The sequence below is a fragment of the Ruditapes philippinarum genome, unplaced genomic scaffold (genome assembly GCF_026571515.1).
Source record: "Ruditapes philippinarum isolate M1 unplaced genomic scaffold, ASM2657151v2 ctg2251_1_1_1_1, whole genome shotgun sequence".
Classification (NCBI taxonomy): Eukaryota; Metazoa; Mollusca; class Bivalvia; order Venerida; family Veneridae; genus Ruditapes; species Ruditapes philippinarum.
In genome coordinates this window covers 78,699-150,787 of record NW_026862221.1, presented here as the reverse complement: position 1 = coordinate 150,787, position 72,089 = coordinate 78,699, and the positions used below count along the sequence as shown (strand labels likewise).

The window sequence follows — 72,089 nt, the reverse complement described above, 5'->3', positions numbered from 1 at the left end:
TTCTCTTGAATTTTGTTGTGATTAATGCTTCCGAGGGAGCACTTGCTTCCAGAATTTTTACAAGACTTGTAAATGTAATGTGACATGACAGTAGTGCAGCATTGTTCTGTTTGTGTCACCACTGTAGTCAGTAACATTAGATGATAAAAAATATCAATGCATGTACATTTTCTTTTTTCACCTATAATGCTACTCACTTTCTACAAATATCAACAACTAATCATTGTAGGATATATTAAAATCCACAAGTTAATAAGCCAAATCGACTTTATTTTTCAAAATGTCCGTTACATGTTTCGCGCCAAATGGTACATCATGTTAAACAAGAAAGGCATTGGTGCAAAGCATCAATGGCGTCCAAGCAAGAAATGCAGCAAGTGACAATGAATTAGTAGACATCTGATGACCAGATATTCTTTTAAAGTTTTAATGGTAAGCTTGAATTTACAAGAATTGTACATGTATATCAAAGATGAATGGGCGTACAAAAGACATTGTTCATCATGAACTTTGGTCGGTTTGCTAAAAATAAAAATATTAAATGTATTTTCTTTGAAAAATACAGAACAGTAGTCAAATTGAGCAAAGTCTGTTTTTTATTATAATTGTAACAAATATACAAACAGAATATAAAAATAATAACAAAAGAGACTAATATTAGATAGACAGATAGATAGAATTCATTGCACCTAAAATGCTACAATTCACATGGCAAACAAATTATAACACATACATTAAAACAAATTACAAGACATGTATGTAAATAATATAGCCATGTCAATAAACATTATATGTGAAAGATAACACAAAAAAGAGGTAATATAAACCCATGTTTCCATTGTGGTCCTTACAAATATAATATTGCATGACATAGGAAGACTAGCTTTAACATTTTGACATAAAATTAAAAAAATAAAATTGAATAATTGTTATAATCAACATAAAAATTATGAAACAGAATCAATAACAGAAGGTAATTTTAAACTAGACTAAGATCCTGAGGTAGGCTAATACAACATAAAAAATACTATAAATTATATTTTCAGTTAATAAAATAAAAAGACATTCCAATAAACACTGCCCTAGGCGAATTTTTATTCTAACATAGATATCACAGTAAAAATCACATTTTAAACAGTATCACATGTATGATGTATCAGACATATTTTAGTTAGGATCACAATTTGTGTGGTAATCACAGTTATAAGGTACTGAAGAATCAGAGCTAATGGAAATTAAACAACAAAAAGGCTTAGATGATTTCAAAAAAGTGTTCTTTGGTTTTATATTTAAAAGATGACATGGTTTTGGCATCTCTTACATTTTGAGGTAGGGGGTTCCACAATGTACATCCCTTGTATGCAAAGGTTTTAATGCCAAAACCTTTAATTTTAGGATATGCAAATCATTTACTGTCAGACAGAGCCATATCACTTAGGTATGAGTAAGAATCTTGAAATTTAGATCTTAATCTTGTTGAATAATTTTAAACGCTACTAGCTGTGGTAAATGATCACACACGTAAAGAGGGACAGTATTGGAACTAATTTTAAAAACATGACATAGAGCCAGATGATCCACCCTTTTTGCAACAGGTAGCAGCTTGAGAGATATAGAATGTTCTTTATCAATATGTGGCACAGGATGTATGTTCAACATGAATCTAATGAGTTTATTTTTCATATTGTAATACAACAGGCATTTTTTTCTATCAAATTAAGAAAAAATGGTTTCTTTTGATGCCTTGGACTTAATATACAGTAGCTATTATTTTAAGTCTCAGATAATTACTGTAAGAAGAACACACACTGGAATGAAAAATTTGGGATGAATTTTTAAAAGACCAAATTCAGGATATTTTTCTTATACGCGTATAGACAGGTATCATAGGTTATGAGGAAAATAACTAACATCATGTTCATTCGAGTCAAAGATATAAAAGCTACTTGACATCTTAGTTATAAAACAAAGAGCTATTGTTAATTGATTTATTGGGAGATGAATCTACTATTTTGTTGAATTGCTTCAAAATCCTCGTCTGACCAACCAGTGTTTATATTCCTATCAATAAACCCATAACACCTCGACGAAAGTTTCTGTTGTAAAATACATGTCGCAGTATTCGGCAAATCAACACTCCACTCAAACCACTATAAAACCGATTGCCTACAAACAAAATGGAATCAACTTCTAATAGCGAAAATTCGGGACACCAGGTATTAGGGGAGCTATTTATTTACTTAAATTGTTTTAAGATCACGTGACATGGGGTGTAGACACGAAATTTCGAGCAGTAAAATTTTGGAATAAAACTTGATTTAAAGCATAGTTAAATTTAAAAATAAGTGACAGGAATATTATTTGAGTGACATATAGGATTAATACTTGATGCCTCCGAAGATAAATAGTGATAAAGCGAACTCAGAGTCGAAGAAAAAGCGAGGAAAAAGGAAAGTTATTTCACCGATAAACTTAGATAACACAGACTTTACACACATAACGAGGGAAACCGGTTTGACCAGTGGTCAGGAAACGGACAGTACACAAAGTGTGAGTAAACAAAACAAACGACTTAATACTTCTTCGCCGGACTATTTCAAATTTGGCGCAAAGGCTTATGAAATGGATAACAATATACCATCCAGTATGGCATACACCCCTCCCATTCCGAACCCTTTAAACATGACATTCATGCCACCACAGTCATACATGCCTTTCAATGCTGCCGGTGTACAGAGTATCAGCCCGCCACCTTGGGCTGCTGATTTGATAAACGATATGAAACAAATTAAAAAAGTCAATGTCTAAAATTGATAGTATTGAAAAAGCCGTAAATAGGGTATGTTTGAAAGTTGATACATTAGAAACTAAAGTCAAAGACATTGACATACGAGTTGAACAAACTGAAGCATCATGTACATTCATAAATCAGGAAACTGAGGAAAGTAAGAAGAAGTTAGAGTCGGCAAAGCAAGAAATTAAAAGGCTAGGTGAAAAATGTAAAAAAATCCAGGAAATGGTGAACAATCTTGAAGCCAAAAACCAACAACTCGAATCAAAAGTTAATGATGTGGAATTTCATGGATTAAGAGAAAATCTTATGTTTTATGGATTAAAAGAAGAAGTTGACGAGGACTGTGAGCTAACGATTAAAAGGTTCATTAAAGACAATCTGAATATAACGGATGATATACAAATTGATTTCGTAAATAGAATTGGTTCAAAAGAAGGAAAGGGACCCAGGCCTATTTTGGTAAAATTTAATCGGCTAAAGGATAGGGAATTGATCAGAAAAACATCTTTCGAACGAAAAGAGCATTTAAAATCTTTGAAAACTGGTGTAGGAGTACAACTCACTAAATCAACTCTAGAAAAAAGACAAGCGTTAAATCATATTATGCGGAGAGAAAAGGCAGCCGGAAATAAGATCAAGTGGATCGGTGATAGACTTTTTGTTCAACATAAAGACAGTGAGGAATTTAAGCAAATTACAAACTAGGGATGTCGAGAGGAGCTAAAGTGTATCTCATGGAATGTTAATGGCTTATTGAGAAAGATAACTGATGATGAATTTATTAAATACATAAATTCGTTTGACCTAATTTTGTTAAGCGAAACATGGATTAGTAAAACACATACATACAATATAGATATCGAAGGATATAGCAGTGTTCATATTTTTGGTAATAAAAGCATAGGAACTAAGAAAGGTCGATATAGTGGAGGACTCTCAATATATTTTCGTAATAAGTTAAAAAGTAAAATATCTGTTATTGAAAAGAACAATGATGGACTTATATGGCTTAAAATTTCTCATGATGTTTTTGATTTCAATGAAGATGTATTTTTATGCAATTTGTATATTCCGCCGAAAGGCTCAAATGTATTAAATCATAAAGAAGTAGATTTTTTTGAAGAAATTGAAAAAGGTATAGAAAAATATAGTAAATTAGGGAAAGTCTATGTAATAGGAGACTTCAATTCAAGAACGTCCGATTTAAATGATATTTTAGAGTATGATAGATACCTTGATATTGATAATGATGATGATTTAATGGTTGAAATTAGTAATATACCAATACGTATAAATCAAGATAATTGTATTGATAATAATGGAAAAAAAAATAATTTCTATGTGTAAAAGTACAGGATATATCATACTTAATGGTCGAATACATGGAGATCAAGGTAAAGGTGACTTTACCTTCTGCTCAGTACGTGGACTTAGTGTAACTGATTATCTTTTATCACATTTTTTGAATTATAGTTTTATTTCTGATTTTGATATTCTAGAATGGAATGAATTTTCGGATCATGCACCTTTATATTTTACCTTTAATAGAAAATGTCGTCTATTTAATGATCAGACATATAGCAGGGTTAAAGAAAATGTTACTGAAAACAAAATAATTTGGGATAATGACAAAGTAAAAGATTTTTTAGAACTTCTACTTGCAAATAAAACTGATATAGATTCCTGCGTTGGGGATAACTATACTGTTGAAACACAGACCGAGACACTTTCAAACTATTTGTATTCAAATGCTATGAAAATATTCGGAAAGGATGTCCCTGTTTCGGATATACAAATTCGGACACATAAAAAGTCGAAATGGTTTGATGAATCATGCTTCTTGGCTAAAAAAGAATTTAAAATAGCTAGGAATTTATTTCTGAGAAATAAAACTGATGAAAATAGAATAAAATTCACCAAAAGTAGAACTAAATACAATCTAATAAAGAAAAAAGCAAAAACAAATTTTAAAATTAATGAAGCGAAACGTTTAGAAGAAATTGCAAAAACACAACCGCGTACATTCTGGAAGTCAATAAAAAAATGCTATAAAAGTAAAAACATCTGTGAAGAAAAAATAGAAATAGATGAACTTTACGATCACTTTAATAATCTTTTTGGGGAAATACCTGAAACTAATGATCAAGAATCAGAATTTAGACAAGAAACCAATATTTATGAAAATTTAGATAAAGATATTACCGAGAATGAAATTCGGAACGCAGTATATGGACAAAAAAGTTTTAAGGCATGTGGTCCCGATTGTATATCCGCAGAAATTATTAAGTCGTCGTATGATATCATTTCTCCATACTTACTTAATATATTTAATAGATTATTCTTAAATTCTGATTACCCTGAAGCTTGGGGAGATGGATATATTATACCAATATTTAAAGGCGGAGACAAAACTGACGCAAAAAACTATCGTGGTGTAACTTTAAATAATATAATAGCCAAAATATATTCTCAGGTACTTTTAAATAGGTTAACTAAATGGACTATACAGTATGAGAAAATTGCTAACAATCAATTCGGATTTCAAAAAGGGAAAAGTACAGTCGATTGTGTTTTCATTTTACATTCTGTATTTAAAAATTATTAAATTCTGGTAAAAAGTATATAGTGTATTCATTGATGATGAATAATGTTTTGATAAGATAAATAGATCATTTCTCTGGCAAAAGTTATTAAGTGAAAACGTTAGCTCTAGAATGGTAAACGCAATAAAATCTATGTATAGAACTGTTCGATTACGTATTAGGTTTAATAATAGACTCTCTGAGCCAATTCTCTCACACTTGGGCGTGAAACAGGGAGACCCGAGTTCTTCTTTGATGTTTATGATGTTCGTAAATGATATTGTTGACAATATAAATACTAATCTAGATGGATTATTCACATATGAAGATTTAATTTTATTTTTAATTTTATACGCAGATGATCAGGTGTTATTTGCAACATCACCAGAATCCTTACAATCAATGATAAATGATATTGAAATATATTGTAATACATGGGGTCTAAAAATAAATACTTCAAAGACTAAGGTTATGATTTTTGAAAAAGGCAGTAGACATACAAATTATGATTTTTACCTTTATAATACTCTACTAGAAAATGTTACTTCTTTTAAATATTTAGGCGTATATTTTTTCAAAATGCAAATTGGAATAGAACCCAAAAATGTATTGCAGAACATGCATCTAAATCTTTACATAAACTATTTTCAATTTTTGATAAGTACGATTTTTCTACTAGTGAAAAAAGTAAATTGTTTGATTCGCTAGTTGCTACTGTACTAAACTACTGTTCAGAAGTCTGGGGAATGAATGCAGGAACAGATATAGAACTTATTCATACAAAATTCTGTCGAAAACTTTTATATGTTAATAAATCAACTAATACTACTGGTCTCTATGGAGAATTAGGGAGAGTTCCTATGATTATTTTTAGAAAAATAAATATGATAAGATATTGGATCCATTTACTGAAATCAGACAACTCTTTGCAAAAACAAATTTATATCATGCTTAAGAATGATGCCAATAATAATATAACATACAATAATTTCAAATTGGGCCTTTCATATAAAAACAATGTTAAACAATCTAGGACTTTCAAATATATGGATAAATCAAGATAATGGAAATTTTACATTTTTAGAAATTAAACAAAGGATATTAGATAATTATTATCAAGCTTGGTATGCAAACATAAACAATTCACAACGTTTACTTACTTACTGTAGGTTTAAACAATCTTTTAACTTTGAAACATATTTAAATTCAATAAGTGAAAGGAAATTTCGGATTGCCTTAAGTAGATTTAGATTATCATCGCATAATTTAGAAATAGAAAGAGGTAGATATCTTAATATAGAACGAACTAATAGAATATGTAAATTTTGCAACCAAGATAATATAATTGAAGATGAGTATCATTTTCTTCTTGTCTGCCCAATATATCGAGAAATAAGGAAAAAATACTTCAAACCATATTTTTGTAGGTGGCCAACTCTTAATAAATTTGATAGACTGATGTCCACAGATAATGAAAGCCAATTGTTAAACTTATTATATATATTTTTTTCAAATAAATTAAGGAATAGTTTAGAAATTTGATAATTATTATATTGGTATCGATTTAAATTTACCTATGTCAAACTAGTTTATTTATAGTGTAAGCTTCTCTATGCAGAAAATATTTGATTGCTAATGATTTCTCGTGTCATTTGTCACCTTATGTCAAATGTATATTATGGCTAAAAGCATTGTAATGCTTAATTGCTAAATAAATGTTGTTGTTGTTGTTGTTGTTGTTGTTGTTGTTTTCTCCAATTCGTTCAATTATCATAACGGTTAATTAAACTTCTTCTATAAATAGATTTTCGGACTTTTTTAAATGTTAAGGTCATATCTATTTATAGATTTGTTCCCGCTCTAATTCAATAATATGACATGAGGGAAGACCAATATATGACTTTACATAATAGAAATGGAAAGGAAATCATGCTTCCCAATTTATCTTTAGTTGTAAATTGATCGGATTAATTGATAAAAATCGGGTCCATGGACAAAAAATAGTAAACACAAATAGCTCCGCGCCCACAGGCAATCATGATCACCAAGTTATCGATGAGTGGTCCAAACAATGGCTTTAAGTATAAATTTGGAAGTTATGTTCTTGGAAATATGACTACATCAGCCTCTTAAGTTTTGAATAAGACGTGTGCATTTGAATTTAAACTTAAACACTCAGCTCTAAATAAAATGTACATTTCATACATGCGTTCTATATAAGAATATGCCTCCGTTGTGTGGGACGGATGTACAGTTTACGAAAACTAAAATCACTTGAACTACAATATGAGGCAGCATGCATAGTAGCAGGCCTGACCAGGTCTGTATCGGTCAATTCGCAATATTGTCATCGCTTGTTTCAGAAACAATCAATTATTCGGTAACAATTACAAAACTATAGCTAGGCATACCGAAACTTTTAACAAATTATTTTATATCTTTTGCTACTGAATTATGGAATACATTAAGTACCGAAATTCGCGAAATTGATTTAATATTTTTAGATAAAAAAGGTAAGAAAAGTTAAAGCCTCCGTATTACCTAAACACTTTATGTTTGGTATAAGGTATTTGTCAGTTTAACGTGCTCGTTTTTAAGAAATATTGAAGTGGTCAACTTACCAGCTGACCTGCTTAAAAATCATTTACCAGACTGGTATATGTGGGCACCTTTGTGAGTATGCCGAACATTATCTATTTACTGTCCATTATTTAAACCTCAGAGACTCATACTCTTCGCAGAAACCAGATTTTTTATCATATTACTGTAGGGTAGCAGTTCGTTAATTTATATGTTAACAATAATGAACAAATATTTGCGGCTGTCAAAATTTATCAAAACTACTGACCGTGATCGAAACACTTGATATTTGTGTTAATCAGTCAGCTGTATGACCTTAATAACCTGATACCATAAGAAGTTACCAAACTATTTATAATGGTTGCCTGCTCCCTTTGACGACAAATGCTGCATGCTGGATCCCTAACCTTATCATAATGATAGAAATACACAAATATACGTTTTGGTATTCTGTCTTATTAACTTCTTTTATTGGTTTAATCCATTTGATGTTAATCTGTCTTTATTTTTTTTCTTTTGGACGCATAATATGTACACATGTTACAATTTCTCATATAAAGGCCATAAAGGTTGATTAATAGAATTCTTTTCGGGAGAGGGCGGCTCTATGAATGATGTATGAACTTGGGCTCAACCCTTTGCTATTTGTAAAATCGAAATCAATTTGTTTCTACATGTATATAATAGCAATAAAATATGTTTGGTCCGTTCACCGTTTATGTTTTATATATTGGCAATGCCATACATTTTTTAAGCTTAATATATGTTAATGCACATAATTATATCAATAGATACCAACATTTCATCGGCCCATTGCTATAAGCCTTTTGTTACCTATAAAATATTTCCTTTAGTAGTTTCAGGTTCCTTTTCATTTCTTTTCTTTTCTATTTTTCATTTCAATAATGAATCAAAATATAAAAAAACATAAACATTGGTCGTTATTATAACTATCTTGCACGAGAGGTATTCATACAAGTTTTCAATATCTCTTCCTTATGTATATCATAATGGTTTGCCAGTGAAGAAAGAATTTAGGAAAACTATTTACTTTTTTAAGGAATAATATCAGTGGTGTTTATCGACTATTTAACACAAGTATTGGGGAAATGTTAAAGATGGCGGTTAGACTGACTGGTTTATTCTTTTGCATCAAAACGACAAAACAGGTGTTAACAGATAGCCGAAACACACCGCTAAGACCGAAATTATTTCGATTCTAACAATTCTAAATAATGGAAATTACCAACGCTCTTTATTGAGCGGAGATCATTTTGCTGCCGATTTTCGTATAAAGCTGTTCTTTCTTGCAACATACTGTCGCTGTATTAAATTATTAAACATCAGAAATAATAAAAAAAAAAAGAGTGTTTCACCTTAACAGCCAAAATTATTTTATAAATTTTTCAATTTTAACTTATGTGTCAGACTGGATTGTATTGTGCCTACATCGGTTGCTCGATGAATCATTCTCAAAACCCAACCATTGTCAATTCTGGCGCCTTTATGAACGAGTTGCATAATTAGTATGGCGACATCACGCTGCCTATGTCTAGGTGGAATTGGAAAGGGTTATTGAATTATGGTAGTAATGGTGGTGGTAGTGGTGGTGGTGGTAGCAGTAGTAGTGTAAGTGGTAGTAGTTGTAGTAGAAAAAGTATAAGTAGTAGTAGTGGTATTAGTAGAAGTACTGGTAATGTAAGTGGTGGTGGTGGTAGTCAAAGTCGTAGTGGTAGAGGCGGTAGTGGTGGTAAAAATGGTAGTGGTAGTAGTCTTAGTGGTAGTGTTAATGGTAGTGGTGGTGGTAGAAATGGTAGTGGTATCGGTGATGGTAGTGGTAGTTAAAGTGGTAGTGGTAGTAGTAGTAAAAGCAGTAGTAGAAGAAGTAGTGATAATAGTCGTAATGGTTGTAGTCGTAGTGGTGTTCGTCATAGTATTGGTGGTGGTTGTGGTGGTCGTGGTGGTTGTAGTAATGTTGATAACTGTTTCAGTGGCGGTTGCGGACTAGAAGTGGTGGTGGTAGTCGAGGTAAGTGGGTTGAATATACTGGTGGTTAAGTAGTGATTGTGATGGTGGAAGAAGTGGTAGTTGCGGTCGCGACAGTAGCAGTAACAGTAGCAGAACAGTTATAATATTGAGTATGGGCAATATTGTGATCGCTTATAGGACAGAGAATGATATCATAACATTTAATTGCGTTTTGCTGCCATTGAATAGTAAAACGCGAGTTTGGGTTGCGTGTTACAACAAAAACTGATTATATGACCTGCTGTAGAGAGGCAGAACATAGAAAACCGCACAAAACAAAATGCTTTCCATATGGTAGGGTGACAATCAGGGCATAGAAAATGATGAACCTGGACAGTCATTGCAACAATGAATATTATATACAAAAATGTTCATTAGTGTAACCACCGGCGTAAATTGGCAAAAATGATGGCGATCAAAGAAATCCAAGAAGGCCGCAAAGATGGCCGCCATCATGGAAAATTTTCAAGAAATATTCTTTAAGCTATACTTTTTTATGCAAAATTTGAATTTTGACAAATGGTATCAGACCTTTAACATTATTTTAAGGGAACGTGCATAACTTGAAACTTATTTTGCTAGTTTTATGAATCAAGGCAGCGTCAAATTTATGGATAAAGTGAAAAATCATAGAAGATACAATTAAAAAAATGTATAAATTGACACCAATTTTATTTATTTTTTCAATTAAAAGAGATGCTTTACTATGTTTTTTTACATTCTTTTTGAATGAATATTTATCTTATTTCAAAACATATAAAAGGTATTATGAAAGTTCAAACATGTACATGCATATAAGAGTGTAGAAACAAGTAGTAACATTATTTGTTAACTAAGTTCTTTTACGTGTTGTACATAAACATTGATACATTTGTTTATATAAATGTAAAAATTCATCAAAACCAAAACAAAAATCAGTGATTCAATTTGATAAAATTTAAAGGGTTTTTGCTTTTCATGGAATTGCACGGAAGTGTCACATTGAAGGTTCCATGATAACCGCCGTATGACCACATCTGCGGATGTTTCTAAATTCAAAATTTTACTATTTCATGTTTAAATGTTGAATTCTGCTTAAGCTGGTGCTAGAGGGCGCGGACGGTAACTTGCACTTTCCAGTACCGTCCATGAACAGAACGTATATGACACAGTGATTTAAAAAAGATATTGTAATTATTGTAAAACCACAGTCAATGTAACAATATATTTTTTTTCAATTTCACAATGGACAACCATCATCACGATTATCATTTGTCTCAAGATTTGCCAACATAGTAAATGGATAGCCCTTGTAAAACCCCTTTGCAAGACCAGGCTATGGTACATGGCTGTTCATTGCCCAAACATGATCATCACTGCAAAGTTAGAACAAGTATATACATTGTCACTCAAAGTTCAGGTGCAGCTGAAGGTTGTGTCAAAAGCTGTGTATTATACATTCCTAACTATAGGTCTTTTCCTTGATATAACCTCCTTTTTGCAAAGAACACGGGATGATCAAAGAACATTAAGGGAGGTGCAATGATGTCTATACAAGAGACCAACACACTTAAATGCAGCAGTGTCAGCATGAATTGGAAGTACCAGATCTTTCCCTAGGTCAGTAAGATTTTTAAGATCATGAACAGCCTTACACATTACCTGAAAAGCCTTCCTCTTTCCTATGCTACGAAATGATGAACTGGTATCACAACCTTTAAGATAATACACAGAAAGTATGATACTTCACTGTTGTGAAGGCAGAACACTGAAATTTTTACTGTATGTACTGGAATATATCTTGTCAGGTCTCTGTGCATACCTTTATTACCAGTTAAAGTAAATACTTTCCATATTAAGCTCCGAGAAATGATTTATAAGAAGTACAAATAAATCAGTATAAGAGGACTATAACAACAGCTTGCTGTACACCTAATGAGGAAGCAAAAGAAACATGCAGGATTATCCTGCTATCAGCTTCTTCATGATTTAAATCTCATGTTGGAACATACTCTACACATGAAAGAGGGATTTTGAAAAACTGTTCATCTAATCCTCCTGCTGTATAATTAGTGGTTCTCTCATCAGGACAAGAAACTCATGACAGTTTTCAGCGAGATATCTAGTAAAGAACTGTGTAGGTGCATTTTTGGCCCCCGCCTTTTCGAAGAAATAGGGGAATATAGAAATAGGCTCCGTCCGTCTGACCATCCATCACACTTTCGTGTCCGATCCATAATTTTGTCATTTATCAACGGAATTTGAAATAGCTTGGCACAAATGATTTTTAAAATAAGACGATGTGTCATGCGCAACAACCAGACCCCTACCTCCTACATTCAAGGTCAACATTGTCTATTTGAAGGTATAGTCGTGTCCGGTCCATAACTTTCCTATCTTTGAAGAGATTTTGTCAATACTTGCCACAATTGTTCACAATCATGAGACGATGTGTTATGCACAAAAACCAGTCACCTACCTCCAAGGATACGGTCACACTTAGAGGTAAAAAATTAACGGAGTCTGTTATATAGTTTATTTTGTGTCCCGTTCATAATTTCTTCATAGATCAACGGATTTTAAAAATACTTGGCACTAATAGTCACAATGATAAGATGATATGTCATGCGTAACACCTGTGTCAGGCGCAAACATGGGTCCCTACCTCCCAGGTCACACTTACAGGTCAAAGATTTACATAGTCTGTTATAGGGTACATGTTGTGTCCGATCTATAACTTCTTCATAATTCTAGGGATTTTGAAAATACTTGGCACAAATAGTAACAATAATAAGACGATATGGCATGCACAACACCTGCATTCCTACCTCCTAGGTCATGGTCACACTTAGAGGTCAAAGCTTAACATGATAGATTTTTAAATTGTTTCGTTTTATTTCTTTAAAAAAATTATTGTTGCATTTGCAGATCTGGCATTGATCATAAATTTGGACTGAAAGTCCTGAAATACATACCTCATTTTTTTGAAATAGCACAATTTTATGCTTCATATAAAACTTCCATGAAGCGGGGAACGTTGGTAACTCTGTTACAAATTCTTGTTATTTTTTACTGGATATTTGGCTGAATTACAACTTGCTGGAAAGCGGAAATATTTTCACCTTGATTTATGCGTGTTTGGTTTTAAGGCTACCTAAAATATATCTGTCAATAACTCAGTTATGCGCAGTGCACTTTGACTATGTGACAAAATGTCTACAATTTGCCAGAACGATAAAGCCTACATCTGGTATGTTGGCTTTATCCTTGACTGAAGCTGCAGCAGCTGAACAACGGCCATACTGCAGTTGCATCAAAAATAAAACAGTCGGCTATACTCGAAGCATGTGCATTTAACTCACCATTGTTAAATGTTTTCAGGTTTTCAAGTTTTTCAAGGAAATCAGATTTCCTGGTTGACATCATCTGTGAACAAACTCAAAGGAACGGGGGCATTCCCAAATGATAGAACCCTGTCAAAATAAATGTTCTGTCTTAAATGAATTTATTGCGACAAGTCTTAAATACATCTCTTCACCATCAATAGGGACCGTGTTCTTTGCACTTTACTGACCTCCTTTAAAGGACCCAAAATTTTGTCATAGGATCAAAGAATCTCTTTGTGGGAGGTTTACAATTATCTACAACAAACCACACTTTGGGCGTGGAGCTCAAAATGCGTTAAAATAAAAAAAAGTATAATTGTCAATCCTAGCACATATACTTGTCATATGTATCTATAAAACTTAAGCTGTTTTGAACAAAATTCATATTTAAACGACTATAATTATAGACGTTAAATATGATTTTCTTTTTCAAAACAGCTTTAATTACGTTTTATTGATACATATGACAAGAATATACGCTGGGATCGACAACTATACAATTTGTTTCAATTTTAACGCATTTTGAGCTCAACACTCAAAGCTTCTGTGCAACAAAACTGTCCCACACAAAAACTAACAATATTTTCTTGGCCTGTTTTTAGACAATTTAGTAGGTTCCTTTCAACATCTAATGGAAGTTCAACACCATTTGCAATGTTTAAAAGTTGAAAAGGTGGATAAAGGTAAAGAAAATGGATCGATAAAGGTGTCACTTTTGAATACACTCAACATCTGTTTGACTGTGTATGGAAAGATGGCCCTGCAAGAAACCAGTGAAAAAGAGCACAGCTATTATGGGTTAGACCTATAATGCTTCCAGAGGATTCCAGTGCTTTATTTTCCGTGACTTCAATGATATAGTGAAACTATACAGAATAAAAACAACGAGTACTTAGTTTAGCAACAAACTTGGCTTCTAAACTCAACTGTAAATCTGTAATTCTCTAACAGCAAATAGGCCTGAATCTTGAATATATTATTCTAACGAAAGAAAACAAGAAGGGCAAAAGTATTGATGTTTCATACTGATTTGCTTGACAAAACCCATGCATGTTAAATTGGTAAAGAAACCAGTGACAAATAATCTAAGACAGTGATTAAACTACTCCTTACATAAACAGTTTATTCAGAACATGTAAAATATTATTTTCCAAATTTGCTAATAATAATTACTTGGTTACCCATAATGAAATGATAGGTTCTTTTTTACAAATAAAAGACTATATCATACGTTTAGTTTACACATGCAATAAAACTGCTAAAATATAGAAAAGAGGTGAAGATAGACAAGAGTTGATAAACTTAACTTTTCTATTCATAAATTATGCATTCGCATTCTAAAATGACCCAAAAGAATTCATATCTTTGAAAATTAAATAAACTTTTCTTTATTTAACTGGAAAAAATATTTGCCATGAAAATACCACCGTGCGTTTTTTTGTATTATATCATGTGTTCTACGAAGGCAAAACAACGTTAAAAGTCGATTATAGCAATGAATGTCAAATGTGAGCTTCAATTCATATCCAAAAATCTTCAATTGGTAGGATAACATGAAATTCATGCAGAAAATGTATTGGTAATCAACTGCTTAAAGCAAACTTTCTTGCATACTTCTTTTTTATCAACAAATTTTTATAAGAAAATACAAATCATGCATGAAAGTTTGTTTTAAATGATATGTTTATCTTAGTCCTTACAGTGACTTGAATATGTGAAAAATATCAAAATGTATCCGATTATATGCAAAATTTTAACCATGTAACGATAGGAGTGAAGTTCAGTATCAAAAGCGGCCATCTTGGCGGCCATATTGGATTTCTCTGAATGCCATCTTTTATGCCAATTTATGCCGGTAGTTTCATAAACTACAAATTTTAACGAACATTTTGGTATATAGCATTGTTTGTTGCAATGACTGTCCTACCTACCCTATTTTTTATCAGACTTTTCAGGTCAAAGTCACTCTGCCATTATTAACATAAATCATAAACGATCAAATGAATAAAAGCGTTATTTTAGTTAACTATGAAGTAATACGACTTGTTTTACCATGTTATAGCACGTGACTACGAACTTTTTGATCTACCTTCGAATATAAAAAGACTGTTACTATCTAAGAACAAAATCGCGTTGACTTGGATATTCAAGTGATTGGGAACGAGTTTGCAGTCCAGGGCCGAATTCTATTGCCATAATACCTAGCTTGAATTTACCACTATCGTCCATGAACCCGCTCATTCAAACGGAGCCTGCAAAATGTGTTGCCTATTTGTGAGTTTTAAAAAATTATCTGCTTTTTTAATAATAAATAATAGACTACTTGCATCTATGATAAAAAATTTATCGTTTTTAAGGCGACGACGTGTATTGATAGATGGAGAAAAATCTTAGTCTGAAGAATAACCACCCTCTAGTTCTAAAATGCACTTCATTCAACAAAATATCAAGTTTATTAGAAATGAGAGTTTTATAGGCATTTATATTAAAGCCATTAAAGGAAATCTTCTGATGTTCAAAAATCTAAAAGCATATAAATTGGGAATCTTACATGGTCCAACTTCGGCGCTTGAAACTGTAAAGATATTAAAAGATATACTATGAATTAAATTGAAAATGATTCTTAGTCCGATTTAAGTAAAACTAAATATGTAAACGTTTGTCTTTGAGGTCAGTAAAAATAATAAAAATGATTATTCTGTAAAGCAAAAAAAAAACAGAATGAGCGAATTATCCGAAATATTTCACACAACATGTTGGTAAAGACCTACATCAGTGGAGGATTTAAAATATCGCAAAGTAATTTCAATCCTATAATGTCAAAAACAAACTCAGTGAAGTCCCGTTGATAACTCTCAGAGCATGATCGGAGAGTATTCAGCCCTGAATAAATTATGTCTAATGTTTTATTAGCGAAAATTAATATTTTATTTCAACCTTTTCGCTGTCCACAAGTCTGTGTAAAACTGAAATGTAGACATTTTTTAATTCTCTGCCAATTTTGTTAGAGGTATATACTTGTTACAGTGTAAAATTTGAACATATTTTAGCAGATCATCCCTATTTACCATCAAACGCAATTATATCTCTAAAATGTTAAAGGTGATATTATCTTTATTTCAGTATGACTAAATGTGGTATTGTATATATCCCTATAGTATAAAGGGTTAAATAAAGAGTGACATTATATATAATTCTATATTAATAAGGAAGCATTATCTAAATTTCAATATTGTTAAGAAATGAAATAAAGATCTACAAGGCAAGTTGTATAATGTTTAAAACTATAATAGTGTCACATGTACATGTGTCATTGTTTTTATTGTTTAAGGTGCCATTATATATGTTTCTTTATTGTTTAAGGCGTCATTTAAGGTGTACAATAATGTTTTTATATTTTCTCTATATCTTGTTATCTATATAACTATATTGTTACAGGTGATTTGTAAAACAGGCATTAAAAATTATTGATCAAGGAACAATGAAGCCAGCGAAAAATGAAAATGACAAAAAAAGCACTTAAATAAAACAAGTACAACAATAATGTCGTGCTGCATGTTCTGTAAGGATCGGAAATGTAACGTATTGAATGTCCTCATCAAACCACATAAAGGAAACCTCTTACGTGACATTTTAGAGGAAAAAACAGAATCCCTTGTGAATGCCCAATTGGCAACAATGTTGCAGACTCGATGTTACTGAGCCTTTCATTGACAAGTACAAAGTAAATATGATGTATCAAATCTAGATAAAACCATTCTACGCATTTATTTGAATTTGAACTGTGTAAATGAAGGAAACAAAAGTGAGTTATAAAAAATAGATTTTATTTGTGAAGAAATAACTTCTTAGAGAAACATCGTTCAATATTTTATATTTTTATTTGCAGTATTCAGCAATGCTGATTTTTGCAAACATAAGACGTATTACACCTTGATAAAATAGAGAAAAAAAGAATCCCTTAAGAAAGCCCAAAACGACAGAATAAAAATGGTTTGATAGAGCATGCTCATGGACGGCACTTGAAAGTGCAAACTACCGCCCAGGCGGCCTAGCACAGGCTTAAGCATAGTTCAACATTTAAACATGAAATGGCAAAATTTTGAATTTAGAAACATCCGTAGATTTTGAAAGGGGATCAGAGGATATGAAGCCTGCATATCACAGACAAGACGTCAAAAGATAAAGTTAAAAAGCAGGCAACATATTCTAAGGGTGCTTCAACATTATTCATGTAGGAATATTGGAACCACCCAACAAGAAAATGTTGAAATATAAAAACTAAAAATACCACAAACACAAACTATAATGTCGTGCTGAACGATCTTTAATGATCGAAATTGTAACATCTCTGATTGAATGTACGGGGTGACATTTTACAGCCTCCACACGGCACAAACAACGCTGATGTGGAGATAAAATAAAGAAAATAAGAATCTCTAAAGAAATCCCAAACGACAAAATGAAAATGTTGCAGGCTTGGTTTGATTTCGCCTGTTCATGGACGGCACTGTACATAGCAAACTGCCGTCCACGAATCTAGAACAGGCTTAAGCAGAATTCAACATTTAAACATGAAATGGCATAATTTTGAATTTAGAAACGTCCGTAGATGTGTTCACACTGCGGTTATCATGGAACCTTTAATATGACACTTTCGTGCCATTTCAGGAAAATCGGCGTATGGTCCCAAATCAATAAAAAGCGTGTACCCTAAACAAGAAAACAATGGGCGAAGCTAAACAAATGGAATTTTTAAAGGGGATCAGAGGTTATGAAACCATTCTACGTAGTTATTTGAATGGGAACTGTGAAAATGAAGCAAAAAAAAGTGAACAATAAATAATTAGTTCTGTTTACATTGATTTCAATAATTGTGAAGCAGTAACTACCTAGAGAAGACATCGTTCAACATTCAATATTTTTATGTGCCGCATACAAAATGCTGTTGGCAAAGTCTGTCTTTTTTCTACAATTTATACAAATCACACATGCATCAATTGACATATTATTATAATGTTAACATCACATAATCATTACGTAGCTGTTATGGAGAAACAGCAAGAGAAAAAAAACATGCCTAAAGATACACAGGTATTATATTTATAACAACTGCTTCATTAAGCATTTGAAACATTCAGTAAATTTGATTTCTTTTCTTACTGGAGATAAAACTATTAAAATTTGGCAAAGATGTGCCATGCTGTGTTGGATATTAGTTCTTACACATTTCAGAAATTTGTATAAAAGAAAGCGGAATATATACTCACAGTCAACACATTATATCACGAAAATGGCCAGTTTTTATGGTTTATTGTTGTGTTTGTGATATTTTAGTTCTATTCGGCATCTTTCTTGCTGAGTGGTTCCAGTATTCCTAACTTGAATACTGTTGAATTACCCTTAGGATATGTGGCCTGCTTTTTAAATTTGTCTTTTGACGCCATATCTGTGATACGCAGGCTTCATAACCTCAGATAGATGACTAAAATATCACAAACACAACAATAAACCATAAAAACTGGCCATTTTTGTGATATAATGTGTTGACAGTGAGAATATATTCCGTTTTCTTTTATACAATCTTCTGAAATGTGTAAGAATTAATATCCAACACAGCATGGCACATCTTTGCCAAATTTTAATAGTTTAATCTCTAGTAAGAAAAGAAATCAAATTTACTGATTGTTTCAAATGATTATGAAGCATTTGTTATAAATATTATACATGTGTTACTTTAGGCATGTTTTTTTCTCTTGCTGTTTCTCCATAGCAGCTATGTAATGATTATGTTATGTTAACATTATAATAATATGTCAATTGATGCATGTGTGATTTGTATAAATTGTAGAAAAAAGACAGACTTTGCCAACAGCATTTTGTATCTGGCACATAAAACTATTGAATGTTGAACGATGTCTTCTCTAGGTAGTTACTGCTTCACAATTATTGAAATCAAAGTACACAGAACTAATTATTTATTGTTCACTTTTTTTGCTTCATTTGCACAGTGTCCCTTCAAATAACTACGTAGAATGGTTTCATAACCTCTGATCCCCTTTAAGAATTCCATTTGTTTAGCTTCGCCCATTGTTTCTTGTTTAGGGTACACGCTTTTTATTGATTTTGGACCATACGCCGATTTTCCTGAAATAGCACGAAAGTGTCATATTAAAGGTTCCATGATAACCGCAGTGTGAACACATCTACGGACGTTTCTAAATTCAAAATTATGCCATTTCATGTTTAAATGTTGAATTCTGCTTAAGCCTGTTCTAGATTCGTGGACGGCAGTTTGCTCTGTACAGTGCCGTCCATGAACAGGCGAAATCAAACCAAGCCTGCAACATTTTCATTTTGTCGTTTGGGATTTCTTTAGAGATTCTTATTTTCTTTATTTTATCTCCACATCAGCGTTGTTTGTGCCGTGTGGAGGCTGTAAAATGTCACCCCGTACATTCAATCAGAGATGTTACAATTCCGATCATTAAAGATCGTTCAGCACGACATTATAGTTTGTGTTTGTGGTATTTTTAGTTTTAATATTTCGACATTTTCTTGTTGGGTGGTTCCAATATTCCTACATGAATAATGTTGAAGCACCCTTAGAATATGTTGCCTGCTTTTTAACTTTATCTTTTGACGTCTTGTCTGTGATATGCAGGCTTCATATCCTCTTATCCCCTTTCAAAATCTACGGATGTTTCTAAATAAAATTTCTTTGCCATTTCATGTTTAAATGTTGAATTATCCTTTAGCCTTTGCTAGGCCGCTTGGGCGGTAGTTGGCACTTTAAAGTGCCGTCCATGAACAGGCTCAATCAAACCATTTTTTTTCTGTCGTTTGGGCTTTCTTTAGGGATTCTTTTTCTTCTCTATTTTATCAAGGTGTAATACGTCTTATGTTTGCAAAAATCAGCATTGCTGAATACTGCAAATAAAAATATAAAATATTGAACGATGTTTCTCTAAGAAGTTATTTCTTCACAAATAAAATCTATTTTTTATAACACACTTTTGTTTGCTTCATTTACACAGTTCCAATTCAAATAATTGCGTAGAATGGTTTTATCTAGATTTGATACATCATATTTACTTTGTACTTGTCAATGAAAGGCTCAGTAAAATCGAGTCTGCAACATTTTTGCCATTTGGGCATTCACAAGGGATTCTGTTTTTTCCTCTAAAATGTTACGTAAGATGTTTAAGGACATTCAATACGTTACATTTCCGATCCTTACAGAACATGCAGCATGTTTTATTTAAGTGCTTTTTTGTCATTTTCATTTTTCGCTGGCTTCATTGTTCCTTGATCAATAATTTTTAATGCATGTTTTACATATCACCTGTAACAATATAGTTATATAGATAACAATATATAGAGAAAATATAAAATGTGGTTTGTTAAGGACATTCAATACGTTACATTTCCGATCCTTACAGAACATGCAGCATGTTTTATTTAAGTGCTTTTTTGTCATTTTCATTTTTCGCTGGCTTCATTGTTCCTTGATCAATAATTTTTAATGCATGTTTTACATATCACCTGTAACAATATAGTTATATAGATAACAATATATAGAGAAAATATAAAAACATTACGCTTTTCATGGCATGGCACTAACGTGTCACATTGAAGGTTCCATTATAACCGTCATGTGAACACATCTGCGGATGTTTCAAAATTCAAAATTTTACCAGTGCATGTTAAATGTTGAATTCTGCTTAAACCGGTGCTAGGGGACGTGGACGGTAGTTTGCATTTTATATTACCGGCCATGAACAGACTCAATAAGCCGGCAACATTTTCAATTTTGACGTTTTGGACTTCCTTTAAGGAGTCTTAGTTTCTCTATTTTAGCATAGAATATGACTGCTTAATCTAATAAAAAATATGATACACAAGATCAACAAGGAAAGGCGGAGTGCAACCCCCACGCGGCCAAGCAGCAATAACCAGTGGCAATGAGCCCAGGCGGACCCCAAACAAAAACAAGACAGGACACAAGGCAGAGCACGGACAGGCTAATCAATAAACTGATAAATGATTTGTAACTGATAAGGAATTCAAGGAAAAAATAAATGATTGAATAATATGCAATAATTTGTTACTGATAAGAAATTCAGAGAGAACAAATAAATGATTGAATAATAGGCCCAGTCAGTCAAAGGGCACAGGGGAAGGGGACAGGAGAACCGGGAAAGAGGGGGGTAAATTAAAGAAAAGCAAAGGGGAAGACGCGAACTGTTTTAATTTCTCATTTGTACTTTTCTTTAAATATTCTCGTTCGAAAACAGTTTTAAATTGAACATTGTAAGATAACTTCGACGTAACATTGATTGAGGCATGTCACTTATAGGAGATAAATTGATTTCTATCTTCATGAAAAAAAAATATATAAAAAACAAAAATTACACACACGTTAATCTGTCGGTCTAATTGTAAAACATATTGGTAACAATTAAGAGTTATGTTTGTTCGTCAGTATTTATGAAATAAATCTGTCTAACCCGACCCAGTCCCGTGGCAGAAATGAATTGATACATGCAAATATAACGCACGTAAATCTACTTAAACCTGATTTTACGGGATATTACCTCATGATCATTTGATCATAAATTAACGAAATGTACAACCGATTTTTAAAAATCTAACAATGCCATTGGACAAAATTTAATTTCAGCAGTAAATATCACCCATAAAACACATGTACACACTTAATAAAAATTGTCTGTCATCAAAAAAAAATAGCGTGTCATACATATCTTAAACATAAGCGTGTCAAAAAACGTATCTTAAACGGCACTAACGATTTTTTAATTATCTGTCTTTATTTAAAGGACACCAACCGTAGCTTTCATGCACCATGTATCGTTATTGGAGTTTCTTTAAGATTAATATTTTTCAATTGATATTACAGTCGTACGTATACAACATTTAATTTACCAAAACTGTTTTACCAAATCGGTTATGAAGGCCAAATACCGTTGGTAATTATCCGCCCGGTTAGTTCAATAGGAAGAGAGCTGGACAGTGAATCGGGCGACCTTGGTTCTAGCATGTACAGAAGTTTCAGTCACTTGCGGAAGTGATAATAATCTACTTGACAGCCTGCCCAAAACGATGCGTTGGTTGAACTGTGCTCTGGTAAATTCAATGTGGCTTACAGACGTGATCTGGAGTAAAAATTACCAACCCCATAACCACCACCATAATAACTTGAAATCATGTATACAATTTTAAACGTTAAATGTAAAGACCCATATAGTTATCGCTTAAATAGATAATTATGTACAATACAAAGAGCTTTATAAGAGAGATAATATTGATCTTTTAAAGTGTAATTGTAAATCGGAAAGCTTACATGTAATAATGGATTGAAATTACCTGTATTTAGACTTCATTACTTAATTAACTTTCTCCCTCTTCTTAAATACAAAAATTTCAAAATAAACATTCATGCAGATGCAGTCCAAAGAACTGCACCTGAAAATGTTTATGAATTGTGCCACTTGCATTCTCAGCGGTGTTTATAACGACCTTCAATGGTTTCCTTTTCATGTTGATTGTTGAGATCATTGTGGCAGTTTGCGCTTTTCAATAAAAATAACTAACTGAAAGACTAGGTAATGACGGGACTTAAATAGGCTTTAGAAACTTTGTTTATCAAACGTCTTTGGTAAATAATACTTAGAAACAACTGTGACGCGACCAAATCGATCTGTACTTCAAGAAGCAAATAAATCATATTGACTTATTGACAACGGCAGATAAAGCAATATAGATTTAAAAAAGGTTGTGAATGCTAAGCAAATATCTATTCAAACTTCAAAAAGAAAATTGCAAGTAATCTTTTCAAAACTTAAAGAGCATTTTACTAGACTGTTAAATACAATTTTGAGGGTTCAAAATTCTAAAGGCTTATTATACGAAATCAATAATTGCCGAATGAATAATATGCTAACACTTTATTACGTAAATAAAAAAGGTTCCATACTTAAACAAGAAAGGAATTATTACGATAAAAATAGAGAATTCTTATGTTTATCAACATTTATAATTATGTCGTTTTAGTTTGTTTTTTTATAATTATTGTGAAGAAATACATACATGTCAGTTTTAAGAATTTGAATCTCAACAAACATGTTGTTGTTGATCATCCATTTCTGTATTTGATAATGTTATAAACTTATAAATTACTATTATATGAATGCTATTAGAGAAGTTAAATAGAGCAACAAACTTAACAAAGCAACAACAAGGATACAAGATATATAAGAAACAACAACATGATAACATAAGTTGAACTATTGAATACTTATTTCATAAAACCGTCATGTAAATAAACTTTTATCATTTTGTCTCCTTTAATTTAATCATGTGCTCAATGCAAATAACATTTCAGGCAAAGAATAGTTAATAGTTTCGTACTGCAATTTGTGTCTTAAACTATTACAATACGGAGAAAGTTTTATTACTATGAGGATGTATAGTATCAAGCCCTTAATTTAATTGAAAAATAATTTAGATAAATTTTCAACAAATGAGATTATTTGTGCTGTGAATGTAGATATGAATAATAAAAGGTAAACATCAGACATTACAATTTATGCACTGCCATTTTCAAGCTGTTACCAAACTATTATATGTCACATGAACTCATAAGATGAAACCGTCGAAGTGTGAATTTTTCGAGACGAAGATTACCTATCTCGGACATGTCGTCTCTGCGGAAGGGATTCACACGGATCAAGACATAGCTGATGTCGTGAAGGACTAGCCTCTCCTAACGAATATTAAATATTGGGTTCGCCGATTCTTAAAGGGTTTCGCTTCCGTCGCTATGCCCCTTAAATGATCTTCTTGTTGGAATTTCTACCAAACAGTCGTCCCAGAAATTGAAAAAAATACAAAAACAGTGCTCAAATGGGAACTGACTCAGCAAGATGCCTTGATGACATGAGAAACAGACTTGCAAGCCCACAAGTATTTGAATATGCTGAATTTGTGTACACACTGATGCATCAAGAACTGTTCTTGGGCGGTTCTTTACCAGAAGCAGGACGATGGCAAGGATCACGTGGCTGCATTTGCGAGGCTTTGTCGGCCTGAGAGGAATTTTCCGGCCCATCGCCTCTAGTTCCTCGCCATGAAGTGGGTTATATGTGATTAGTTTCATAATTACTTGTATGGTGGGAAATTCGAGGTCGTGACGGATAATAACCTTCTTTTATATGTAAACATCGCAGCAAAACTCGATGCCACCGGTCAGCGTTGGAAAACTGCATTCGCTTATTATGATTTCACGCTAACTTACCGTAGTGCCCGTTTGTCTTTCAAACAAGGATTGAATTTAGGCCCAATCTGATGATTCGATCATCTCAGTAGTGATTAACCACTTCCGTTCGGGAACCAGACCATCGACTTCGTCGGGTCTGCTTAAACCATTTTTACGAGATAGGGGAAAGTTACTGCTCGTTGATGGACTAATGTATCGAACAGCCTCCGTGAATGGTATAAACAGGAGACAATTGGTACTTTTAGCTCTTCTTCGTGAGAATATATTCAGTGCCCTTCACGATGATATGGGTCAACAAGGCAGAGGCCGAACGATGTCTTTGGTTAAAGAACGTTTAATTGGCCTGGCCTTGATAGCTACAAAGCAGAGAAGGTGATGTGATCGATATAAGAAAGCTAGGATTCTACATTGAAATCAACTCCTTCTCTTCATCTTTATACGGAATATCAACGATATTTATACATATGTTATTGAAGACGCTCAGACACAAGACACTCAGTTGGTCGGAACAAACGATGTCGATGATGGTGAAGCCGACGAAGACTTCAGAATCCAACTACTCAATCTCTGATCAAAGGTTGTGTCAAGAAGATATACTTACCTTCTGTCATCGCCAAGAAGTATCGATCTGCAATGTATGTCATCACACGATCATATACGAACCACCAGATTCAGAATGCAACCAAACTGGATGACATCTGGAGACTTTGTAGTTGAATCGGTACTTGAATATTTCGTTGACTCCTTCTCTTACATGTGTATACACTTACCTGACTTCAACTTACCATGCATGGTTTGACCATATTTACCTTAAAAATATACATGTTCTACTAAAAGATACTAGCAGCAGCTGTATTTTCTTGAGTAACTTACTTGTATTTGGTTGCTGAGTGAGTTGTTCATCTATGTTAAGGAAAAAACTATAAGAAGCTGGGATTGTTATCTTACTTATGTAGAATGATAATTGTTAATACCTTTGGTAGATGCGTTTTTGTAGCTATTTTATGTAGCGTTTTTTTTGTGTGTCTGATTTGTTATTCAATGTTTTTTTTTTTTTTTTTTTTTTTTTTTTCATTTTCATGCAATCTTCCAGTTCAGGGTATTATACCAGAAAGTCGGGAGCATTTCTTCTGACCAGGGGATTATGTCATAGAGTTGTTATTACCGGTATATCGTAAGTGTCTTTGTGATTTGCTCAATCAAACCGAGCCTGCAACATTTTCAATTTTGCCGTGTTGGGCTTTCTTTAGGGATTCTGTATTTATCTATTTTATGATCACATCCGTGTTATTTGTGCCGTGTGGCGGCTGTAAAAAGTCTCCCCGTACATTTAATCAATGATGTTATATTTTCGATCCTTGAAGATCGTTCAGCACGACATTATTGTTGTGCTTGTGGTAATTTTAGTTTCAACTTTTCGGCAATTTCTATTTGGGTGGTTCCAATATTCCTACTTGAATAATGTTGAATCACCCTTAGGATATGTTGCCTGCTTTTTAAATTTGTCTTTTGACGAACAGGCTCAATCAAACCGAGCCTGCAACATTTTCAATTTTGCCGTGTTGGGCTTTCTTTAGGGATTCTGTATTTATCTATTTTTTGCTATTAATCTTCAGGATCCGTTGTCTATCCTATTCGGCTATTTTCTTGCTGGTGGTTCCAGTATTCCTCACTTGAATACTGTTGAATCATCCTTAGGATACGTGGCCTGCTTTTTTAATTTGTCTTTTGACTTTATATCTGTGATATGCAGGCTTCATAACCTCTTATCCCCTTTCAAAATTTTATTTTATTATTTTCCGCCCATTGTTTTCTCATTTAGGACACACGCATTAGTTTACTTGGGGACCATACGCCGCTTTTCATGGAATGGCACGGAAGTGTCACATTGACGGTTCTTTGATAACCTCGGTGTGAACACATCTTCGGATGTTTCTAAATTCAAAATTTTACCTTTTCATGTTTAAAGGTTGAATTCTGCTTAAGTCGATGCTAGGGTCTGTGGACGGTAATTTTCACTGACAGTACCGTCCATGAACAGGCTCAATCTAACTGAGCCTGCAACATTTTCAATTTTGCCGTTTTGGGCTTTCTTTAGGGATCCCTATGTCATCGCCACATCTGCGTTGTTTGTCCGTGTGGCGGCTGTAAAACGTTCAGCACGACAGTATTGTTCTGTTTGTCGTATATTTAGTTTTAACTAATTGGCATTTAATATTTGGGTGGTTCCAATATTCCTATTTGAATAATGTTAAATCACCCTTAAGATATGTGGCATGTTTTTTTTTACTTTGTCTTTTGATGTTTTATCTGTGATAAGCAGGCTTCATAAGCTCTGATCCCCTTTTAAAATTCCATTGTGTTTAGTTCCGCACATTGTTTTGGCCTTCAAGGCACATGTTTTCTATTAACTGGGGATCATACGCAGCTTTTCATGGAATGGACGGTAGTGACATATTAAAGGTTCCATGATAACCGCCGTATGAACACATCTGCGGATATTTCTAAATTCAAAATTTTACCAATTCATGTTTAAATTTTGAATTCTGCTTAAGCCGGAGATACGGGGCGTAGACGGTATTGCTCAAAGAAGAGGTTCAATCAAATTCTAAATTCAAAAATTTACCATTACATGTTTAAATATTGAATTCTGCTTAAGCCGGTGCTAGGGGGTGTGGACGATAGTTTGCTCCATGAACAGGCTTAATCAAACTAAGCCTTCAACATTTTCAATTTTGTCATTTTGGGCTTTCTTAAGGGTTTCTTATTTTCTCTATTTTTCCTCCTTAGTGTAACTTTCACAAAATATAGTTAAACTATTTGCTTTTAATCCACTGCTACGAGAAATTCTGGATATTATAATTCTTTGACTAACACTAAGAATTATCAGTAATTGTGAACATATTTGTAAAACTATTTTGATGATCACATCTCTTTGATAATACACGTTTGTGGATTGTTTCTTCAATAAATTAAAATGACAAAAATGAAACAAAGTAATTTTCAACCGTTCACACTTTAGACGTTTGACATCTAGACGTGATCAAGTCAATCGCCATTTCATTCAAAAATAATTATTCATTAGATGGCCAACATGAAATGAACATATTTAATGTCATTTTTGTTCTTTTAATTCCCTCAGATTCTTACATCTTTAGTGTCTTACGTTAGTAACAATGAGTATTTTGGTGACAGTAAAGGTGTCAAACAAATAAATATCTCCATTATTCAAAATGATACTGGATTAAAGGGACATTAAGACTCTCTGTTGGCGACTTTGGCAAAAGGATAGACGATATGCGTAGTTTGAGATTTATGATTTCTGGTATGTATTAACCATGTCCAGGGCGATACTGGCGCCAGTTAGAGTATTTTTTAAAAATCCGAAATTTAAAATCATTTGAAAAATAAAACGCTAGAGTGAAGTTCAAAATCCCGGTACGCATATTTTAGTTATAATGAAAATAATTCTGCAAAATTAGATGAATAATTTATATCAATGTTCCCAATACGCATATTATTACTAAGGCATCATATGCCAAAATAAAAAATGTAGTGTATTGTCATTTTGATACTTTTTTAGTAAGTTTGTAATACTATAATTTTCTTATGTATTGTAAATATGTTATATCTGCCACGGTAACTTGATGATGAACATTGTTACGAATGGCGTCAGGGGGCTTTTCCCTTCAGTAAAGTAGAAAAATTGTCATTTATAATTCACAGTGTCAATGTGTCACTAAAGAACGGAAAAATATTGCTGGCTCATCTTGATAGAGCCACGTCATGAACGGTAGTTGTACAAGCTATCTCAGTCTTAAGCGGTTTCAACATGTACTAATGAAAATGGTTAAATTCGGAGTAAAGAAATATCCAAAAGATATGTTAATACGGCTGTGCTCACGAAACCTTCAATGTCAAAACTTTCGTGTTATTCCATGGAAAGCGAAAAGCGTTTGGTTCGCATGTAAACGCATGTGTGTGCCTTAAACCTGAAAGCAACAATTATTGAATTAAATTTTGAACTGAAAGGGGATTAAACATTAACCATTAAGTTAATAGGCCTTTCTCAAATTATATGCATACTTTACATTCCATCACCAGAGAGGCTAACAGGGCATGAAAGTAAACAAGTAATGTCTGACCTGATAAGCCCAAGTGTATTAAACTTACCGGGGAAAATATCATTTTTATTGTTGTTTCATAAAATACGTAAGGATGTGAGTTAAATAAATTAAGGGATTGTGAAAATAAGAGGGGATGAATGTGAACATTTCGAGGTAAAATTCCATTGTTCTTTTCTTTTTTAAACTAAGCTACTTTAGATGTATTACTAATTACATTAATTAATCTGATTTCTCATTGTTTTAAATGTTTCATTTAATTATTAACATAATAAAATGTTTTGTTCATAAATTTCATTTAAATATCACACTTATGATTAATCTAAATCAATTTCGTTTTTATACTAAAAAGCAATAACATTTATTTTGTATACCATTTCAGATCAATATATGACTAGACGATATTGCACGTTTTGAAGCATTTCACACAATAAGATTAATGATCATGGACACAAATCATATATGTCTGAAAAGAATAGATGTACCCTCTTGGTTCAACTGGAGTAGTAATGAACAGACCAGTAAGATGAACACTAAAGAAGACTTTGCCAGATGAAAGGTACATCACAAGACATAATTTTCATTTTTACATATAAATAAAGTTCAGCTTCAGTAAAAAACCATTATAAGTGCAATTAAAATATAAATTGATATATTCTAGAAATGTCATAATTCGTGTAACCATTTCATTATAAAATGTTTAAATTTTTCGGGAATTCCATTGGTAACAGTAATGAACACAAATTGACAACTGGTATTTTAATCGCCTTTAATTGTAATACCTCTTCATGTCAGTTGCAGAACAGATGAAAAAGAAACTAACAAAGAGTTCAAAGAAGAATTACAGAATACCGAGGAAGAAAATAAACAGTGATATTGAACTTTTGATACAAACAAATATTTTAATAATAATTAACAGTTGCATATCTTGTTTATACAGGATTTTCAGCATATGTATATTCATTACAGTTTTCAATGTTTAAAACATCAGCAAAAAAACATTAAGAGCTTTTATTATGAGGCAAGCAAAACAAACAGCTTGACTGATAGAAAGCGATAGATGTTGCAAGCTGACAAAATGTATTTTTAACATATTTTAAGGGACCATTTGTTTAGTCTTTTGTGTCTTAATTCATATAAAATAATTATAATGAAATCATCGCATTACTTTGTTTTTAACATTATGCTTCGTTACATATATGGTACAGCTACAGGGAATATGTCAACATGGTAATAACATTTAATAGTTTGTCCTCTTATTGCATTATATACTGTTGAGTGAATATTTCTTGGAATGTTAAAAAGTACTGAAGCTAGATGCTGTTTTTCCTAATTCCCTCCGACTGCAATGTCCTGCACATGTTTTCTGCAAATGTTCATTCCCCTAAGAAAATGGAACGTCTGGGGTTGGTTATTCCAGGCAACATCTTCTGGAATTGACGTGTTATATATCAGCTAGTACAGGGTTCAACAATATGACAACATTATCAAGTCAGACCAATTGGACAAGTGTAATAAGCTACTGATACCTCAGCTTCGTCCTCAAATTTGACTGATATTTGCAATTAAATGATTGTAATTTGTTATTTACTAATTATTTAATACTGTAATTGTTGATAATATATAGGTTTTACATCCGTTACTTAGCATGAAAAGTACTTTTCCATTGCTGTAAACAGCATCATGTGTTAAGATACTGAAAATCTTTTGAAATGTATAAGACGGGTGTGGTGTCATGTCTAAACAAAATTGTTATTTTTATTTGATAAGGCTGTCTGTACCCAGTTACTAGACAGTCATCCAGAATTTTTTATTTTCAAATTCAAAGTGAATGAAACTTATTGTTTTTTGTTGTTGTTTTTTTCAACGGCTAAATTTAGGGGAAGCATGGTACAGAATTCAGCACCCAACTGTTTACATCTATTATCAGATAATTGCTTTATACATTCTTGAATAACATGTGTTTAGGTAAGCAATAAAATACTGATAACACAGATAATGTCTGTATAAGTTGCAAAGAGTTAACCTGATATTTATACTTGACACGGAATATTAGAACTTACTAGGAATTATCATAAAAAATTAATTCACATTTCAGGTCTTGAATACATGTATATCCTCACTGTATATAGCGTAAAATAAACCTTGATTTATTTATCTCCAGAAGATATTTTTGTAATGCTAAATACAACTCTCAACAAGTATGTAGTACTGTCAGTACTTTATCAAGATCTCTAAATCTATGGCCATATATTCGGCCATATATTCGTGATTTGTTTACATAGCGCAGATACTGGAGCTTGCCCTGTTAGCCTCGTTCTGAGAAATCTATGAATATGTATCAGGTAATATTACGAAGGGTCTATTGACTGGACATATTAATTAAATTTTTTTATTATTTTCAGGTATTTGTCCTTTGTACTATCATATGTTTTCCTCCTATTTTTGAAGAAAGAAACATTTTAATGCCATCATAAACACTGGTCTTGATAACTTGACTAATGTATGAGTATAAAAAAAAAATAACCCTAAAACTGCTGGAACCGATAGTGATTTGCCATCTCCTGGTACATAACAAGACTGGCAAGTACATCCTTTCAATCTTACAATGCATTTCATTCCGTGTACCTCATTGTTGTAATCACTTTGTCGCATTGATAAGTCACAAGTTCAGATTCAAAGATTATGTAGATATTATTATTTCTATCTTTCCCATCAGGTAAGGCATGAGTTCCACATACCTCAGATATGTGTGTCCTTAGTACAGTATATAATTTGACTTGTCAATAACTAATTGCATTTACGTATATACGAAAATTGCAATAGATATTCTAGATGTTGAATAAGCTACGACATAGTGAGTTATTTCAGCACCAAATATAATAATGCACAGTTGGTAAATAAAAGAGTTGCTTTATGACATCTTGATATTTACCATCCAGAGTCGGAGGGAATAATTAGAGCAGTCCCACGTTTAAATCCCAAAGAGAATAATTGCCTTCATATCAAGATGCAATATGAAATTAGAATACAAAAAAGACATACCGATAATTGGCCAAGTTATAAATTTAATACATACATACATCTAATATTTTAGGGGGAAAGGCCATGGACCATTTTATAAATGTAATACAGATTGAACAAGAAATTTAAATCTGATCCCAACGAAGCATGTATGTTTAAATAACAGTCTAAAAACCGTAGATTTTAAGTCACAAGGATATATATCACATTTTTATAACCGTGGTTCACAGTCAAAAAAACAAAAAAGAATAAAACTAACAAAAGTGTTACAATAAGGTTTCATTATCAGTGTCAGATGAATACATATGTAAATGTTCGAATTTTATCACTGTCATGTCAAAAATGCCTAAATTTGTACTTTGGTATCGTGGGTGTTAGCTTGCACTTCAACCGTCCATGAACACTAGCCTACATAGCACATTTCAAATTTGCCGCTTTGTCGATGCCTTTTTATAGATTCCGTTTTTTTAACAAACGAGCATCTGTAATGTTACACGACATCATGAAAAATATTAATTGCTAACGGACACTGATAAATTTATCAATCATCCTTGATATGAATTTAATTAAGTAAAATATACTTACTATTATTTTTCATCCATTATTTTAACAATAACTTGAATGGCAAAGATTTACATGGTTAACTTTTAAGATGAAAAAATTAACATTGCCCCAGTGCTAGAGGTACATTTGTGACATTGAAAACTGCTTAAGTCGATGCAAGGGACGTCAAAAATGTATGTCGATTTTTCTATCATTTCTTATGACAAGACTAATCCAAACTGAGCCTGCATTTTTTCACCTGTATACTATTCTTTACATTACACTCTTGATTGATCTTTTTTGCACATCTTTGTATTGAAAACATATATTTGAAACCGTTTTCTCAGAAACCACAAATTCTATCAGATTATAACTGTTATCATGTTGTATATCCCTGCATTGTCATTTACTGAATATATAAATTATGACCCCAGGATTAGAATCGGCCCCACCTAAGGCGTTTAGTTCACATGGACTTGTAACGTAAACATACTTTAAATGAGAGTGTCATAATTGCTCATCTGAAAGTTAAGGCTCCTAACGACAAGAAACAATTAATATTGTTTGATATAAACGAAAAGCAGATTTAATAAGATTTAACCTTAAACTGATATTATAATGTTAGGTACAATTCTTCACACCAACTTTTCTGACAAATTTTCAGGATATGTTTTGGGCTGTAAATATTTCCTCTAGATTATTAACGAAGTTGTTCAATATTTGGACTGTGAGACCTTGTTTCCGACGCCTGATGGCCCATATCCTGACATGAGCTAAAATCATCTGAAGAACCTTTCAAAACCATTTCAAGGATAAGTTGATAATCTTACCTCTACAGCGTAAACGAGGATATTTCAAATTTGGGCTGAGTCACCTACTCTTTGACCCAAGGTAACCATTTTCAAACATGAGCTAGAAATCATTGCATTAACTATATTGACATATTATCAAAATATTTTGGCTGACAATTTTACCTTAAAGCAGCACGCCTCCAGATTTATTCTAATTTTTCATGATAATTTTGAAAATATGTTTAAAAGTAAAATATTGCAAATTGAACAAACAAAGAAATTTATATATTGCAAGCAGCACTTACAATCCAAAAATATTACAAAAATGGGTCGAAATATGCAAAAATAGCCTTTACTACTTTAGTAACTCAGTGGAAATATGATGATAAATACTGCAAAATCAATCATGAATCGTACAAAAGGTATAAATCATTACTGGAATCTAAATACTTTCTTACAATCTTAGTGCGTTTTCCCAAAGTTTTATTTTCTTGAAATATTTTGGCTCATCTGGAAGCCTGCAACTTTAAGACTGTTAACAATGTTTTTTCACTTCATATTTAGTAAAAATAAGTTCAAACTTTCCGGCCAATTTCGAGAATATTTGGACTGAAAATATATCCCCTGGAGTGTTAACAATCTTTCTTATATTTGGCTCCTGAGACATATTTTTCGTCCAAGATTACTCATGTTTGTACTCGCCGAAGCAGATACAAACAAATTGAGGCAAAATTCAGGAATATGGCCATTTGAATGTCAACAAACTTAATGTGGACGGACGACAGACGACGAAAACGGACATTTAGCAAGCCAGCTCAGGTGGACTACCATAACTACAATGACTACAGCTTAAGTATTTGGCATGTAAAATAGAGGAAACTAGAACTGTGTCCAAAGGTCACGGATGCCCCCACTGTGCAGATATGCTCGTAAACAAGAGCATGCATATCTGTATGTAAGATTTTTATGTTGAACTTGATCTGCCATCCGGTTTAAGAGGAGTTGCAAAAATTCTATATGGTATAAAGTAAAAAAATCAACAAAAGACCATTATTCTCTTAAATTTGGTTGCAGCAAAAATTCCTCCCTTTACTTTTATCAACACATTAAGGTTGTTCATCCCTGGAAGTTTAAGCAAAATCTGCCATCCGGTTTAAGAGAAATTGCGTTCACAAACTTTCTATATGGTATATAGTGAAAAAATCAACAAAGGGCCATAATTCTCTTAAATTTGGTCGCAGCAAAAATGCCTTCCTTAACTACCATCTACACATTAAGGTTGTTCATCCCTGAAAGTTTAAGCAAAATATGCCATCCGGTTTATGAGGAGTTGCGTTCACAAGATTTCAGGACGTACGGACAGACGTACGGACGGACAGACGAACAGACGTACGGACGAACGGACAAGTGCAACGCTATATACTCCCCACTTTGTAAGGGCATAAAAACAGTATCCTATAAGAACGCCCGAAATGACAAAATTTAATATGTTACAGGTTTGGTTAGATTAAATCTTTATATGGACGGTAGTGTTGTTTTTTATTTTTGTGTTTTTGTTGTTTTTTATTGTTTGCTTCGGGTCCACCAGTGTAGAACCCCATTTAATTGAAAATCATACATATATGTACAATAAATAAAAGATGTGGAAAATATATGATAGAGTTTCAGATTTTCAAAGTACTTATATAAAATATTTTTTAGAATTGGAGAGATTATATCAATTTACGTCAGGAAAACAATGGTTTATATCACCCTTAGGATATGTTGCCTGCTTTTTAAATTTGTCTTTTGACGTCTTATCTGTGATACGCAGGCTTCATAACCTCTGATCCCCTTTCAAAATTCCATTTTATTTAGTTCCGCCCATTGTTTTCTCGTTTAGGGCACACGCTTTTTATTACTTGGGGACCATACGCCGCTTTTCATGGAATGGCACGGAAGTGTCACATTGAAGGTTCCATGATAACCGCCGTATGAACACATCTGCGGATGTTTCTAAATTCAAAATTTTACTATTTCACGTTTAAATGTTGAATTCTGCTTAAGCCGGTGCTAGGGGGCGTGGACGGTAACTTGCACTTTCCAGTACCGTCCATGAACAGGCTCAATCAAACCGAGCCTGCAACATTTTCAATTTTGCCGTGTTGGGCTTTCTTTAGGGATTCTGTTTTTATCTATTTTATGATCACATCCGTGTTATTTGTGCCGTGTGGCGGCTGTAAAAAGTCTCCCCGTACATTTAATCAATGATGTTATATTTTCGATCCTTGAAGATCGTTCAGCACGACATTATTGTTGTGCTTGTGGTATTTTCAGTTTCAACTTTTCGGCATTTTCTAGTTGGGTGGTTCTAGTATCCCTACTTGAATATTGTACAATCATCCTTAGGATATGGTGTCAGCTTTTAAATTTGTCTTTTGACATCTTATCTGTGAATGCAGGCTTCTTAACCCATGAGCCCCTTTCAAAATTCCATTTTGTTTAGTTCCGCCCATTGTATTCTCGTTTAGGGCACACGTTTTTTATTACTTGGGGACCATACGCCGCTTTTTCATGGAATGGCACGGAAGTGTCACATTGAAGGTTCCATGATAACCGCCGTATGAACACATCTGCGGATGTTTCTAAATTCAAAATTTTACTATTTCACGTTTAAATGTTGAATTCTGCTTAAGCCGGTGCTAGGGGGCGTGGACGGTAACTTGCACTTTCCAGTACCGTCCATGAACAGGCTCAATCAAACCGAGCCTGCAACATTTTCAATTTTGCCGTGTTGGGCTTTCTTTAGGGATTCTGTTTTTATCTATTTTATGATCACATCCGTGTTATTTGTGCCGTGTGGCGGCTGTAAAAAGTCTCCCCGTACATTTAATCAATGATGTTATATTTTCGATCCTTGAAGATCGTTCAGCACGACATTATTGTTGTGCTTGTGGTATTTTTAGTTTCAACTTTTCGGCATTTTCTAGTTGGGTGGTTCCAATATTCTTACTTGAATAATGTTGAATCACCCTTAGGATATGTTGCCTGCTTTTTAAATTTGTCTTTTGATGTCTTATCTGTGATACGCAGGCTTCATAACCTCTGATCCCCTTTCAAAATTCCATTTTATTTAGTTCCGCCCATTGTTTTCTCGTTTAGGGCACACGTTTTTTATTACTTGGGGACCATACGCCGCTTTTCATGGAATGGCACGGAAGTGTCACATTGAAGGTTCCATGATAACCGCCGTATGAACACATCTGCGGATGTTTCTAAATTCAAAATTTTACTATTTCACGTTTAAATGTTGAATTCTGCTTAAGCCGGTGCTAGGGGGCGTGGACGGTCACTTGCACTTTCCAGTACCGTCCATGAACAGGCTCAATCAAACCGAGCCTGCAACATTTTCAATTTTGCCGTGTTGGGCTTTCTTTAGGGATTCTGTTTTTATCTATTTTATACAATGGTTTATAATTGCATTACAAATGTATATCATTATATGTAATTTACAGCATTTTTTGTTTGTTTCTATCCGTTCTGCCATTGTGTTCCCAGCAAGATAACCTTAACAAAAAGTATAAACGAAAACAAATTTGGTCTTCACGTGGGTTATTGTTTAGTAAGAAAGGTAAAAGTATTATATGAAAATATTATAATACAGTTCGTTCACATATATAGTAGACAGAACGGAACAGATAGATGCTTATATTATAACTGAATCTTTATGTGTGGTGTAGGCGTAGCTTTAACTATTGTACGAATGCTCAAGATCTTTTAAAAGAAAGATTATGACAAAATTTCCACGAATCTAAAGAGTTCTGTCACAGAAAGAGAGATAACTACTAAAATTAATCTAGCAAATCCTATACACATTCACTTCCCTTAAGTCGAATGTGGTCTTAGAAAAAACTGAATTGCCTAAGATAACTACTATAATTAATCTAGCATATGTTTTCGCATTTACTTCCCTTAAGTAGAATAAACTCTTACAAAAACTGAATTAAGTTAGTTTCTTCAAAGCACCAATTACATATTAAATATAAAAAAAGAAGTTTTTTTAAACAAATGATAATAAAGTCAGCCGGAACTGCTAATCTCCTCCCATTCTTTCATGGACCCGAATCAACAAGAGCACGACCTGGGGCTAGAACCTCCCATTCGGTCTTCCTTCGACAAAACGCACCCTACGCGCACGTCAGGTTCTCGTCATGAATACAAACAGGTGGTAGAAGCCAATGTTCCCACAATCTTGATATCTATATATGTATATAGATGTACTTCATACATTTAATTGATTGACATGTCAGCAGAAGAGATAATCTATACATATTATTTATATCTATACATACCCGTTCTACGGGTCACTTGTTCTAGAAAATTACCAGATTTATATCAATCCTGGCACAATTCTCAAAATGGCGTTCTTCTTAGTTTCTAAGAATTATGAGCTTTTCTTGGAGTTGATCTCATATGAGCGTTCTGGGGCCTTCGTGGCTTTTGTCGTGTTTGTTGTTTCGTAAAAAGTAATATATTAAACACCGTGTACTGGGGATGATAAAGAAATATCCGGAATCATGAATTGAATTCAATAATTATATTTATTTAAAGTTCATAAAACAAACAATATATTATTGCGTAATATATCCTCTTCACAAGAAAACAAAAAATATAACAATTTAACACATCATGACAATCTTATACTTATCTAAGGAAATGTTTGCCGCTGTGCGTGTAATATAGCTTTGATGCCTTATATACGATGCCTTATATACCATCGGGTGAATAAGCCCATTGGTTGAATAAATATATTTATATATCATAAGGAGTCCGTTCATTTGTTTGTCAATTCCGGATGTTGCTCATCGTAAATGTACTTACAATTAAACCTGTTGTTAACTTAATCTTAAAGGACTCACTCAACCGATGTTTTTTGAAATGACGAATCTAGATTTTTTCTCGAGATAAATGTACCATTTGTTTTAGGTGTTGATTTTTAACATGTGTGCAAAGTTATATGATAAACAAGATCATCAAGGAAAGATGGCGTTCAATGAACGCAGCTCCCACCCGACCCAGTAACAAGAGCAAGTGGCAAGGAGCCCAGGATGACCCCAAACAAAACAGGAAAGGGAACAAGGCAGAGCACGGGCAGGCAAACAACTATAATTTATGTCCGTTAGTTCGTTACTACGTCACTTGCCGGAGAATTCATAAAGAAAAGAAATTTGTCTTATTCAATTATTCAAACAAAGTACATATATATTGATTTATATGACAAGTGATACATTCTATTTAAAGTGATCGTTTTGCTCATTTGATTCATATTAAGATATAGAGATATGAGCGATTTGTAATAACATACAAGGTGTCATGATATTGGTGAAACTATTTCCTTTTCTTAAACTGAAACCTCCCAAACTCCACATCTATAATTACTTCAATCTCTTGTTTAGTTCGAACATAGTTACGTTCTTCTTCCCGTTCTTCTTCTCGTATTGTGTATGTTTCAACCTCAATAGGCTGTTGAAGAGTCAAAAGGCTATCAACAAATGTATACCACGTATTCAGGCTCATATTGGTATGTCCTAGTTCAACGCGTGTAAGAGTTTTCATCTCTCGTGATACTGTAAGGGTGTTATCATCTATATCTGCAGACATTAACGTTAGTATTCTAAGCTTATTTAATGTATGCACTACTGTAATAACTCGTCTGTTATATTTAAATGGATTACCTTCTAACACAAGTTCAGACAATCGGCCAGCATTTAACAAAATATCAAAATTTAATATACCGGGTGAAATGTGTACACTTTTAAGATGTTCAGTGTTTAAGTAAGAAATTTGCATATTCTTACAGTAGTTCAATCTAAGATTGTGGAGCTGGTTTTGCTTAGAAAGATCTATAACATGCGTATAACTTTCATCATCAGGTCGATCATCAGATACATGTATCAAAGTCAGCTGTCTTAAAGGGGCCTCTTGTAATAACGATACAAGTGATGCTATTTTACCTGAAAGACCATTCAAATGAAGTTCATTGAGCTTACATGCTTTTGTTATTAGATTAAAATCTAATATACAAGCATAAAAATGTAGACGGTTATCAATATATATATGTTTTAGTTGCTCTGTGTTTAATCCCGTAACAACTATATTAGGACACGCTACCAGTTTAAGAATTTGAAGATAATTCTGTCTGGACAGATCAATACCATGACGTTTACTGTGGCTACATTTAACATTGCATAATGTCAGTTCTCTTAATGGTGCTCGTTGTAATACTAATGGTAATGAAATCAAATTACCAGTATAATCTTTAATGTTAAGCTCAGCTAGCTTGCTGGCATTCAACAGACAATCAAAATCTAATATTCTGGCACAATCATTAATGTGTAACTGTTCAAGTTGTTTAGTATGCAGGTCAGAAATTTCCACATTCTTACAATAGTATAGTTTTAGAATTTGAAGCTGTTTCTGATTAGAGAGATCAAAAACTGGCTTACTTATTTTATTATGCAATGCAAATTGATTTGATAATAATGGAACATGCAAAATATGCATGTATTTCAGTTTCTTGCATTTTGTTGTGTACTCAAACCATTCTGCAACTGATTTAGATTCGCAGGTTAAAGAAGTCACATCATCTGCGTTGACTCTATGAAGTGGTGGAATAGTTTCAAAATCTTGTATATAAAGGTCGCTCAGACTGACTTGAGTCTTGTCATGAGTGTCATTTTCCTCCAAACAAGATACTATAAGTCGTTGTATCTGATCAATCTCATTATTCCATCCTATTTCTTCCAACCCTTTTCTTCTTATATCAACAATTTGTTCATCCGTATTCACGATAAGTGAAATATATGTTGCGATATCACCAATTAGTACAGGGGACAAACCACAAATCATTTTAATCACATTAGATAACTGTAATAAATCGATAGCAGATGTACATCTTCCGAAAAAGTCATAAAGTATCGTACTTTTTCTATCTTTCTCTTTCCCTGCAACATAGGTGGACTTTTCCATGGAATAACATGTTGTAAAGTGCAATGAGACGAAAAACTCAAGATAGGAGATATGGATAAAAGCAAATTGTGTATCTTCCAGTGTAGGATCGTAACAGTTACTTTCATTCAGAATACCATAGAATCGTGTAAGGATATCAATATCACTATTCGATAAACCTTTTTTGATAAGATATGACTTACCAAATGTTGGCTTTACCTTGTAAGACGTACACCTGTCATATGCAACTTTTCCGAGAAGTAATAAGATGCGTTTTTTGTTTTCTAATCGAGGAAATGTATGCAACATTTTAGGAAGAGTAACGTTCTTGTAATCTTCCACAGACTGACTTGTATCATTATCACGCCCTTTATTCCTTCGGTCTGACCAACCAAACACCGTATTCAAGATCTGACAGTAAGTTTCGCTGACAGAATTTCCAATTTCCTTATCATTACAGTACAACCATAGCAATTGTTGTAAAAGTAATGGTGTCTTCTCGACATGCTGAACTTTTTTTGACTTTAAAATTCCCATAAATTGAGAGTAAGACTTTCCAGTTGAGTTTACATTGGAAATATATCGTTCGATGAATGCTTTCAATGATTTACTAGATATACCTAATAATTGTAACTTAAGATCAAATTCTGAAGTCTTTAAATTTAATATTCCTTTTGCTGATGGTCTAGATAATATCATTACTGTTGCATTATTTACTCCGTCTCCATTAGGTATTCCGTAACTTACATGTGGTACATTTATTTCTTCTTCTGGAGGTGTCCATTCGTCTAAGCCATCAGCTAAAATAAGGCAACCCCGTGAGTCTTCCTCAAATAGTTTATCAATCAACCCCGTGTTTTGAGGTGAGAAACATTTCTGTGCTATTTGTTTTACCATGACTCTGATGTCAGAAGTAAATATGCACATGCCTTGTAGTTGTATGTAGAAAAGAAATTCATATTGTCCGATTTGCGAGACGTCATTGTCAACTTTATATGCCACATTTGTTTCATTAGGATCAATTTCATTTAACTTATTTTCATTGTCAATCGGTTGTTTGGTTCCAGTAATAGCACAACACCAGTTGTCGATCATCATTTTGCAGAAAGTACTCTTCCCAGTGCCTACGTCACCTAAAATATAAATCTTCTTAATTTGCTGAGGTTGTTTTGTTTGAAAAATCTCATGATATCCTTTAATATAACTCTTTTCCGTCTCCATTTTATTATTTCTGTCCCTATTATCAGAATTGCTTTCCGTGACGACTTTTAATTTAGGGGATATATATACTGATTTAACGTTGATGTTATCTTCCTCTGGTTTCAAGGGACAAAGTGATGTATTCACATATGACCTCCGATACAATTTAACAAGCTTCTCTTGTAGCTCTGTCAAAAGAAGAATATAGAGGTTAGACATTAACTGTGCACCCTGGAACAATTGGTACATCTTCGTGCCTTACTTAGTGTGGTTTATGACAATCCAATTACTACTGTCGACGATTTAAAAGCAACGATTTAGAAAAAGCCATCATAAGACCAAACAACTTGATATTGATCATAGTTATCTTTATATCAAGATAAAATTGTATATGTGGTTAACTACATTTTAGAGTAGATAACTCTGTAAAATTCATCCGTAATTCATAACCATTCACTCTTATCTTTAAGTTATGAAATCTTATTTAGTTTTAAATTGGTTTCGATAATTTTAGACAACAGACAGCAATCATCCATATATTGACATGCCCGTCTTTATGTTAATGAATCTATTTAAGATTCTATAACATTGCGCACATTTACTAGAGCTATTCAGCTACTCAGTGAGAAGATGACAGTAAGATAAGAACACAGACCGACATAAATTTCCCTATTTATTTTAAATAGCAGTGTCAAGTTGTAAGGAAAATCTAATAAGTAATTTCTGAATACCCATCGCATTTATTTCTATAAGTTTTGAGTCAATCCCTTGAATAATTTTAAAGTTAAGTCTTGACAAAAAAATGCAACTGACCAACCGACCCTGACTGACCGACTGAAAAGTGTGAGCCTCCCACATATCTTCTAAAACACCCATTAAAACAAATTGATGTTCAATACAATTTGACAGTAATCAATGATGCAAATTATTGTTTCGTTATCACATAAAACAGACATTCAGTTTAGACATTTACTTTGTTTATCCTCCAAATATTTCATCCTGTCCTTTGTTTTTTGTTGATCACCTATATCTTTCAGGGAAGCTATTTCATGCTCTATCTGTATCAGGCGCTATAAAAAGGAAACGTTGAAGCGTTTGATATTTGGCTTCACTTGGTTGCATTTATTTAAACCTGACGTGAATAAAGATAAAATACCTTAAAATATAATAATAGGAATTTAAAGCGAAAAATAAAACGAATAGAGTCACCAACATCTTTTTCGAGTTATTTACCTTTGATAGCTTATAAGGAGAGAAATAATATGTTAAACTACATTAGATCCGTAAAATCTTTTCATGGCGTTATTTAGTTTATCTACATCACATCTGATGTCGTATATCACCTAAGAATTTTCATGATATTTGCCGTGTTGGGCTTTCTTTAGGGATTCTTATTTTCTCTATTTCATATAACATGTAATAATGCATTCAAATGCCCAGTATATATATTTAGGGAATGACGATTTTAAGGTTTTAGAATGTTAAATGTTACCATCCAAAACATTCGCTACAGTAAGTACTCCCTTTTGAATAACAAAAAAGATGCATTAAATAGTATAAAATACCTGTTTTAAGTCAGTCTCAAGATTACCTACTGCAAGTTCAAGCTTTTCAATTTCACCATTGTTTGCAAGCGTTTCTATGGCATTTTGTAGAGATTTTTGAATTTGATCACGTAGAGCTGTAGAGGCATCGGCTTGTTTCTTATCAATATCATCCTTTGTATTTTGGATCAACTGCTTCAGTTCTGCAGTCTTATGTGTAACCGTAGTTAAAGCTTCACGACATACCTCTATCTCGTTGTAAGTTGTTATTATAAAGTCATCATGCTTCAACTTAAAAAGGTATCTTTCTTAATTTGTAAAAAACAGTAATTAACGAATAGTTTAGGTCTCATAACATTATGCTTGGTAAAGTCTATTTCGGTAAAGAAAAGTAGCGAATACCATTCCTTTTATTTACAGTTTTTTGAGAATTGCTAAAAGTAATCAAAATTAGAATTTACAAATGTAGGGTTTTCAGTATTTTATGCTTTCAAACAAAGATTATCGTTGCAGCCACGATTATATTATAACATATCTTCAAAATCTATTTCTATATTTGTTTAGTTGTCGAAAACAATTGTTACTTTTAAAATATTAATGCTTTAAAATTACCTCTTTGAGTTTGGTGACCGCTTGTTGAGCATCTTTTCTTGTCCTTATTTCTTTTGCGTCTTCCAGAATTTCTATTATATCATCTACATATTCATTTAATTCTTTATCTTCCAGCTCCATTGACGATGAATGAAAAATAGAATTTCTTCTGGCACGAGTCTGAATTGAAAACATTCTCTAAATTAAAAGAATTAACTATAACATTTAATTCATAAACTTATTGAACTGTTAGTCAAATTCTTTTGACTGCTGAAAATCAAAAATGAAGTAAAAGACACAAAACGTTTAGCAATAAAAAGTCATAGGTTTGAGGAACACAGGTGGGTGATTGGAACAATCAGCAGGATAAGCACTACTGGAGAGTTGAAACAGGTACATAGTACACAAAACGCCATGTTTATGCCAAACAGCTGAAATAACTTCGTCAACATGAATGAAATTTTCCAACTAGACACGAGATGACCATCCGCCCATTCAAAATTGTGGAAAATCACAGGGGAACAACTTCATGTTTCACCGAAATATGCATCAGTAAAAATGATATGCCGGTCCTATAAAAAGGCTTTGGTAGTAACTTTGATAGATATATTACTAAGTAATTACATACCTATCCTAACGTTACAAAAAGGCAAATAAATTATCAATCCAGAATTAATTGTGTTCACGGGCTTAATTAAGCAGAAAAATTGCCATCTTAATTAAACCTCTTCCTTGATGATCGTGTTTTTCATATGTCCTGTCCTAATTTTGAAGCGTATTAATCACTTTATGTAACAATGTTTTCAAGGCAATGTACAGATAAAAAATAAATAAATGAACTTTTTTACATGAGAAAGCTCCGACTTGCTGTAAAATTTTATTAGAAGTATAATTACCTTGAAAAAGATGTTAGATGTTTTCGAGGATGCAAAATGAGAATAAAGACTGGTATTATTAATGAAGACATGGAGTAATCCAGATATGTCTATATCAGCTGCCTTTGTCTTGTCTGAATACCCAGGTGCATTGATGAAACATTTGGCGACCTCCCACGGTTCTGTACACCACTTCTGTATGTCTGTATTCGCCCAGTTTGGTGTTGGTGGGGTGGACCCGTGGCTTTTTATTATTTCTTCCATAATGCGATCACATATATGAAGACGGCATTTTTCCTTTTTTGTGTGTAAACAATTACACCTGTGTTGACCCCATCGACACTCATTTTTATTAGTGGTGGGATTTACAATGAATGTATGTAATGGTTGCAGACCTCCGATACTGCACCTGTTACATATAATACCGGGAGTGTGATTTATAGAACTAAGAACTCTTTTGTGTTCTTGTTTAACAACATCATCGGCAAAGCCGTCTAGACCTTGTTTAAGATATTTATATGCCAGTCCAACTCTTACCCAATTTCTATATTTCCTTTTCTCTATCTCACTTTGGTGACTCATCATTTCATTTTGGCTACTCTAAGAATATTTTATTCTTTCTGAAATTCGTTTCTGTAGCAATTTTCTGTCAAAATACGAAAAATATTATTAATTAATTAATTAATCAATTTATTTATTTATTTATGCAAATTTTACTGCGCTTTGACGCACAAAACTAACATGTTTATTGCTCAAAAGATCATTTGTTGAATTTATCAGATAATACTTCAAGGCAAAATTTCATAAAGGTTATATCAATAAAAAAGGTACTAAATTGGTGATCACCCAAATATGAACATGAAACAGTCTATTTAGATATATCACTTATGATTTTGACATGACGGCATAAATCTGGGTATGTTTCTTGATTATCATTTGCAGGTGTTTTTTTTCACTTCTGTATAGATATAAGTCTAAAATCTTAACAAATTAGTGTAATTTTAATTTCTTAAATAAAAAATCGATACCAGAACTACGTATAAGTATGTATAGAAGAAAATGTACCTCTCCATTTTTTTAAATCCTTTTAACCTTCACAAACTTATGAATGAATTGACATATGCATATTAATGCTATTTTAAACCTGTCATGTCAATAAGTCGTTAAAGGTAGATGACCTGATGTATCCTTGTAATTTCTTTGTTCTGTTACACTATATTCATGATATTTCTTAGTTTTGAAATCCACTTACCACTTGAAACTATGGTCTTACCTCCTCTGTTTCAAAAAAAATATAAATAGAGAAAAACAGAATCCCTAAAAAGAGCCCAACACTGCAAAATTGTAAAATGTTGCAGGCTCGATTTGATTGAGTCTGTTTATGGACGGTACTGGAAAGTGTTAGTTACCGTTCACGCCCCTCAGCACCGGCTTAAGCAGAATTCAACATTTAAACACAAAAAAACGTCATCATCCATTTGAAAAACATAATTATACATGTAAGTAAACAATTTAACTGCGTTAATTACTAACATGTCTTCTCAAGTAGTCTTCAAGAAAAGCAAGTTTTTTCATAATACTTAAAATTATAGTTTGAAACATTGGTCATAGGTACAGACATTTATAATCAAACTTGAAAAAAGCAGAAATTCAAATGGCCCTACATTTAAGTATATTCGTTTTAAATAATGTTGTTATTGTCTTTTTGTTGTTGTTGTTTCTTTCTAAGCTTTTTTATAGTTTTCTTCACATTAAACAAGGCAACCTTATATGTAAAAGAAAACTTATAAAAAATATGCAAGTATATTCGGTTTAACCCTGTATCATTTTGAACTTTTATAAGATATTTAACATCTAAACTAATTATGTTATAAAAGTCGTTTTGCCAAGTATGTTTGTCGACATCTGCAAATAAAAGAAATCATAAAGAAATTGAAATAAGTCCGATCTTCTTTAAAGCACTGGACAATGTAAAACGAAATTTGATGAGAGCGTTTTATTCATAATACATTTTCAATTAATGTTAAACAAAATGTATTGTAAAGTAAAGCCCATTGTTTCAATACCATTGTTACGTTAATATTAAGTTCATTCTAGATCAGCGATTTTCGTTATTTTCAAAACAGCGTAAAAACAAAGGTAGCTGATTAATTATTCTTAACGTGGACTTTTAAAGAAGTTAATACTTTGATTCTTTACTTATTATACCAACTTTATAATATGTTACTTTTTTAATGTGCCAGTTCAGTAAGGTTTTATTGTTAAATTAATAATTGAAAATACGTTTTGCTCAGACTATCAATAATGGAATATAAGTGACAATTTCTTGCTTAGTAGATCATCTTACAAGAAAACTTGTATAGCAATGCCTGTCATTTCATTAAACAAAGTCCAATACTGTAAAAGTGGAGCAAGCATTTTTTAAGAAATTTAAAAAAAATTCATTGAGAATTCAACAACCGATTAGAAACGGAAATGTTGAATTGTTATTAAAACATTCAAATCCTAAAGCACATGTTTTTTTAACTGGCAGATTTACAATATGGTACTTTAAGACTCAATGCAAGTCGCTTGTGATCTTTTTTTCTCCTACTCTCAAACTTTTTAAACGATATTCATTTTCTAAAACATATTTGTTAATATTATTCTGCAAATATAACTCTTGTGATCAAATATTATATTTTATGATATAAATATGTTTTATAACAAAGAATACATGATCAGATTTAAGGTTCCTCGGATATATCTTCGAAGTGTTGTTCTTTTAAGTAATGAAATAATTAGTTACAACTTAAAGAGTTCTTTTATTCTTCGTTGTTGTATTTAATCATGTTTTCAATATTTCTCTCTTCTTTATATTTTAAAATATTTTCGTTAAAAAACAATATTTTTTGCCCATAAGAATGCTGTTTGTTTGTAAAGTGTCATGCGTAGGGCCAGTTGTCTTCGTGTAATTTATGTACCAACACTTATCTTTGATGGTTAAGATTAACTCTGCAAACAAATTGTGCTGTGTTTCTTCGAACTTATGCGAGGAAAAATATTACTTTGACACACATACACGCACGCACGCACGCACGCAAAGAATCAAAAGATACTTATATTATTGTTTGAATACATAACTAAGTTATCAATCATCTAAGAATTGAAAACCAATTTGCATTAAGTGTCAGATTTAAATTTAAAATGTTGATTATATCAAGTTTAACAGTAGGAGGAACTTTAAAGTTTTGTTAAGCGCCATAAGTTGTTCAGTATCGGTATTCATTGAACATAATATAATGTAAGTCCAATAAGCGACATTATAGCTGAGTTGATAAGGTTGTTATTACTTTTTACACTTGAACGCAGAAGAACAAAAATCGTACTTGAACGGTGCAAATAAATTAAACAATAGTTGTGTTAACTATCCAGTTATGATAAACCTTTTTATTTTACAATACATGTGGATATATCACCTGTTTTTCATGACGTTAGGGCTATTCTTAAGTTAATGTGTTGATTCGTGGCCAAATTATTTCTGCATAATACAATACTCACAGTCTTGTAATATGTCATAATTCTAATAAGTTTATATTATCTCATCATTAACGAATCACGATGGCGATACTGAATTAATCAAGATATTCGAGAAATATGTATCCAGTTTTAGGCAAATCAAATAACCTTCAGTTTGTAGAAATAAACAACGAGTTTTCCCCCATCCATAAAGAAATTGTGAGCTTTTACCCATTTTTCGACAAAAGTTTTTCACGTCTTTTAAAAATTATTTGAAAAGTTAAAAAAAAAAATGAAAAATAGTGTGATTGTATTTTTTTATTTTTTTGTTAGAATTAAGATAACCATTTTAAAAAAGTTATTGATTTTTTTTTTTCCGCCCTTTAAAATAAATGTGGTTTTTAAATTTATTTTCGGGGCAGGGCGTAAAAAATTGGAAAATATTTTTTAATAAAGAGATTTGAATTTTCATACTATTAACATAAATGAAAAAATATTTACAGGTATTTTTGTCTTTATGGTTTTAAATAAAATAAAGGGGAAAAATAAAAATTTGGAAAAAATCTTTTTCTGACATAGCTGAAAGACCTTAAATTGTTTTTTTAATACACTGTACTTAGATTTTTTTCCTAGGGAAAAAAATTTTACTTAAGTTTTTACCCCTTTGATTTTTTCTTTTAATACTTGACAAAAAAGTTATATGCTAACTGTTATATAAGCAGTAATAATTGCATCGTTAACCAAAGAATGTAATAGTTTTATTAACTCTGACTTGATGTTTCCTGTTTTAGCTTCATATTAACTAAACTTAACCAATTCCGAAAGTTACTGATGTTACATTAATAACGTAAGAATCTTGCATTAAATAAGATTTTGTTCTACTCGTTCAATAAATTTATTGGCATACACTTATTGAATAATGTTTTAAATGGATATTGTAAGACATTGCACTTAAAACAACATGATAATTAAACAAGGGCAACGCCCGTCAAACTTTGGACAGAGATGAAGGCGTTATAGATATGCATAAAGGAGAGATGCTCCAGACAATAGCAGGATAATATCTTGATATTTAATCATCTCTGGTGCCTTTGACTTCCCAAACATTAACCTTAATCACAGGTGTCACACTTTTAGGCATGCTAGTTTATAAGAATCTTACAATAGCTGCCGGTAACGAGGCTCTGCCGAGTTTCCGCTTAAACAGTTACCCGAGAGCTAGATATTCCCGCCTGTACCGACAGCCGGTGTTTGATTCTTTTTCTTGCATATTACAAACCAATAATTTCCAGAACAAAAATTACGAAACCTGATATTTTCATTACGCACTTTTTTCTTATCGTAGCGTATGGACTTACAACTTCATTCATAACGGTTAAGTGATGTCATCCTTAGAACGAAATTCATTCAAAAAAGGCGCGCAGCAATGACGTCATTTAAAACACGCGACTTGTCTTACATGGGGGGATGTAAGACAGGGTTTTCTAGCACCAGTGTAAACGGTAGATAATTCTGTCTGACATGCAAATAATATTTGTGTTTTCAAAAATCAATGTTGAAGACTAAAAAGGTGCTGTAACATTTTGTTTTTATTTAACTTTTAAACTCTTTTTTGACCTTTATTTTGGGGCAGTGACCTGAACTTTGCAGCAAACTTAGCCTCACAAGGGGACATTTGTGCCAAATAAAATTAGAATTCCCGATGAATGTGGTTTTGACCGAATAAATTTTTAATGACCCCTAAGTGTGACCTTAAGCTTTAACCCAGAATTTTTGGGTTTATGCGCTAAATGTTTCAAGGTGAATTTTAAAATTGTGTCATAAGAATCCCCTTCTGCGTGTGAGTTTTGCTGCTGGACAAAATTTATGTTTTTTCATTTAAGTACCTTGATATATTAACCCAAATTAAAGTTCACACCCTAGTATAATAAAGCCCCCTTGCGTTTCAATCCCCCAATGAATTATGACCAAATGGTCCGAATACACAATTCATATTTTATCTGGAGTTGACCCTATGTGTGACCTTGACCTTGGCTGCAACGACCTGAAGTTTGCACGCCACATTTCGCCTTACAATGGTGAACATCGTGCAAAGTTATATTGCAATCCGTCTATGCATGTAGAAGGTTGCTTCGGACCAACGTCTTTCAGTGACCACTAAGTGTGACCTTGACGTTGGACCTAGAAACCTGGTTTATGCATGCGACATAGCTTCTCATAGTAGCGGACATTTCATGAAAATCATTTTATTCATGAAGGAGATATGCTCTGAACAAATTCGCTATATATCTTTAGTTAACTTGACCTTGCATATATTAACCTTAATTATATGTTTCACACCCCTAAAGATAATAATGACCATTTGTGTTTCAGTCCCTTAATAAATGGTTCGAATACACATTTTCATACTTAAATGAAATGTTAACAAATAATGCTTTACTTTCAAATAGAACCATAATTTTGTCGACGTCTATGTCAGCTTTATGGATCCTCGATTTTGACCACCAATTACGGACAAATGTTAATGTCGGAAAGTCAAAATCAATGTTAATTTTTTTTCCTTTTTCGTTTTCCTTAAAGTCATGAAGGGATGTAAAAATTATGTGTACGAAAAATTTTAAATGACATTAAATTTTGATTTAAATAATAATGCGGGTAAATTTTTTAAGGTCAATCTAATTGTTTCATATTGTTTTCAATTTATAGAAAATTTTCCCCCTAAATAATCAGAAACCCATTTTGACCTCTTAATTTTTTTAAAATATATTCAGTATGTCATTTAAAAAAGGTAGGATGTTTTTTTTGTATTTCAGTCTTTTTCTTTTTTTTATCCTCAACAATTTATTATATTACAGTTTTGTTCAACCCCTATGGCAAATTGAGCACATGGCAAAAGGCAATATTTAACATTTTCCATCGATCCCCACAATATGCAACCACCCATAAGGTGACCCGAAATTTTGTGGCAGTTTATTTAAAATTAATTTGTTCATTTTGACAGTTAAATTCATGCTGTGGGAATTTTACATATACAAATTATTGGTGTGTTGACCTGAATATTTGATATTGAAAATGATATTGTATTTCAGTGATTTAAAGATTTTGTTTGAAACATTTTTAGTATTTAGTTCCGTATTTAAAAGAAATGAATAAATCAGAAACGAGGCGATATAAAGGGGTATGTTAAGCTATCACTTATCGTTTGACAGATATGAAAAATTCGCCTTCATTTCATCACCATGCTGCCAATTATTGTTAAGTCTTCCAGAATTAAATGGTTTATAAAACTACTTTTTATTGAAGATTAAATGCTATTTTCATCGAGTGCTAGGTAAGCTACATCCTTTATTTCACTCTCACTTTTTTCCAGACTTTTAAACTTCACAAGTGCTGTGTGGCAGCCGTAAAATGTTGCATCTTACTTCAGTTCAGAGTTGTTTTATTTTCCTGTCTTTTGAGATTATTGATTCTAGCACTTTTAAGTGTTGTAAATTGAGAACTGCTCAAGCCGGTGCTAGGGGAACGTGAGGGATGTGACATTTTTTCATTATCCCTCATGTACAGACTCAATCAAACCGAGTTTGCAATTATCATATTTTTTGTTGTGATTAATACTTCCGAGGGATCATACTTTTTCAAGAATTTTATATTTGATATATTTGAATGATAATATTGTTTTTGATGATGTATTTTGTAAAAGCATGGAAATTCAATAAAGTTTCTGTTCTGTTCTTCTGTTCATAAAAAACTAAATGACAGGAATTTGAATAGTAATCAGAATAAAAATGATTTCTATTTGTTAAATTAATGTGACATTTTGATCGGTTTTGGAGGTTAATTTGAGCTGAATTAGCTATATATATTTCTAAATTGGCTGTTATAATGGTTACTGACTGTCCTACTCTTATACATTGAATATGACTGACACATTCCAAAGGATATTCATAGTATTTTCGTGAGTCACAGTGGTATTGATAAAACATGTGAAGTAAAAAGCGGCAAAATGTGAAATTATTTCGACTTACCTTTACACTCGCCATTTACAGTTTCATGAGCATAATGTTACTGTGAGGTATTTTGCGTTCTTTGCTATATACTTTAGTCTTTCCTGAGTATAGTTTTGCTTAATTCAATTCCTTTTAATGTCTGTTTCAACTTGATATTGAGAAAATATCAATATTAAAAACAATAGAAAATAAGCACGCACACTTTAATGTTTCAATGTATTTTGTAAATATTTGGTTTTTGACTATGTATTATGATAGATAATTCAGTACGATTTTGAAGAGTAATTGCCAAAGTGACATTGGTAATTCTCGAAAACCTAAATTCATATATCAAATAATGTATATATTATATTTCTATATATGTGATGATTATATATTTTCAATGACAGTTTAAAGTCCAATGGCCAATTTCACTTTCTTTTATTGTAAACATGTACGGAGATGTTTTTTCCCTTGTGTTACAACTTTCTAGAAAATTAGGGAGCGTCCGTTGTTGAGTGGTATTTGACTTCAAAGCACTTGCCCGTTACCGCTGTAGGTTCAAGTCCCGTAAGTGACTGTTGATTATTCTATTTAATGAAGCTATTCAGCTACCTAATGGTAACGTCGGTAGTTTTAATCAGGCGACTGTTCGTACCTTTAATAATTCACATACACGGAAGGGCATCTGACGTGTTTCGCAACCAGTAAAGCTGCTGAAGAGTAATCCTATAGCCACTTTCTTGTTGGTGCAACTTAAAACTAAACCCCAATCAAATTATAGAAAATTAAAAAATGGTTGATTACATTGTTACAATCATAATGCAATGTTAAGCTTTATTTTAATTGACAGAAGATGTGTGGTAAAACACTCAAAGATTTATAATTCAATCGTTATTCTGTCTCGTTTTGGAAATATGTCAATTTCTTAGGAAAAAGGGCGATATCAATGAAATAAGAGATGTATCGACAAACATCAAAATCATTTTAATGCGTATCAAATTGTTGAAAGATTTGCGAACGATTATATTAATGAAGTATTTTAGAATATGCAACAATTGATTTTGACTTTACGCTTTTTAATGAAAATTTGCTGTTTTATCAAAATTGAACAAGTACGGATATTTTACAGCTGCAAGCCAAAGCGGGACATTTAGACCGAATGTTTGTGCACATGGTGTTCTCCGATGACTTCTAAAACCTGTTAGCTTATATGTACATTTTATATATTGGTATTCTGACATTACTTATTCACTCCAACCAGCTTGCGCTTCTTTTGGAGCATGTTTAGTTTTTTAGCAAAATCTTTGTTTAAGCTTGATAGTGGAAAAAGTTCTTGCACCTGTTAATAGAAGTCGCTTTGCGTTTTGTATCATGTCCCTGGTTCAAACCAACGGTCTCTGAATTGAGAGAACAAGATCTCAATTATAAGACTACCTTTCCCCTTGAGCTTTTTATAGCTTGACTTGAATTTGGCAAGTAAACTTGTACTCGAGTATTCAAGGTCTCATTCCTTACGAACATTTCAGACTCTTTGAGTTGGTGTGGACACGCTTAAATAATTTTACAACTACGTTTGTACTTCAAGTTTTTTTCTCGTTTTTTTTTTTCGAGAATATGGATTAAGCGGCAGATTGTTAGGGTTTGAAGCAAGCGAAACCATTCTTCTCACTTTCATATCTATATGTTTTCTGTATATGTTTTCTGTATGATACAAAGGGGTTGTAGAAATTACTGTAGAAATTTAATTCTACTCAAAAATTTCTTGTACAGAAAATAAGATCATGTATTCTTATATATGTTTTTTTAATTCTGATTATATAAAAGCAATTTGACAAGCCAACATATTTTATCAGACAAAAATTAGAAATTCAAAATTCATAATGTAGGCAGATCCGTCTTAAGCATAAATAAAGTATGTCGATTTTGATTCTTGTGGCATAAGCATTATTTAATATTTTAGTTGCTTTTTATATGAAATAGTTTGAACAACTCTATTAGCTGAACAATAATATTACCGTCATAATAAACTGATGTGTGTTAGAATACAGTTTGATATGACGGTACGCCACAAGGAACAAATATTTCAACATGCTTATACTTATTCTTTGACAAGATATATAGTAGTACTGCGTTGATATCAGGTTAACAAAACTAACATAATAATCAATGATTGTCGACTACTTTATAGTATGTGAAATTATTTACAGTGATGACCATAAAAACGTAAAATGATACAGCATTTAGACTTTACTACATTCAATGTAAAATCACAATCATTTGTAATAATTTTAAACAAATTACATTAAGAGACTGTGTTAACTTCTCAATACAACGTACAGTTTTCTCTTTTGAAATCCATATTTTACACCACTATTCATTGTTACGAGCTAAACGCAAAAGAGAAGATAATGCAGCAACACATTTTACAATTCCATTACATGAATGATTGTACCAACTTTATAAACATTGATTTTGGATACATAACCAAATGCAATAATCAGAATTACGACAAAATGTCTTTGACAAATCTTCAGCATGTAACAAAAACATGTTGTTAACTACAATACGAAAGCTTTTTTAAAAATTTAATGTCATGTAATAAAAATATTTTTTCTACATTAAAAATAAACAAAATATCTTAAAAAAGAGAAAAAATGCACAGTTAATTAAATATTTATAAACACAACTCTACAAAATACAACTGTAGATTTATTGAATTTGTAAGTTTGCAAAGACGTATAGTCCGGAACATTGTATTTTATCTAGAATAATAGCTTATTTTTCTAATGCACAAAACACACTAAACTGTATATCATAAAGAACAGGAAGCCAAAATCATCCTAAGACTTCATCTACATTAATGGAACAATAGTGCAAGTGTCCAATTTACTGCACTTGACTAGCATATAAAATCTAATAAAAATAAATTCATTAAATGTTTAATGTCATGGTTAATTCCAAGGAAAATATACAAGTTATAATTTGCAAAAAAGTGTAAAACTGCCGTTATGAGTAAAGTGGTTTTTGGCGTTTATTTTGTTACATTCTGATAGTTTATTTTTTATTTTGCTTGATCATTAGAATTTTTCTGTGTGAAAGATAGTAACAATGAATGCATTGAATCTACTTTTGTTTCAATAGAGCTGACTCTGTTCTCAATTGAATCTAATTGATGTTTTGTTTTTTTAATTTCAAAATCTTTCAGACAGCTTACTTTCAAAGCAGCAAGTACTGACTGTATTGGGGACACAACAAATGTGTTATCAGTAGTGATACCCTCAACCATTCCAATACATTCAAAATCTTCTGACATTGCTTTGCAGAACACAAGCGAGCCGGAATCACCATTCTTAGCAAACTTGTCACCTTCTATACCAAGCTGATTCAAAAGTCTGAAGTTAAAATCCATATGTTTAAAGTCAAAGGACCTGACACAAACTGGTGTTGATTTGATTCTACCTATAGTCAAATCAGTTTTGCAGCCAAACTTAAACAAATCTTTCTCCAAAGCCCTTGATACACCACATGTCTTGCCAGTTTCAAAAGTGTACGGTATGTTGATTCCTGAAACAAAATATGTCATTTTAACTTTTGTTGGAATGTTGCCAATATATTAAAAAAAAATGTAAAGCTTTTATTAGACTATTTACCAATTTTTATCAAAGAAAAAGACCAGCTGATAATGCTTCAGGGCAAATATACAGTCTATATTATGCTCGAACAGCGTAAACTCTTTATCATATACATAGAGGTAATATACCTGAGATTATATATGATCCATTGAAATGACCATTTTTACTTAGCGGAAAAGCATATTTTTTTTGTAAAGATCACTTTAAAATATAACAAAAACTTTCAAAGCCAGAAAAAGAAAAGGAAATACAAGTACGACAAATTTAATTAAACTGACCATCTAAGATGGGTTAATTGTGAACATAGATTGATCGGAACAAGGCTAGACAAGCTTATTGTAAATTTAATAGCCTTTTGCCATTTTTAGTGATTTAAAAAAATAATAATATATAATTCGTTTTATGTATATCTGGTACCCCGTGGAATTGGACTTGAATTTACATCAATAAGATTACTATTGCTATTGTATTACATTTATGTAGCAGACATATATTTCTTGGGTGGTTGGGACTAATTTCTGATTTTTTTCCTTTCGGTTGCCTATGCAAAGAACCCTATTATTTTATCAACAGCATTGATCAACTTCCGGACTGTAAATGTGATCTGCTTACCATCTGAAGTTACCATCAACTTGTCATGGCCAACCTCTATACAATACATATGGACTATCGGCAATAGCTTACCAAAGTTATAGTTATTGTCAGACAAGCCTATAATTGTTTACATCTTGATAATCCTGACCTTTGATCTAAATTAATTGGGGGAATTCAACTGGTCCCTTGCAATGAATCTATCGAGTTACATAAAGCATGGTTTATTCCTTCTCAAGTTTCAAAAGTTTGAGGTTACATACGCATTTACGGACATATGAACCGGCCCAGTCAAAAAACGTTCCCACACTTTAAGCGTGGACATAAATAATTATGTAAATAACAAACTGAACAAAGGATGACCTGTGTCATAAGGGTTTGAAGAACTAAATGAGATTGAATTTGTATATATTTGGAATGTAAATTTGTATGGTCAATTATCCAAATGACTAAAATATGCATGATACATAGTACCTATGGCTTGGTACAACGAGATGTAGAACTTTTGAGTCTTCTGAGAAAATGACAGTCGTTGCCAAAATGTTGGGATTTTTTAAAAAACTTTTTTGCAAATGATTTTATCATTTTCTGACCGGCTTAAAAAGATAATAATGATTCATGATTTCGTATTAACGGCAAAATGATAATATTTGCAGACACACGAGTGAACATAAGTTTATCAATATCATTCATCACAAATAGTGTCTTACCATTCGGTTCAATCTCTGGGAAGTGACCTGCTTTTGGTGGTCGTGTTTCTATCTGTATAATAGCTACCTCTACACCTGCTTCAGATTGGTTACCTTCTTTGTAGATAGCTTGTACAATGCGTCCTATCTCATTGCGATTACCTGGCACAGGGTGCGGCTGGCATACTATATCACTAGAAAATATATTTGGCCAGGATATTTCTCCGTTATGTTCAACACATTTTTTCAATTCATCAGGAAACATCAACGTGTGTGCACATGTTATACCACAAACTCCATAACTCGGATGGTCAATGAACCCTCCAAGAGTCCCACCAAAATCAACAGCTCTTCCTGGGTACCTAGTAATCTTGCATCCCATTTTGATATCATCATGATACTCTGTTGCCGTTCCGTAAAGAAAAAACAGACCTTCCCTAATATCAACTGCAACACCATCATAAGTGTTTTGAAATGCATCCTCTTCTATTGGTATAAAACCTTTAGCTAACACATATAAGGTCATACAGCTTTCTGTGCTTAAACGCATAGCACTTGGTTTATAGTTTTTTGACCTCACAAAACTTCCAGATATTATATTAAGATATCTATGATTGTCCATCAGTTTTTCTGCGTACTTTGATATGCATGCACTTAGTTTTTTGTTTTCATCGTCACTCATCTTTTCCCTCTCTTCTATGCTGGAACTTATATCAATTCCTTCTGTACTCAATTCACCGTAATTTCTTTTTATCATTCTGTATCCTATGTCATTTTCATTAAGATCAAAATCCCACATCACTGTTACAACGAAAATGATTTTCCGCTCATTTTCCTTCTTGTACGCAGCATAAACGTGAATAATATATTCTGAAAAACTCTTTATCTTATTGCAAATCGACTCACAACATTGAATAACTAATTTGTCTTTTCTATCACGACTTTTGCATAGTATGTCCAGCTCATCTTGATTCAATAGTTTCCTTATTTCTGTTGCCTCGTTACATGATGTACTTGCATTCTCCGAGATCTTCTCTGTCAAACAAAAGGACCAAAGTAGACTTTTAATATCTCATTAGAGATAAAAAAAATGATAATTCTAAATGTAGAGGTATGCATTTCTAAGCATTCAGGTATGGTGCTTTTTTGGAAATAAAGTATAGTGAAATAAAATCCCGAAAGAAGGCCCAAAACCACAAAATTGAAAATGATGAAGGCTCGGTTTGATAGAGCCTGTTCATTGACAGTATTGGAAAGTGAAAGTTACCGTCCATACCCCCTAGCACCGGCTCAAGCAGTATTCAAAATTAACATGAAACGGTAAAATTTAGAATTTTAAAACAGCTGTAGATGTATTCATATTTCGGTTATCGTGGAACTTTGAATGTGACACGTTAGTGTAATTACATGAAAAACGGCGTATGGTCCTCAAGTAAAAGAATACTTTCAAATATTGAAGACCCTGAGTTTATGTGTAAATGCAAAAATAGCTAATTAAATTACTTACATTCATCATTGCAGCGCTTATTTATCAAATCTTGTTTAAAATCATTTAGATTATTTCAAATTGTAAATTCTTTCGGTAATGTTTTTTTGCCCTACGCAGAATGCACATGCACGAAATGTTATTCCCGTTTTCTATGGAAATAATGTAGTGTAAAATGTCTTTACAATTTTTTAAAATAAAAGAATAAAGTAAACAAAATAAACAGATAGTTCCGGAATCTCAAAATTGAAATTTACCGCCACTAAGTGAACCGGAAAACTTTTAAAAGCTGATTATGATGTTGCATTTTACACATGTATTCCAAACAAATGCCTCATTTAAATAAATACATTTATTTAGTTCACCTGATGTAAATAGAAGGTTAACATAAGTAGTTTCAATTTTAAGAAATTGACGAAAGCCCACCAAGAATTATGTTGTCAAAAATGGAATGTTCAATGTTGCTGATGAAATTTATGCTTAGCCTTTTAAGGTATTAGCACCCTAATGCATTACCTCCGCTTTGAAGAGTATTCAAATAGGCTAGAACTACTGTTAACTACATTGAAAATGAGGGCCATGGGTTCAATCCCCAGAAGGGTCAACTTTTTTTTTCTTTCTTTTTTTCTTTTAACATTATTGATGTATCTCTCATGTCCCATTTGGAAAGAAAAAAGTGTTTAATTTTGATTTTTTAATTTATATAGGTATTTATTGGCTAAATTATGCTAAATCTAGTAATAAATATGGTACCTGATATTTTCAAAGTGTAATATAATCAAAACTAGACGGTAAAAATATTTCATATTTTACAAGATCAACCAATATACTTTTTAAAAAATTTAGGGAAACTTTGAAAACAGGCACTCATTTGGGTAAATTTTAAGATTTTTTTTTAAAAAAATGGTCAGACACGTGGTAAAAATTGGTGGGGTAGGGTAACATTTTTATACAGATTTCATAAACTTTAAGTAGAAACCTTAATTTTGCTTATTTGAATTGTTAGCTGGATGGTACTATTTGTTTCTTACCAAAAATTAATAGGAAAACATTTTTCATTAGAATGTTATTGCAGATTATTTAAAGGTTCCTACTTTCTAAAAAATGGCCCTCATAACATCCTAGCTTGAGTTCAGAAAAGTGGCCCTAACTTGATTTCCGTACGGTAAACTTTGTTTAAATTTTGCATACAGGTGTACTTTAAGGTATACATCTGACTTATGATGTCAAGTTTTTAGTTCCTGATAGTGCCCATTAGGGTCCTAATACCTTAAGTAAAGACTTTGCTATAATATTCGAAATACGTTTAATTATACATTGTAATTCCTTTATCTTGATTGCGTACATGCATTATAGTTTATATTGAAACGTCTGTAAAATTCACAGTCACTTGGGTTGTGGAGCTTAAAACGCCTTTAAAATCCAAAAATAATGTATATTTGTCAATCCCAGCACATGTACTGATCATATATATCAAATAAACTTAATATAAAATAGAGAAAAACAGAATCCCTAAAGAAAGTCAAACACAACAAAGTTGAAAATGTTGCAGGCTCGGTTTGATCAAGCCTAGCCGTTTTGAAAAAAAAATTCATATGTCAACATCTATAATAATATACAAGATAAAAATGTTTGCCGAAAAAATCCGCCCACTTACTGTCAACATCACCATGTATTTTATTCCATTTCCATTATTTTCACATGATCCTTTAGATATAATTCTTTACGATGATGGGCAATTTGAAACTTCAACGGTTATATTAACAACGCAACAGCCAAAATAAACATCAAGATTATCGCCGTTTTACTCCGTTTACAAAATCTTTTGATAAATTAAAACGTGGCTCCCCAGCTTTGCCGTGTGCAAAATGCGCTGCACTTTGAAGATGGGAATCAGTCGGGGCTATGGACGAAGCTATTCGGTAATATGTTGGTTCACATACTTCAAAGCGGGGTATAAACGACATAAACGAGTAATGAATTGATACTATTAAGCTATTCAACATTATTTTTTGTCCAATCACATTGCAGTTTTTTTCAAAATTTTTTAACTTCGATTAATGTGTACTAACTAAATTAAATTTACTTTATCAGGTCCGTCTAACCAGTCTAACTAATTTCAATAATGGTATAGGTTATTATACATTTTGCTGTACAATACGGAATATATTTGGACCAGTAAATAGCATGGACGAGCCGATATTGACTTATCAAGCTGTACACCAGTTCAAATATATTTTGTAATGTACAGTAAAATGTTTAATAACCTTTTTATTGTATATCTTTCATTTTTTTTATTTGAAATATCATCATCATCATCATCATCATCATCACCATCATCATCATCATCATCAACCCAAACAGAACCACCAAAAACTACCAATGTGCGCGATTCAGAAGGCAGTGTAACAGTGAACCATCGCATAAATATTCCGTCTGATAACTCTTGCTCACAGTGTTTTTAGCTTTCTTTCTTTTGACAAAATCAGAAATGTGTTTGTCTGTTAACATTCTGCCGTTTGGACTAAAACAAAACAACGCTTCCTTGTCAGCAAGACATTTTACCAGCTGTTGTAAGCATGTGATAAAAAGGACCTTTATGCGAGCATGATTCCATGTCTTAAATTTGTAAGAGATTGAAATCGGAAACCAGACCAGCATCGTTTAGTGCACATGTACCCAACCGTCCAATATGAAAATGATTTTTTTTTTCAATACGGGAATGTAATGGACGGTCACGAGGTACAAATGCAGATTGTCGATTGGTTAGATTTATTAGATATATACTATTGTATTATATTAAGTAGGAAATACGGGTGTATTTGTACTCTGAATTGTTACATATATAAGAACGGAATAAAATCTGAAAAAGAAGAAGCTGTAGTATATATGTACTTTAAGAAAAATACAGATTAATAGAAAAGAATTTCCAAGAAACCATTTAGCAAATCAACAAAAAATGAAAATGAATGAAGTTTAATAAAATTATACATTAGATAATAAGCAAACAGTTCTTGTTCACCACTAATTAATAAGTTTCTGACGAATTTATGTTTGTTAATGCGTATTATTAAACACTAACCTATACATGTATTTTAACTTGTACGCAATAAAATACTATAATATTATTTCAAAAATAAAAGTATTCAATAATTTTCAGTACACTGACATACATGCATACATGCATTGCAAATTTGCATTTCTTTATTTAAATCAATATACATAGAAAATGTCAAATCTTATATGTACATGTGTATAAATAGTAATTTAATCAACATCAGTGCTTTATTAACTTTCAGAATTGAAACATGTCCAACAAGACACATAATTTTTGAGGATATACATTGATAATGTTATCTAAAAAAAATGCAGAAATGAGGCTCACAATAAATTTAAGTGGATTTTGGGAATTTTTAAGCTTTACAACATTCCAAAATTTTTTGTTTTTTATCTTTCGATTACTATCAAATTAAATTTTTTGTAGGATTGAATTTTATGTATTTATTTGTACTGTATGAAAAAGAAACGAAATAACTTATTAATAATCTATGTTTTGATTAAATTTTAAAACCCTGTTCCTTTTTTTAGTTTATTATCCAATGTCTGATAATTGTCTGTAGATCCAAAAATTTATTTCACGGAAAAATTATAGACATATTTTTGGTTTAAATTCATTTTTCCTTACGATTATTTAAACCCCTTTAAAATGTTTTCCTTTAGAATAAATTTGTCACATACAACACCGGACTGAAGAGCTTCAACAGCAAATTGAACAAGAGGGTCATGATGGTCCTTATATCGCCAACCTGACTATGAAAGATTTGTCAAAATTTCCAGGATATGTGGAATGGAACAGTATCCACACGTGTGTTAACAAAGTAATTCTATAATTGGGTTGTGTGACCTAGTTTTTGACCCAAGGTGTCCCATGTTTCAACTTGACCTTGTAATCATCATTAATCTTTTTGACCAATTTCTAGGGTATGTAGATTTAAACAGTAGCCACTAGAGTGTTCACAGGTCTTTTTTCCGAATTAAGGCTGTTTGACCAAGTTTTCAACCCAAAGTGACCCATATTTTAGCATGACCTAGAAATGAACAGAACAATCTCTCATGCCAAATTTCCACGATATTTGTTCTGAAGAAAAACACTTTAACAAGGAACAAGGTTTTTCAATAATTGGCCTAAGTGACCTAGTTTTTACCCAAGGTGACCCATTTGAAACTTCACCTAGAAATCATTTTAACAATCTTTCTGACTAATTTCTAGGATATTTGGTCTGAATAAATTGTCCAAAGTGTGTCAACAATGTTTTTTTGGGCTCAACCGATTTATTAAATTTATCAAAAGCAATGATCGTTCCTTTGAATGATGTGGTTTTATTAAACCTGTGTGCCATTATGTAAAATATCAAGTAATATAGCAATCAAATTTTACCTGCTTCATAGAAAAAAGTAGTTACTTTATTCAATATATTAATAATTATTGTAGACGATATGACTTTTAAGCTGTACAAACTTAAACGAGTATTTCGGACATTATTCACCCATATAAATACCACTATTACTTATCGTGTCAATGGGTCATTATATATTTATATAACATATAATGCAGATAACAAAAATTTTGACAAAAATTGAAATGAAAGGAAAAAGAGCATTATCATTAATTTAAGAACATACTAACCTTTTTTTCCTGAAGTAAAAAGGCTGGCGTTCGATTGCTGTAAATTCAAATTATAAATCAAATGTCTGTGTGCATAAAAATACTAATAATGGTTGAAACTGTAAAATCATGATGTTTTGTTGACAAAAACCTATACATTACTATAAATAGAATTGATATCCGGTAAAAAAATACATTTATACATTAATTTCCGTTAACTCTTTTAGTTGTGCTATTGCTTGTGCAATAGCGCTATTGCTTGTGCAATAGCACATTTGTTCTTAAGCTGCTAGTAAATGCTAAATATAAGTTATGAAACGATATTTAAAAAAAAAAGTCTAAACTACCTCTAAAATTCCAGCGCCTTGGACTGGACTTTCTGCGGCATCTGAAAGAAATTTTGTTGTTGCTAAATAGACATGTTCACAGTGTAGAAATGAAAAGAGGAAATTATTGCAAAATTACGCAAGCAGATTTATTGATCTTTTGCTCTGTACTTGAACTACTTGTTAGGGAGATGATTTATGGATTTATACAGTGCACTTCTACACTATTAGATCTAAGCACCTACAAAGTTTCTTGTTGATAAATCTTGTAGTTTCAGGATGGACGGACAAAGCGGCGACTGCATGGTCTTCCTTCGGGGAGCAAAAGAAACTTGGCTTTACAATATATTCTGCTATATTAGATATGCATTGTGTTGAAATTTTGCTGTTGGCAAACCTGTATCAATTGTACAAAAATACATTTTTTTTCATATACATTGTAAAGCATAACAAAAAGGACCATGGTGTACGAAATACCGGTTGGACATTTCAACTTCATAAATTCCCGATTTGATCTTCATAAATTCCCTAATTCAACTTGACGAATTCACGATTTCAACTTCATGAAATTGAAATCGTGAATTCGTGAAGTTGAAATCGTGAATTCGTGAAGTTGAAATTGTGAATTCACGAATCTAAATTCGTGAAAATAACATTATGAATTCATGAAGTTGAAATCGTGATTTAGCCCTTGCAGTTTTCAAGAACAATGTTTTGAAGTATTTACTATATAAGGTAAAGCAATGGTCAACTGGTTCGGGACAATTTTGAACCAAAGGCTTAAATTTATGGAAAAAACTTTTGTAGAAGTTCACCAGAAAATGTTTCATACTGAATATCTAAGCTACCCTGTAGAAGAATAAAAGATTTGTTTTACTATTTATAGAAAAATGGAAAATCAATTATCCCCTTGGGCGGACTAATTTTGAACCAAGGACCATAAATTCAACAATTTTTGTATAAGTCCAACAGACCATGCTTAATGCAAAATATCTGAGCTAACCCTAGAGTTTAAAAATATTTTTACATAATACAGACAATCAATGACACCCAAAGCGGGCAAATTTCGACCTAAGGGCTATAATTTTAACAATTTATTGGAGGTCTACTACATAATATTTTATGTCAAAAAACTAAACTTTGGATCTTGTAGTTTTAATTTTACTACATACATGTAAGAAAATCTATGTTGTCCTAAGGCGGGCCGATTTTGACCCATGGGCTGTAGTTTGAAGAATTTTTGAACCAAGTTTCATAATTAACAGCTAGGCTTGAGCCTCTTAAGGGACTTTGGATTCTTTCATGTGAGGAAGCTATCCAGCTAGCTTACGGAACGTCGGTGGTTCTACTCAGGTGCCCTTTCGTGCCTGAAATAATGCATGGAAGGGCACCTGAGGTCTTCCTCCACCAATAAAGCTGGAACGTCGCGATATGACCTATACTGTGTCGATGCGACGTAAAACCCAAAACAAACAAACAAAATATATGCTATAGCCCCCAGAAGCATTAATCATAACAAAATTACATGGAAAGTGCAGACTTTGTTTGATTGAGTCGTCTGTACATGAGTGATAATGAATAAGTGTCACATCCCTCACGCCCTCTGGTACCCGCTTGAACGTTACTCAATTCTCAACATTTAATAGTCCTGGCATCAATGATCCAGAAGGACCAATAAAATATAACAACACTCAATTGAAGTAAGTCTCAGATGTGTTTTCCTATATAAATCAAGTAAATACTTGGCTTGGATAATTAATATTGAACCTCGGGGCATGATTCAAATAAGTTTTGTAAAGATCAATAAGTCAATGCTACCTGCTAAATACCTACGCTTCCTTTAGACATTGTAGTTCAACGCAATGGAGCTTAAATATGTTTTCCAATATAATTTTTATACAACCAAATCATCCCCAGGGCGGGTCAGGAAGCCCTGACCCTTATTCTACAACCAACGCATTGTAAGTTATAGTTATTTCAATGATTCTTTCTATCGGTTCAAATAAATAAATACTGTTTTTGAGGTCAACAGTATCGGCAAAAGCAAACTCAACAACATCATGACTGTACAAATAGCTCTTTTTTTCTTTGAAAAAGGTAAAACAAATATTGTTGTGAACTTAATTATATTCTTCTTCTTGCAAAAATAAATATCATACCCATTGCAAAATGTGCAGCTCCTTGTCGCGTATGTGCCTTCCTAGGAATTCTGGTTTCTGCAGTATTTTTCTTGAACTTTTTATTTGAAGATTTTCCATCGTCCTTGCTGCGTAATTCTTAATGACATAAACATATATAATATTATACTAACAAAACGTGTTAATGTAAAACATAACAAGAAATGCGCCCATAAGATACAGATGTCCCCACAATCCACTGTTGAATCAATGTACTGAATCTAGTTTTTGGGCTACGTGTGACGACACAAAGTAGATAAATACAGAATCCCCAAAGAAAGCCCAACACGACAAAATTGAAAATGTTGCAGGCTCGGTTTGATTGAGCCTGTTAATAGACGGTACTGGAAAGTGCAAGTTACCGTCCACGCCCCCTAGCACCGGCTTAAGCAGAATTCAACATTTAAACATGAACTAGTAAAAGTTTGAATTTAGAAACATCCGCAGACGTGTTCATACGGCGGTTATCATGGAACCTTAAATGTGACACGTCCGTGCCATTCCATGAAAAGCGGCGTATGGTCCCAACATAATAAAAAGCGAGTGCCCTAAACGAGAAAACAATGAGCGGAACTAATTAAAATGGAATTTTGAACGGGGATCAGAAGTTATGAAGCCTGCATATCACAGATAAGACGTCAAAAGACAAATTTAAAAAGCAGGCAACATATCCTAAGGGTGATTCAACATTATTCAAGTAGGAATATTGGAACTACCCAACAAGAAAATGCCGAAAAGTTGAAACTTAAAATACCACAAGCACAACAATAATGTCGTGCTGAACGACCTTCAAGGATCGAAAATATAATATCATTGATTAAATGTACGTGGAGACTTTTTACAGCCGCAACACGGCACGGTACAAGTTGAAAATTGCAAATCTTTCACTCAGTCAAGGGCAAAAACACAAATAGTAAATAAATCTACAAGCAAACTCCATGTTGCCTAAAGTTGTAGTCTTGCTGACCAAAATTTCTGTAAACTTTCAGTTCTGCAGGTTAAATCGTTTTTGAGCTACGCTGAACAATATAATTAGATTGAAAACAAACTACATGTGCACAACTTCACAAACTGATCTTTTTCTTCTTTTAGAAGAGTATTCGTTTGGACTTAATTGTAGTCTAAATTAAAGAAACAAAGCCAGCAAGTAAACATGAAATATTGATTTGATTTGACTTAAAAAGCAATGAATGAACAAGAAATGTCGAACGACCCCTTTCTATTCCTTGACTTATATCATTGGTAATTTTGTTAAGAAACCTGGGTACAAGAAAGTGTTCAGTTATGGACAAAAATATAAAGACCTTCTAATTGTTACCTATCAATATGCGAAATATAAAAACCTTGACCTTTGAACTAGTGATCCCATTATTACTAGTCCATATGTGAAATATGAAGACTTTGCGATCAAAGTTTTCACGGTTTTAAGCTTAAACCATTTTTACATTGAAGGCCGCTGTGACCTGGACCTCTGCAATAGTGATTCCAAAATCAATATGTGTTTTTTTTTATTATATATGGCTATTAAATATGTAAAACATGAAGACGTAGTGATTTGCAAGATAATGTGCAAAAACCATTCTGACATTTAAGGCACATGTGACCTTGACGTTTGACCTAGTTACTCCAAAATCAATAGGGATCTTCTACAAAGATTTTTAGTTGACTTATCAATATGTGAAATATGAAGACTGTGTGATGAAAAGTTTTCAAGATGATTCGCGGAAACCATTCTGACATTAAAAGAAGTATACCCCTAATGCATTACCTCCGCTTTGAAAAGTATTTAAATGTCAAAGTCTAATCAAATAAAAACTACACGGTAAAAGTACTTTATATTTTGCAAAATCAACCAATTTACTTTTTTTTAAGAACATTAAAGCAAACTATGAAAACCGCTCCTCATTGCGGTAATTTTTAGGGATATTTTGAATACAGCTTTTTTAATAGGAAATGGTCAAATAAGTGGTTGAAGTGGATAGGGTAGGGTAACTACTTACAAAGATTTTGTTGATACCTTTTGAAGTTTCAGAGTTATGTTCCGGAAAAGAAAAATGCGAACAGACGGACGAAGCGGCGAGCATAATAAACGTGACTTGACAATGTTCTTCCGTTTTATTAAAAATGCATTGTGTTGAAATCCCTGTTATCTGTATCAATTGTTTTAAAATGCATGTTTTTTCATATACATTGTAAAAAATAAAAATATACACAGGATATGACATTTATAAATCTGGTAATAGCATTTAATTGATTTACAAATAACAGCGAATGTAAGAAAATTTTAAGAAATCCACAGAAACTATCTGGAAATAAGTGAATGGAAAAAAAGATAAAGCCATCAAAAAGCCAAATAAGATACAAACATGTATTTACGGAACATATGAAGATAAATAGATGATCATCGTTAAAAATGTGAAAGACCTTATTCAAATTAATGAGAACTTTTTTACAGTAACAAATAGATAGAAAATAAACATTTGACAAAAAACGGAAACAGTCTAGAAGCAAATATATGTACTCCTATATATGCAATTTTGCGGCTTACAACAGCATGCCTCCAGATTCATGCTAAATTTCATGAACATTTTGAAAATGTATTTAAAAATAAAATATTGTAAAGTGAACAAAGAAAGTAATTTAACAATGTAACAATCGACGTAACTTACCAAAAATGGTCAAAATATACATAAACACTCTTACTGCATTAATAACGCAGTAAAATTATAATGATTGATAATGCAAAATCAGTCGTTAATCACACATAACATGTAAATAATTAATTAAATATTACTGACAGTTAAATAATTGGGACTTGAAAAGCCTTTTCAGAAAGAAATATCTCTGAGTTATTTAAAATATACTATGCTCAAATTCGATGTTAAATTCAAAGAAAATATTGATAATTGAAACACAGTCTCTTTGTTAATATGATATAAATTTGTTTTGACTTCACAAAAAGTAGATATGATATGTTTAAAATTCTACACTCTATAGGTGGTCGAAGTATGAATATATAGTGTCAATTAAAAAAAACAGCAACCGGCAGCTGTTTTAGGAAAATACAAACTTTTCGTGACCTGTATTGGAGAAGGCTGCTTCCCCTACTTATATCATTGAACGATTCTAATACTGTTCTTAGTGAGATTGAGATATTAGATCTTTTAATTACTTCAAATATATAGATTCAATTAAACCCATTCTCTTTCTGTTTAAATTGGTCTCCAGGGATTAAAATACAAAGAACATGTACATAGTTGTTAACTCAGCGATAGTTACAGTTTCAACTCTTTTTCAGAAATAAAGCACAGAACCTCGCAAATATTAACCAGAATGCTGACGTCTGAGGACATTTTCGTGTAGTTTACTATAGAGAGAAGATTTGAAAGATTTGTATGTGTTTTATATTACAGCAAATTCGATAGCATGTCAAGTTTTTCATATTATTTTTGTTGAATGTATATTTGTTACTGAAAATTTCATAGGTAGGCTTAAATCATATTCGATAGAGAGCAAGTTGAAATTTGTGATGTTCCGAAGTACAGAAAAAACGGTGTTTTCATTTTTTTTCAAATTAAGCTCTAATAAAAAAAAATATAAAAGGAGGAGATTTTTAAAAGTCCATATCCGGAAAAAACGTGTGCATACAGATTTTAGTAAAGAATCTAAAATGTTAAACATTTTTAAGAACGCTGTCTCTAAACACACCTTCGTTACTATAGTTCAACAGTAAAATTCTGTTTTTAATACTGTAATTATTGCTGCTAAATAATGGAAAATGCATCGAGTCTTTGTTCATTACATGCAATTTTTTTTGTTTTGGTTATCATTTACCCGTTCATTAACATTTCTAAACGATCAATATTTCAAATATATGTAAAGTAGTGGCATTTAACCCCCCCCCTTTTTAGGCCTGAAATAGTGAAAAAAATGTCCTATTTGGGCCCCAAACACATGTTTTCGTTTGAGAAATGTTGCTAAAACAAAGCACTTTTTCGGCGCCGCCCCCATCCAAAAGATACATCAGGGGGTTGCCAGAAGGGGGATGTGCCCCCTTCTTTTTGGGGGGTTTGAAGTGGGGCGGAGTCCCCCTCATCGCCAAGAATATTTTGGACTTGTGAGAGGCTTAAAATGACCCCAGGTCGATCATAAGGTAACGTGTAACCAACGCTGAAAAGCCTTTGACTCTATCTCAATCCCTTGAGACGTTGCAGCACTTTGAAATGAATTTTGATGGAAATAATCGAGGCAAAATAGTGATTTTTGGCAATTTTGAGATGTCCCATCGTTGCCATGGTAACAGGAAATTTAAGACTGAGCATATCGTTACAATAGCAATGGTCCAGTCAACATTTATGCCAAGTTTGATTAGTATTGAAGCATTTTTCATAGTTTCATAGCAGTTTGATTTTGTTAGAGGCGGCTTTTCAGTGAAAAAATGGCCATTTTTCACAATATGCTCATGGGGGAAAGGGTTAATATACACAAACCGATCAGTCCTTATACAACATAAACCGATAAAAATATATTCCCTTTCTTTATTTTGAGTATCATTTCCTCCTGCAGATTCGTCCTACATTTCAAACATCTCGCCTGTATAATGATTTACTGGTTTAAGTTCCTTTAGTGCTTATATTACAAATATTGATTAATTCTCAAATTTCAACAAGGTTTGTTTTATTGAATACTGCTTGAGTTCACAAAAACAAATCTCACAATTGTAAATCTGAATAATTATAACTTTTAATTTTGAATAAATTAGAGGACTGACTTACCTTTGGCCCTGTTTGGATTTGTGACTTTTTGCGTCAGTGTGTTGTTATTTTTGCTCTGCCATGTTGGTTTTAATTACAGTTTATATTTTATTTATGAAAGTGACAAGGATTGAAACAGAAATAAAAATTTAATCCTACGCTACTCCGTTAAAGCATCTAGGATAATCCTTATGAAATATTTTTCTTAAACTTTTCTAAGAATAAAATAATCTCCATTACCTTGTTTTTCCTCGCAGTTATCTACAGTATTAGTTAATACAGGATGTTGTGTGTCTAGCTCTCCAAACACGTTCAATGAAATTGTTCTCTGAAAGTAACGTTAGCTAAATTTGTCAAGATATTTTCATATATCACAAATGATTTCATCTCAGTGTTGTTATATTTTGTCCTTCAAAGTCATTGATTCTGAATGTTTCAGCGGTGTTTAGATAATACCGCTAAAGCCGGTGCTTGAGGGTCCGATATGTATAACATAATATTTCCTATTAACACACCCATACATTGAATCAGATTGTCTTTGTTCTTCATATGATGTAACAAATTAAAGAAACTAAATGACAAGTATTCACTTCTTATACAGATATCATTAATGGTTTTATTTGCAAATAACACTTTAGTAAACAATATCCGGGAAATATGACATTTGGAATATAATCTTTTTGATTTTTGGAGAGAAGTGATTTTAACTAACCAAATATATAATACATTGGCTCGTTGACTCAAGCAAACAAAATTATTTTAAAGTAATGCTATTTTCTAAAGATTTACGCCTTTCAGAAAATATTTTTCAAACATGTGTTCGAAGGAAAGCTATAAAAACTTTATTCTAAGGGCTAAGCCAATATTCGCATAAGAGTCCTGGTGATTTTAGGCATTCATATAATAATGCAAAATATCTAAACTCTAAGAAGTGTAGAACAAGAAATGAGAGTAAAATGCATTTGACTAATTATTTGCCTAAGAAAAATAAATTTTTGATAGTGGATCAAAACATGATGCTGCATTTCAAATAGCTTAGCTTTTAGATTTTTGCTTCATTTTATTAGAAATTACAATATGTCGTATTTCAAGACTGTGTAAACAAAGTGACCCCAGGCGGTATAAATAGTAAGCATGCAAACATGATTTAATCTGCTTCTGTGGGCAATTTTAGCAGATGCTACCTACAAAGTGTCTCATTGCTGGGTATTGTTGGTTCTCATAAACAGGGTATACAAATTTCATTTTAAGTATACTGGTACATTAACCTAACACCATTTAAATTATTTTAGTAAGGGCTACTTAAGGATCATTCCTGTAAAATATATTCAAAATGTGCCATGTACTTTAGCAGATATGTGAATAATGACTCATGAAAGTACAGAAAAAACGGTGTTTTCATTTTTTTTTCAAATTAAGCTCTAATAAAAAAAAATATAAAAGGAGGAGATTTTTAAAAGTCCATATCCGGAAAAAACGTGTGCATACAGATTTTAGTAAAGAATCTAAAATGTGCCATGTACTTTAGCAGATATGTGAATAATGACTCATGAATGTCATTATTAATGAAAAAGATTAGAAAACAGATTTGTATCCTCTTCCATATGTTTGTAAGATCTATATCTCTATATCTGGCTTTCGAATGATAAATAAAATCCCTTGTGTTTTGACGAGTTTTGTAATTTTAATTTGAAATCAGTAATTCATAAAAGATTAAACATTAAATAAAATCTGATTGCTAAACCAAGGAGTCATAGACTTTTGTAATACCGACAAATCTATAAAGTTATATTTATAAGTCACCGCTTGTTTCTTCGAACGCGTTTGTTACCTTTTCTTCCTGCTTTGATGTTTGATTTGAGACCTTTGTATGTATGCAAATGTTCGAGAAAGTATTTTCCATCCCTGAAATTTCTTTTGCTTTTGGAATATCGGTTTTTCGTTACTTTTAATT

The 72,089-nt window shown here is 32.4% G+C and overlaps 3 protein-coding genes across 3 annotated transcripts; 1 reads left to right on the top strand and 2 right to left on the bottom strand.

Moving 5' to 3' along the window:
• The first annotated feature begins 9,504 nt into the window (after positions 1–9,504).
• LOC132718321 (uncharacterized) lies at positions 9,505–9,801 on the top strand. The gene has a single exon (XM_060702024.1). The coding sequence runs from the start codon at positions 9,505–9,507 to the stop codon at positions 9,799–9,801; it is 297 nt and encodes a 98-aa protein (XP_060558007.1).
• A 27,966-nt stretch (positions 9,802–37,767) lies between these two features.
• Positions 37,768–44,972, bottom strand: LOC132718324 (uncharacterized). The gene is made up of 5 exons (XM_060702027.1): positions 44,349–44,972; positions 43,474–43,632; positions 42,883–43,152; positions 42,291–42,387; positions 37,768–41,505 (listed from the first exon to the last, which is right to left on the bottom strand). Exons 1-5 carry the CDS (start codon positions 44,910–44,912, stop codon positions 38,498–38,500), a joined length of 4,098 nt encoding a protein of 1,365 aa, XP_060558010.1. The 5' UTR covers positions 44,913–44,972; the 3' UTR covers positions 37,768–38,497.
• An 8,636-nt stretch (positions 44,973–53,608) lies between these two features.
• Positions 53,609–65,514, bottom strand: LOC132718322 (uncharacterized). The gene is made up of 5 exons (XM_060702025.1): positions 65,364–65,514; positions 63,226–63,266; positions 62,900–62,936; positions 56,748–57,761; positions 53,609–55,378 (listed from the first exon to the last, which is right to left on the bottom strand). The coding sequence occupies exons 1-5, from the start codon at positions 65,365–65,367 to the stop codon at positions 54,876–54,878; spliced, it is 1,599 nt and encodes a 532-aa protein (XP_060558008.1). The 5' UTR covers positions 65,368–65,514; the 3' UTR covers positions 53,609–54,875.
• Between the last annotated feature and the right edge of the window lie 6,575 nt (positions 65,515–72,089).

Bases quoted from the DNA above. Each gene is read 5' to 3' on its own strand.
- LOC132718321 (XM_060702024.1), top strand. From the start codon at position 9,505: ATGTCTAGGTGGAATTGGAAAGGGTTATTGAATTATGGTAGTAATGGT.
- LOC132718324 (XM_060702027.1), bottom strand. From the start codon at position 44,912: ATGATGAGTCACCAAAGTGAGATAGAGAAAAGGAAATATAGAAATTGG. The intron at 43,633-44,348 runs GTAATTATACTT...TTTTCAATTCAG, and splicing joins CATCTAACATCTTTTTCAAG to ACTCGTGCCAGAAGAAATTC. The intron at 41,506-42,290 runs GTAAATGTCTAA...TTCTTTTGACAG, and splicing joins ATATTTGGAGGATAAACAAA to AGCTACAAGAGAAGCTTGTT.
- LOC132718322 (XM_060702025.1), bottom strand. The intron at 62,937-63,225 runs GTAGTTTAGACT...TTGAATTTACAG, and splicing joins AAGGCGCTGGAATTTTAGAG to CAATCGAACGCCAGCCTTTT. The intron at 55,379-56,747 runs GTAAGACACTAT...ATTTTGTTTCAG, and splicing joins CCCAGAGATTGAACCGAATG to GAATCAACATACCGTACACT.